This window comes from Tupaia chinensis, unplaced genomic scaffold (assembly GCF_000334495.1).
Source record: "Tupaia chinensis unplaced genomic scaffold, TupChi_1.0 Scaffold143986_1, whole genome shotgun sequence".
NCBI lineage: Eukaryota > Metazoa > Chordata > Mammalia > Scandentia > Tupaiidae > Tupaia > Tupaia belangeri.
The window spans coordinates 31,048-103,136 of NW_006203837.1; the positions used below are offsets into that span (position 1 = coordinate 31,048).

The 72,089-nt window shown below is 35.5% G+C and overlaps 6 protein-coding genes across 6 annotated transcripts; 1 reads left to right on the forward strand and 5 right to left on the reverse strand.

Annotated features, from left to right (window-relative positions):
• The first annotated feature begins 10,761 nt into the window (after positions 1–10,761).
• On the forward strand, positions 10,762–11,700 carry LOC102482081 (olfactory receptor 4F6). Its single transcript, XM_006165670.1, has one exon. The coding sequence runs from the start codon at positions 10,762–10,764 to the stop codon at positions 11,698–11,700; it is 939 nt and encodes a 312-aa protein (XP_006165732.1).
• A 5,472-nt stretch (positions 11,701–17,172) lies between these two features.
• LOC102482494 (olfactory receptor 4K14) lies at positions 17,173–18,108 on the reverse strand. Its single transcript, XM_006165671.1, has one exon. The coding sequence runs from the start codon at positions 18,106–18,108 to the stop codon at positions 17,173–17,175; it is 936 nt and encodes a 311-aa protein (XP_006165733.1).
• Positions 18,109–18,283: 175 nt separating this feature from the next.
• LOC102482934 (olfactory receptor 4K14) lies at positions 18,284–33,193 on the reverse strand. Its single transcript, XM_006165672.1, has 2 exons — positions 32,267–33,193; positions 18,284–18,355 (listed from the first exon to the last, which is right to left on the reverse strand). Exons 1-2 carry the CDS (start codon positions 33,191–33,193, stop codon positions 18,284–18,286), a joined length of 999 nt encoding a protein of 332 aa, XP_006165734.1.
• A 3,738-nt stretch (positions 33,194–36,931) lies between these two features.
• LOC102483350 (olfactory receptor 4K14) lies at positions 36,932–37,870 on the reverse strand. The gene has a single exon (XM_006165673.1). The coding sequence runs from the start codon at positions 37,868–37,870 to the stop codon at positions 36,932–36,934; it is 939 nt and encodes a 312-aa protein (XP_006165735.1).
• A 6,902-nt stretch (positions 37,871–44,772) lies between these two features.
• On the reverse strand, positions 44,773–49,788 carry LOC102483763 (olfactory receptor 4K3-like). The gene is given in 3 exon segments (XM_014583019.1): positions 44,773–44,886; positions 48,863–49,575; positions 49,578–49,788. Coding segments are annotated over 3 exon segments (1,038 nt in total).
• Positions 49,789–57,371: 7,583 nt separating this feature from the next.
• LOC102484162 (olfactory receptor 4F17) lies at positions 57,372–58,310 on the reverse strand. The gene has a single exon (XM_027767179.1). The coding sequence runs from the start codon at positions 58,308–58,310 to the stop codon at positions 57,372–57,374; it is 939 nt and encodes a 312-aa protein (XP_027622980.1).
• Positions 58,311–72,089: the final 13,779 nt, after the last annotated feature.

Genomic DNA, 72,089 nt, shown 5'->3' on the forward strand with positions numbered 1-72,089 from the left:
TACCAGTTGTATTCTTCACAGATTATAAAAACAATACTGAAATTCATATGGAATCACAAAATATCCTGAATTGGTAAAGCAATATCGAACAAAACAAAGCTGGAAGTATCATACTACCAGTCTTCAAAATATACTACAAATCTGTAGATAGCAATAAAAACTGCATGTCATTGGCATAAAACTTTACATGCAGACCAATAAAACAGAATAGTGAGGCCAGAAGTATATCTGCACAGTGATAGCCAGCTTATTTTTGATAAAGATGGCAAAAATCCACTGAGTAAAAAGGACAATAAATGGTGCTAGGGAAATTGGATATATACATGCAGATAAAAGAAATTACACTCTTCTCTAAACCTATACAACTTGAATTAAACACTTAAATGTTAAGACTCAAAACTATGAAGCTACGAGGAGAAAATATAAATGGATACTTGAAATTTGGGAAGAGAATGGGCTACACGGATGGAGTTACTTGGCTTGATCATAACCGTGTGACTAATGATGAGTCCTCTGGTTAACTGAGATGAGAAAAAGTCAGGTCCTGAGTTTTAACACATAACCTGAAAATATTTCTACATAAAAATACAGTTGTTTATATTTAAGGAATGGAAACCAAAGATAAAAAGAAGTAAATAAATTATCTAAGATATTGTGGAAAATACAAACATATTTAGATATAGAAACAACACTAAAATAACTTTAAATATTGTGGGAGCAGAGTCAGATAGCTTCTTCTCATTCCTACATTAATTCCTCCTAGAAGACTGGATGTGAATGTGCTATATTTGCAGAATGGCTTTCAGTTGTTCATTTCTTTCTCTTGTAATTGGTAGAGAACTATTGTTTGGTTAAAGCTAAAATGGTGAGATGTCTTAGAGACCCTCACCTAGGAAAATGAACATCCATGTAGCAAAGGCCACTGGATGTTTAGTCCACTTGATGTGGGCCCAAGCATGTATTTAAAGTGATTTCAGAAGTCTGGGCAATGTGGAAATATATTAGAGGATTAAGTAATACCTCTTATGTGATATTGATAAACTCACTTAACAGGAAGTTTAATCCCTCAACTACCACCAGAAGTTTCCTCAGAAAACTCACTTCTACTGTAACTGAAAGATCATCCTGCTCACCTTGGACATGAGTATGCTTCTCCTGGGAAGGTAATGTAATTATACATCATCATCCCAAGACACTTGTCATCATCTACAGATGGCTAGGGAGGTTACTGGAATACTTCCTGGCCAGTGGATCAGCTACATTGTGTGAAGGTGATGATGAAGACTTAAATAACTGCTTGATAGGGACAAACAAAGTGACCATGGCAACATAAACTGAGGCATGAGAGTTAAATCACATGTATACACTCCACTAATCTTGAGACTTTAAAAATTTATCTTAGAATTTGTATTATTCATTAGATCATTAGAGCAGAAAAATGAGATGAATTATAAATAATCATGTATGCAAATGAATTGTTGCCAACTTAAAAAGCTGGCAACAATTAGAAAGGTTGATGTTCTTATTGGATTGTTAGGCCTGTTCTAAGAAATTGACTCAGTGTGGAGAACAATATGGAGGTTCCTTGAAAATCTACAAATAGAACTGCCACATGATCCAGCAATTCTACTCCTGGGTACTACCCAAAGGATAGGAGAATGCTCAGTCAGAAAGTACTTGCTTTGTTTACAGTAGTATTATTCACAATTGCAAGATATGGAACCAACCCGAATGTCCATGAACAGAATAATGAATTGAAAAAGTGTGACACATATGCTCCATGGAATATTATTCAGCCATAAAAAACAACATGACTCTGGCATTTGATAGAAAGTGGATGAATATGGAAGATTTACTGCCGAGTGAAGCAAACCAGGCTATGAAAGAGAGATATTGCATGTCTCCACTTACTATATACCAACTGTCCATGCTCTATGGCAGAAAACTGAAAGATTAGAGGATATAGAAGCATAGAAAACAGTTACAAATACTGGAGACAGTGTGGGAAGAGTGTGGGAAAGGGAGACAGTGAGTAGAAAGGAATCAAGGAGAAAATAGAGAGGCAAGACATTTATGAGACACAGAAATTGATGATTATCTGTTGATAACACGTATGATATCTTCAACTGCTCTGGTGTGAAGTGTATTCATGTTGGGTAAATTCTCTTTAAAGGCTGTAGTTATGTATAGTAATTGAACGTATAAAGTAAAATAAAATTAAGAAGAAAAAAAGAAATTGATTCAGACTAAATTAGAATTTAGTATTAAGTAACTATTGTATACAAAGAATTTCTTTATTTGGTAACACATAGACCTCTTCAATGCCATTCTTAATTCTCTCCAGACTAATGTAAATGGCAATTAAAACAAATTCCCAGTGGGGCAGTTTGTAGTATACTGAACTACAGCTCTGGAAGCCACATATCCAATCATAGGTTTGGACTTCTAATTAACCTGAAAGATTCTTGGCAAGCATGCCCAAGCTGACTAGCTGGAGGGTTAGAAGAATGTAGTAGCATAACAAGTCCCTTTCAAGGGTTACTCTCTCTCTCTTTTTTCTCTTTCTCTCCCATAAGTAAAATAAAATAAATGATCTTAAGAAAGACAATTAAATGCAAATAAGCTAGTAGCAATGATCTTCCCCACAGGACAGATTGTTCATGATTATCACCTTTGATTTACTACCTGAAGTAAATGAATATTCATAAAGTAATAGAGAGGCAATTAAAAAAGTGTTTAGGAGCCAGCAGGTGGTATGGTTGTTAAGGTGCTAGATTCCCACATGACCAAGAGTGGCTCAAAAATAGACCCAGTACCTTGAACATCACACAGTGTATGTGTGTGTGTGTGCATGCTCAAAATCCTGAGAGGAGAATGAAGAAGGAATTGCACCATGGCTATCCTCTGGGGGGAGAGGGGGAGGGAATTTCTTTTCCTCTTTCTCTCTGTCTCTCTCCAGCGAGCATATATGCCCAAACCAAAAAAAAAAAAAAAAGTTTCTTTCCAAGATATTGTTTGTTTGAATAAAACTAAAAATTATAAAGCCAACTTAAAATAAGTCTACTCTTTTTCCCCCCACCAGTATCTGAAACTATACCATATATTTTATTGTTTTGGTTTGGTTTTCGGTCTTGACTACTTCACATGGCCAATTATAGTTTAAATATCTCAATGGCTTCAAAATTGCACTTACTACATCCTCCAACTTCTAGGCAATGACGTTCCTACACAATTAAAATAAGAATGAACTAGAAATCCCCAGGATAAGTAAGATAATTCTAAATAAGGTCAAGACATTTGTGAGCTATATTTATGCAATGGTAATGAGGTTGGTTTGGTTAAGTGATGGAGTATTAGACGGGCTTCCCTTCCTCCAGTTTTGGCAATATGTAAAAATTTTTCGTCTTGGACCCAGGAGATGATATTTTCTTTGTAGGTAAGAAATTTTTCTCACTTCAACTTCTTTCTCACCCATGTATGGAAAGAAACTTTTCACAGTTCAACTTCTTTCTGATCCATGTATGGAGAGACAGGATATATAAGGTTATCTTCAACTTTCTGTTTTCAGTAAGTTTTTTTTAGAGGGAAATCAGCTTCTTGGAGCACATCACCTTTCTTCTGGTTGTGTGCCCAGGGAAGAGACTGATTTGAAACTGTCAGGGGAACTGCTAAACCTAAATCAATACTAGTAAACAAAACGTCACATTGTAGAAGTTAGTACACAGTAAAGGCTATAAAATCCATAGGATTAAAGTATTGACTGAAGCAGGACTGATTGCTGAAAGTGCTATGAAGCTTATCCGATTTGATTGGTCTTTTAAGCACAGTGTCTTACCAACATGTGCTTCTGTGACTGGGACTATTATTTTGTGTAATATATTTTGTGTACATATAATATATTATTATATATTGTTTATAATTTATTTATGTATTATAATTTATATATTATAATATTGTGTATACATAGTATGTAAAATATAAATGTAATATATTTAATTCATAATAGCATGTACACACATGAGAAAGGAGGAAGAGAGAAGTACCCTTGACAGGGTTTGGTCATTTCATGATCATCCTCCAGCCCTCCAGTTTGTCAAGATCTTTGGCAGTGTGTTTCTGGTTAATTGGATAGCTAGGGACCTTATCTGGGCATTGGCCATGTGGCTGCAGTCCAGTACACTGAGCATGGTGCCTCTTAAGCTGGGCGATATTTTTTTTTTTTTTTTAGGGGTTTTTGCTTTGGGGGGTGGGCGTTCGCCCGCCGAGAGAGAGAGACAGAGAGATAGAAAGCGAGAAATCACCCCCAGGGGGGATGGCCACACCACAACCTCTTCTCCTCTTGGGATCTTGGGCATGCACGCACACGTGCCCTGCATGAGTTTAAGCCACCGGGTCCAAGACTTGAACCGCGGGCGACTATGTGGGAGTCTAGTGACATAGCCATTATGCTAACTGCTGGTCCCCAATATGTTTTTGTTTTTTTAGAGAGAGTTTTGCTATAGGGTGTGTGCATTTGCTGGAGAGACAGAGACACAGAAAGTGAGAAATCATCCTGCAGTGGGGATAGCCACAACAGAATCCCTTCTCCTTCATTCCTCTTTTGGGATTTTGGGCACACACAAACACAAACACCTGGTGTGAGTTTCAAATTGCTGAGTCTGGGACTTGAACCACGATCAGCTATGTGAGAAACCAGCTAGTGACCATTATACCATCTATTGGTCCCTGGGCAATATATTTTTAAAAGTGTTTTATTATAAACAAATTTATCTTAGAATAAAAGAAAGCAAGAAAAGAATGAAGTTGGAGAAATCACATCTCCTAATTACAACTACTGGTATAGAATTAAGGGTCAAGAAATAACCCTATATGCAATAATATACAAATAACCCTATGTACAATAATAAATTCTTGACAAAGGTGCTGAGACTGTACAATGGAGGAAAGAATGGTCTCTTCAACTAATGGAGTTGAGAAGCTGGAATCCATAGATAAATGAAATTTCATGAATATGCTTCCAGTAGAATTTTAAATGATGTTTATTTAATGTATTTGTTAAGAGGTATTAACTTTCACTAGTATTGGTCTGAAGATTTTTAGTTTATAAATACAGATTAAAATGTCAAGTTTTAATATTTCTTGTTAATATTTTGCTATTATCTTCACTAGACATAGTTTACTTTTTCCATTTACTTTTTTAAAGTTTATTTATTTACTTATTTATTTTTATGAGTGGGAGACAGAGAGTGAGACAAAGACAAGCACTCTCAACAGGGTCACATACCACAATTACTCTCTTTCCAGCTAGGTGCCTATGCTTAGAGTTCCCATGACTGGGAAACAAACCCATTAGTCTTCCATGTGGATTCAGCTTTGCTTAAACAGCAGGCTACTGCTTCCTCACTGAGTCAGCCACCATTTATTTTCTTAGCAATACTTCTAATATGTTTTTCCTTTTAAGGCCATGGGAAATCAAAGGTAGAATTCCCATGATAAATGCCCAAGGGACTCAGATTATAAATTATCAAGTGGTCACTAAAAGCTGAGGTTAGATTGTGGTTAAAACTAGAGCAGTTATGAAAAGTCCTAATGACCTCATATTAAGAGAAAAATTTCCTAAAAGATCCCGTAATAGGGAAAATGCTGCTTTCTGGCATTTTGGAGAGGCCAGGTAAGTAAGGATGGTACGATTAGTCAATTGTCAACTAAATTTACCAGTTATTTTTTTTTATATAGTTACTACATAGTACTTATGCTACACATTGAAACTCATCTCCATTTCTATTTTCAGCAATTGTCATCTAAATTTACCAGTTTTTTTTTATATAGTTACTACATAGTACTTATGCTACACGTTGAAACTCATCTCCATTTCTATTTTCAGTTCAACAACTGCTTATTGAAGATCTATTCAACCAGTTTTCCAAGGGAAGTTAAAATTTTTGTTGCTCCATCAGCCTGCATCATGTCTTGACTTACCAGGACATTTCTGGGTATAGAATATTATATTTTAGTAGAGACTGGCAAACCTCGGAATGTGGTTTTAGAGTGAATTATCTCAGATTCTCCATACATATGTGATAATCTCTGGAGTAACAATTATTTTTTTTAATAATTCTATTGGCATCAATTTTCAATAAGGGTAAGATGTAGGGGTGAATGTTCTTTACTCAGAAACCATTATCATCAATTATCTATCTATTTATATACATATTCACACCCTCATCCATCTAAACACCTGCCTTTTTCTCCAAATTACAATATTACTTTGAGTCAGGATTTATGAGTAAGATTTAGTCCCTGCTCCCAAGAAGTTCATTGATCTAGTGAAGGAGTCAGAGAGAGTAATCATTTGTGAATTATATTATGAGGAAGGCAATACAAGGTTACAAGAACGATGTGTGAGTAGAGAGGAGAAAATCTAAACCAGACTGTAGGAGGAGACAGATGGAGAGAGAGAGAGAGAGAGAGAGAGAAAGCAAGAGAGAGAGACAGAGAGATCTTTGATGAATTAAGTGGTGAGTTGAAAATTTCGGAGTGAGAAGTGATTAGCAAAGTGAAAAAGGAGGTTGGGGATACATTTAATGAAAAATAAATAAATAGCATGGGTGAACCTGAGTGGTCTTGAAAGAACCGGGAGTATTTGTGGAGTTCATCAGGTATGTGTATGTATAATTATTAAATGTTACTTATGTGACATTTACTCTTGTGCTATGCCTAGTAATAGGTTTGTAGATTTTTTGTTTTTGGAGAGGTTTTTGCTATAGGGCGCCTGCGCTTGCCAGATAGAGAGACACAAAGCAAGAAATCACCACCCAGGGGTATGGCCACACTGCCATCCCTTCTCCTCCATTCTCCTCTCGGGATCTTGGGCACACATGCACATGTGCCCGGCGTGAGTTTAAGCCACCAGGTCCAGAACTCGAACCGTAGTTGACTACATGGGAGTCCAGTGACATAGCCATTATGCCTACTGCTGGTCCCAGGTTTGTAGATTTTAAAGTCTAATAAATATGATCAACTCGTAGTTCTTTCAGGAGCATTTAAGGGTAACTTGAATTTTGAAATCTATAAAATACTAGAAGTTCTCTTTCTTTCATCTGCTTCGTATCTCTCTCAGATAAGGTTAGATTCTTTCTAATAAATAAATAAATATAAATTATTTTTCTGTTGATTGTTAAAAAAGCAGTGAAGCCCTTAATCATTTAAGAGACGGAACATCAATAGCTAGTGGCCATTTGTATATGCTATTGTTTCTGTTGTAAGTTACTTGTACACCTCCTCATAGTTTAATATATTGATCTTTTTATCAACTATAACACTTGGTCTAATGATAACGTTTTCCCCATCCTATTAGATTGCAACAAATAAATATAGTTTATAGTATAGAAGAATTTTGCCTATTTGGAGAATAATATTGAAAAAATAAAAAATAAATCACTCAATTTTCTTACTATTCAGAAAAAAAGTTTATAAATATTAGTTTTTTAAATTGACTCTTTTGGTCTTTAAAACATGTTTTCCTTCATCATTTTATTTCCACCTGGGAACATGCTGCATGTGCAGTTTCTATATTTCTGATATGTGTATTTAAAATTTCTCACATTGCATGATCAAAACCTATAGGTAGCAATTTGATTATAAGCCCTGTGAAACATCACATCTACTCTCATTCACTCCAGTAATTGTCCCTTTCTCTCTTGCTAGAATTCTGCTTTATTTTCCCCACTGCCTGTCCATCAAATTCTCCATCCAGTGCCCTTGTGGTGGGTTTCATAGCACGACTCCTACAGCATTTCCTTTTGGTTACAATACCTACTCCAGGTCTATACCCTCGAAACGGCAGTTTCCTGTCTGGTCTGCTGCCCTCAAGTCTATTCCTGACTATACCAAGTTGTTGGCATCTGCCCTGAGGCTTGGGTCTAGCTGAATCATGATCAGGGTGCTGCTGGTGAGGAAGAGAAAGAGGAAGAGAAAGAGGAAGCCCTTCATCTCCTGAGGACCGGGGAATTGGAAAGAATGAGACAGAGAGACAGAGTAACAGCGGACACAGGCGGCCTGAGCCTAGGTAGCCCAAGAAACTTGTGCCACAGCTTGAGCCACCCCAACAAACTGGGCATCTTTATTTATAGTACAAGGAGACATATGTATAGTTTATGACATTTAATAGATTCATTGCCAAGTTACAGACAATAAGAAGCAGGTAACAAATCTGAAAGAGCTTAGACATACTGGGCCAGGTATATCCCTTGGTGATAATCCCATCAAGAGAAAATCCCATTATCTTCTTTTCTAATGGAGAGAAACCCAGCTGCAGGTGTGGGGAAGTTGCATGAGGCTAGAATCTCTCCATAAGGCATGCACCACCACACCCAGGGAAGGCTAAAGAATCTTTCAGATGCAGAGCAGGGATTGGACTTTGCTAATTGAGGTCAAGATGTTTCTTGATCTCCATCAGATGTGTCTATTGGAACACCCCTAGCAATTTCCACCCTTTGCTCTGTCTGCAGTGAGGGTCAAGGAAAGGATAAGTTGCAAGGTTTTGCCAAAGCCCAAAGGGACCGGTGGTGTTTGCTCAGAGCATGTCCCCACACCTCAGGGTCTCTCTCTGAGCATGTCCCTACACCAGGTCCCAAATATTCCTACCAATTTATTATACTTTCTTGCCAAGACTATGTGGAGTTGTTCCCAAACAAGACCCTGGGCTCAATGTGGAATTTTCCAGGGAGGACATGAGAAAGAATGAATACTAGGGGAGTGGCCCTGGGGAAAGCTCTGTAGTGGCTGTAAAAGTGGAGAACTGTGACATTCAATTTGGGTGTGGAATGAATAAGCCTCAATAATTTGGTCTGATTGCTTAAAAAAGTTAACAAAGTAAGAAAAAACTAGGTTAACATATTAGAATAGATTCTGAAATTGATATTTTACCATCTTGACCTATTGAAAGAACATTATATGATTCAAACAAATAAATGTGTGTATGTGTGTGCTCGCCAGAAATACAGAGAGAGACAGAAAGTGAGAAATCACACCCCAGAGGGCATGGCCATGCCACAATCCCTTCTCCTCCATTCTCCTCTAGGGATCTTGGACATTCAGGCACACATGCCTGGTGTGTTTATGTTGCTGGGTCTGGGACTTGAACTGTGGCCGACTACGTGGGAGTCCAGTGATGTAACCATTATTCCATCTTCTGGTCCCATAGATACATAGATAATTTCTTGATATGCATGAAAGAATATCATCTTTTTATTTCTTCTTAAATGCACATTTTAAAAATGGGCTTCCTGTATATTTTACCTTGTTACTTTTTATTTTTACTCAAATATATATTATCTATATCTTTCTGTAATATTAATTTTTATTTCTATATATGTATTTGAAGTTTTGATAATTATTTTAAATGTGCCTTTTAGATAAGTTGTATCAATTTATGCTATAATTATCAATATATAAAAGCTCTAGTTCTTCACAGCATCATTCATAATAAATAAATTTCCAAAAATCTTTGACAGTTTCTACAGTACAAAATAGTATTCTAATGTGATCATGTAAATGTTTCTTTGATTGTTAGTGATAGGTTTACTTTTTATATGATTATTGACTATTGAGATTTCTTTTTTTGTCACCAATTTTTATATTTTCTTCATTTTTAAATTGGTATAATACACCTTTTTTGTTTTCATTTATTTGGAAGACTAATTTTATATTGAGAAATGTTAATAATAACCTATATATATTTAATAAGTATTTTAAGTTTGTTTTAACTTTTATCTTTATAGAGCTTATATTTCCATGTAAAAATCTCTTGCAATATATCCATATGTACTATCGTTATATCAGCATATATTGGGCTCTAAGTAAAGTCATGACATATTTTTGCATAGAAACACATAGGAAAATATGTCATGACTTTCCCAAAGAACTAATATATGTACATTTATAAAATAGCACACATTTTGATATTTTGGGTAGTAATTCAGACTTTTGTATCTGACCTTCCTGTCTCAGGCTCTTTGTATGTGGCTTTACCTGTCTGGCCTACTCTGCTTTCACTTATATAGTAATTCTGTATTTAGCAGGGTCTTTGCAGGCATCATTGTGATGTGTCAGCTAATCTCATAGTGCTCTGTTCTTTTCCTTCAAATCAATAACCAGAGTCTTATATTCATTTAATGCTGTTTAATGTCTAGGGCCACCAGTAGCCTGTGAACATTTTGAAGCTAGAATCAATGTTTAACCTCAGAACTTGATATAGTACCTGGCATATAGTAGATACTAATTATGATATTAGTTGAATGGATGAGTGAATGCATAAAATTTTCAAAACATCTTATGGCTATTAATAAAGACTTCTCTTTTAAACGACAGCTTTAGGGGACCAGGGGGTGCAATGGTTACGTCACTGGACTCCCCTGTAGTCAACTGCAGTTTGAGTCCTGGACCTGATGGCTTAACACTCACGCTGTGCATGTGTGCATGTGTGCATGCATTCCCAAAATCCTGTGACGGTAATAGAGGAGAAGGGATTGTGGCATGACCATCCCACCTGGCCGGGGGGGTGGGGGGTTCCTCACTTTCTGTCTCTCTGTCTTTCTGGTAAGTGCACATGCCCTATAGCAAAAATCTCTCTTAAAAAAATAAATAAAATAAAATACCAGCTTGAAAAAGAATTAATTTGTTTATTCCAATATTTATTTTTAATAAATTCTTTCTAATTGTTTTATTTCTGGTCTTTTAGGAAACACCAGACAAAAATCCATGTACGAAGCAAATTACTCTGTAGTGTCCGAATTTGTATTGCTGAGCTTTTCTACCTACAGACCAGTGCAGTATTTTCTCTTTGCCTTCTCCACAGTGTTTTATGTAACAATTGTTCTAGGGAACTTCTTCGTTGTGTTTCCGGTGACCTCTGATCCTCATTTGCATTCTCCCATGTACTTCCTTTTAGCCAATCTTTCATTAATTGATTTGTGCATTTCTACTTTAACAATTCCTAAGATGATTTATGGTCTGTACTCGGGGCACAATACCATATCATTCCAGGGCTGTGTCATGCAGATATTCATCCTTCATGTCCTGGGTGGATCTGAGATGCTGCTGCTCATAACCATGGCCCTGGACCGATACGTGGCCATATGCAAGCCCCTTCACTACCTGACCATCATGAGTCCACGGATGTGCATTTTGCTTTCGTCTGGTGCTTGGATTATTGGCCTCATTCACTCAGTGGCCCAGTTAGCTTTTGTAGTTCATTTGCCCTTTTGTGGTCCTAATGAGATAGATAGCTTTTACTGTGATCTTCCTTGGTTTATCAAACTAGTCTGCACAGACACCTACAGACTGGAGTTTATGGTTACTGCCAACAGTGGGTTTCTTTCCACCGGCACTTTCCTCTTATTGGTTGCCTCCTATATCTTCATCCTGGTTACTGTATGGAAGCGCTCTTCAGGTGGGCTGTCCAAGGCCCTTTCTACTCTTTCAGCTCACATCACTGTGGTGGTTTTGTTCTTTGGACCGTGCATCTTTGTTTATATGTGGCCATTTCCCACAGCATCAGCAGATAAGTTTCTTGCCATTTTGAACTTTCTTATTACACCCATCCTGAATCCTGCCATTTATACATTGAGGAATAAAGACATGAAATTGGCAGTGAAGAGACTGAGTCATCAACTCTTGAATCTGAGGAAGATCCTCTAAATAACTCAAAAGAGCACAGATGGTTACCATCTGTAAGCAATACCATATGCACTAACTGTTAAGGAGCTATGCTATCTTGGGCCAACCTCATGGCCTACTGGTTAAGGATTCAGGATCCCACATAAGGAAACATATGGTTTAAGTCTAAGACCCAGTAGTTTGAAGACACATACACAGGAGCATGTGTGTTTATACCCAGGATCCCAACAGGATGGAGAAATGTAGAAGAGATTGAGGCATGACAGTGCCCCATTGGGGGCATATTTTATTCTTCTTCCTCCCTCTCTTTTCCTGTTTGTTAAGCATATCTTCCCTCTGGCAAAATTATAAAAAAAGAATTATTGAGACAATTTATTCTAATACCTCAAAACTATGGATACTTTATTTCAAGTTAATAAAGAATTAGTTACATTTTTAATTGCTTTTGCTTCTCATGCTTTAAGGTATTATCCAACAACTTTTTCCTATATCAAAGTCCTGAAGCATTTCTCCTATGTTTTTTTCCTGATAGTTTCATAGATTTTGGTTTTACACTAAAGTCTTCAATCCATTTTAAATTGATTATTGTACATGGTAAGAGAGAAGAGACTAGATTCATTTATTCAACTTTTCTAACATTATTTATTACTGAATTTATGCTGTGTATTCTATTGCCATCTTTATCAAAACTAAGTTTATATATATATATATAAAATATATATTTATGTACATATATATCTATGTATATAAATGTGTGTGTGTGTCTGTATATATAAAATCTGGATCCAAAAATTGGATTCTCTATTCTATTCCATTGGCCTATGCTCCTGTTTTTATGCCAATAGCTTGTTGTTTTGAATACTATAGCTTTGTAGTATATTGTGAAGTCAGCTAGTGTGATATTTTCACCTTTGTTCTTTTTGTTCAGGATTGTTTTGGCTATTTAGGATATTTAGGATTTCTTTCTTTCTCTCTTCCTTCCTTCCTTTATCTCTCTCTCTCTTTCTTTTTTCTCCATCCTCCCTTCCTTCCTTCCTTTTTTTTTTTTCTTTCCTTCTCTTTTTCTTTCATTCTTCCTTCATTTATTATTTTTTGCTATAGGGTGCATTTGCTTGCCAGAGAGGGACTAGAGAGAGAAAGTGAAACTACTCCCCAGTGGAAATGGTCATGCCACAGATCCTTCTCCTGGATTCTTCTTGAATTCTGAGCATACACCCACACACACCTGACTTGACTGGCAAACCACTAAGTCTGGGACTCGAACCATGGAGCTGACATGTGAGGTCCAGTGCTTTAATCTCCATGCCACCTGCTGGTCTTATTCAGGTTCTTTTTTAGGATCTATACAAATTTTAAGATTTTCTTTTTCTAGTTCTATGAGGTATGTCATTGGTAATTTGATAGGATTGCATTGAATCTATAGATCACTTTAGGTTAGTGGATATTTTAATAATAATAGTTCTCTTGCTCCGTCAGTGTAGGATGTCATTTCTGTTTTATTTTTTTCCTTAAATTTTTTTCATCAGTTTTTATAGTAGAAATTTTTCACATCTTTGGTTAATGCATTATCAGGTAATTAATTTAATTTAATTTTTTAATTTTAATTTTTTGAGAGGTTTTTGCTATAGGGTGCATGCACTCGCCAGAGAGACAGAGAGAGATAGAAAACAATAAATCACCCCCCAGGGAGGATGGCCACACCACAATCCCTTCTCCTTCATTCACCTTTCGGGATCTTGGGCACGCATGCACATGCGTCTGGCATGAGTTTAAGCCACCGGGTCCGGGACTTGAACTGCGGTCAACCACATGGGAGTGCAAGGACATAGCCATTATGCTAACTGCTGGTCTCAATTTTATTTTATTTTTGTACATATTGTAAATTGGATTGCTTTCTTGAATTCAGCTCATACTTGTATTCTGAACTTCCAGGGTCACATCTCTTATTTGTATAGTTAATAGACTTGAAATGCTAAAAATAGTTTATATTTATATATATACTTATACAAATGTGCTTATGTATGAATAAATAATACATATGTATATAGATACACATATATATGTATATAATGTTTAACATACAATTAATATGTGGCCAGATTGTGGTGCAGCGGTGAACCTGTGAGCCTGAACCATGTAGAAAAGTTCCAGGTTTGTGTCTAGAGACATCCTTGAATATGCCAGGCATATGCATACCCATGGTCTGAGGCCAGATGAAGCACAATTGGAGGATTATACTAAAAAAATTTAAGATATTACATATAACATAATGATATACATTTGATGGTCAAGAATGATAACTGCTGTTTTCTTTTTTTTAACTTGCCAGAAGTCACATGCATTCACTGGAGAGAGAGACAGAGACAAAGAAAGTGAGAGAGAGAAAGCAAGAAGCATTATATCTTCTCTACCCCCTTGAAGCATAGTCATGTGACAATCCCTTCTCCTTCAGTTCTCTCGCTTTTTTGGAGATTTTGGGCATGCAGGCACATGCTTCCAACATGTTTATCAAGCTGCCAAGTCCAGAACTGTAACCATGTGGTTGGCCATGTCAGATCCAGTTGCCTTAGCAACTTGCCTTAATCACCAGGCTGACTTATATTGTTAATTCTTACCACTGAATTTCAATCCACTTAAGTCACAATTCTGGAGGAAAGAAAATAAATATTATTTGTGATTTGAAGCTTTTTTCTTTTTGAGAGATTTTCGCTATATGTAGTATGCGTTTGCCAGAAAGACACAGAGAGACAGAGAGACAGAAAGTGAGAAATGACTCCCCTGGGGGGATGGTTATGCTACAGTCCCTTCTCCTCTATTCTCCTCTTGAGATCTTGGGGACGCACGCACATGTATCCGGCGTGAGTTTAAGCCACCGTGGTTGAATACATGGGAGTCCAGAGACATAGCCATTACACTAACTGCTGGTCCTGTGATTTCAAGCTTTTAGAATAATTTTTTAGATGCTACAAGACTTTACTTGTATATTTGACAAATTTCATGAACATTTTGATGAAAAATATTTGCTCCTGTTGATTTAATAAAATATTTTGGTGAGTGAATTAGTCATTAACTGCTGTATTATATACTATAGTTTCAAGAAATAACCAAGTAGAGCATGGTCCTGGCCTCAAAGAGATTATATTTTGACTTTTTAGAAAAACAGTTAATAATTTAAAGTATGAATAATCCTTGTGTCTGTATTTAATTTTCCTGGTATAGCACTCCCTTGAGAACTTCTTGGAGATCTGGTCTGGTGTTGGTAAATTCTTTCAGATTTTGTTTATCTGTGAATGTTCTTGTCTTTTCTTCCCATATGAAAGTTGAGTTAACTAAGGGAAGTATCTTTTGGATTTTTTTGAATGAATAGAAACCAAACAAGAAGTAACTTCCACTGTTATACCCATTATGCTAACTGCTGGTCTCAATTTTATTTTATTTTTGTACATATTGTAAATTGGATTGCTTTCTTGAATTCAGCTCATACTTGTATTCTGAACTTCCAGGGTCACATCTCTTATTTGTATAGTTAATAGACTTGAAATGCTAAAAATAGTTTATATTTATATATATACTTATACAAATGTGCTTATGTATGAATAAATAATACATATGTATATAGATACACATATATATGTATATAATGTTTAACATACAATTAATATGTGGCCAGATTGTGGTGCAGCGGTGAACCTGTGAGCCTGAACCATGTAGAAAAGTTCCAGGTTTGTGTCTAGAGACATCCTTGAATATGCCAGGCATATGCATACCCATAGTCTGAGGCCAGATGAAGCACAATTGGAGGATTATACTAAAAAAATTTAAGATATTACATATAACATAATGATATACATTTGATGGTCAAGAATGATAACTGCTGTTTTCTTTTTTTTAACTTGCCAGAAGTCACATGCATTCACTGGAGAGAGAGACAGAGACAAAGAAAGTGAGAGAGAGAAAGCAAGAAGCATTATATCTTCTCTACCCCCTTGAAGCATAGTCATGTGACAATCCCTTCTCCTTCAGTTCTCTCGCTTTTTTGGAGATTTTGGGCATGCAGGCACATGCTTCCAACATGTTTATCAAGCTGCCAAGTCCAGAACTGTAACCATGTGGTTGGCCATGTCAGATCCAGTTGCCTTAGCAACTTGCCTTAATCACCAGGCTGACTTATATTGTTAATTCTTACCACTGAATTTCAATCCACTTAAGTCACAATTCTGGAGGAAAGAAAATAAATATTATTTGTGATTTGAAGCTTTTTTCTTTTTGAGAGATTTTCGCTATATGTAGTATGCGTTTGCCAGAAAGACACAGAGAGACAGAGAGACAGAAAGTGAGAAATGACTCCCCTGGGGGGATGGTTATGCTACAGTCCCTTCTCCTCTATTCTCCTCTTGAGATCTTGGGGACGCACGCACATGTATCCGGCGTGAGTTTAAGCCACCGTGGTTGAATACATGGGAGTCCAGAGACATAGCCATTACACTAACTGCTGGTCCTGTGATTTCAAGCTTTTAGAATAATTTTTTAGATGCTACAAGACTTTACTTGTATATTTGACAAATTTCATGAACATTTTGATGAAAAATATTTGCTCCTGTTGATTTAATAAAATATTTTGGTGAGTGAATTAGTCATTAACTGCTGTATTATATACTATAGTTTCAAGAAATAACCAAGTAGAGCATGGTCCTGGCCTCAAAGAGATTATATTTTGACTTTTTAGAAAAACAGTTAATAATTTAAAGTATGAATAATCCTTGTGTCTGTATTTAATTTTCCTGGTATAGCACTCCCTTGAGAACTTCTTGGAGATCTGGTCTGGTGTTGGTAAATTCTTTCAGATTTTGTTTATCTGTGAATGTTCTTGTCTTTTCTTCCCATATGAAAGTTGAGTTAACTAAGGGAAGTATCTTTTGGATTTTTTTGAATGAATAGAAACCAAACAAGAAGTAACTTCCACTGTTATACCTTACAAAGTTTTCCACTATTATTTCCTCTTTATTTTATCCCACTAGAATTAAGATATGCATCTAGGCTAATTAAAAAGTAGTAATTCAGTTATGTTTTAATGTAAGGTGAATAAAGGTTAAAGGGAAGATGTCAATATTATAGAAACACTTTTCCCCACAATGGGGCTGAGCATTGAACATTCAAGAGAAGTTCATTAAGATGCTACCCATTAGAATGGTTGTATATCCTGGTTGTATGAGTAATAGAATTTTGCTTAATGTAGTTAAATGCATAAGAAGATTTATTGGATAGTTCCACCAAAGAAAAGAGTTATTAAATTATTGGATTTTAGGGAAATATTTCATGGTGTTCTGTTGGTTTATTGAAATATGTTAAAAATCTTTGAATGATATTAATCTTACTTCTATATTTGGAGCCAACAATGACATATAGAAATAAACTAAATGACCTGAATTCTCAACCTATTTTGCAAAGACAATATATTCTCAATTTGAAGTACTATGTTGAGGCTTCTTGACATTAAATACTAACCTCAGAAGCCATGCAACAGTTTCTGAATCTCTTCATTGCATTTTTCATCTCTTTATTTCTCAGGCTATAGATGGCGGGATTCAGGAAAGGTGTAATAACAGAGTAGAACACAGCAAGAAACTTGTCCACCCAAGGAATGCTCAGTGGCCACACGTAGATGAAGATGCAGGGCCCAAAGAAGAGCACCACTACAGTGATGTGGGCAGTGCAGGTGGAGAGAGCCTTAGACACAGCAGTTTTAGAGCGTTGACGAACAGTGAGAAGAATGTACGTGTAGGATATCAGTAACACAACAAAGGTCAAACCTAGAACTCCACTGGCACCATTCAAGAATATTCCCAAGGTAGAAGTATCCATGCAGGCAAGCTCTACAACCAGAGGTATATCACAGAAGAAGCTGTCTATTTCTCTGGGACCACAGAATGGCAGCTGTATAATCACAACCCTTTGACTGAAAGCATGCACAAAGCCAGTGATCCAGTAACTCACCACCAACCCAATGCACCTTTGTAGGCTCATAATGGTAGAGTAGTGGAGTGGTTTGCAGATGGCCACGTATCTGTCATAGGCCATTACCAGAAGTAGCACTATTTCACCACCTCCAAAAAAATGCACAAAAAAGACTTGGCACATGCAGTCTCCAAAGGAAATAGTCTTGTTCTCTCTGAGAAAGTCTGTGATCATCTTAGGAGTCGTAACTGAGGAAATCCACAGGTCCACAAAGGACAGGTTGGCCAAGAAGAAGTACATGGGGGAATGGAGATGGTGGTCAATGATGATTAAGGTCACAATGAGAGCATTTCCAAATACAATAATCAGGTAAAGTATAGAAAATATGAGGAAGAGTAAGAACTGTATATTCCAAGAGTGGCAGAGACCCAGAAGCACAAATTCTTTGACTACAGACTGATTTCCTGCATCCATTTTACCTCGGGTGTCTGCTAAAATAACCTAGAGAGAAGTATAGATTTTCAGATCGTAGACTGAGACAGGATAATTAACGTTTAGAATTTGGTGTTCATCTTGACATCTAGCATATACATTTGAGTTGCAAAATTGGCCAAACACACATGGTGCAATGCCTCAAAGAGTTCAATGTTTAAGATTGGCTGTTCAAAAAGCAGAGCCTGAGACGAGGGTCGCTACGCAAACGATTTGTTGAGCAGGTACCCTACAAAAACAAAAAAGCAGAACTGTAAGGGGAACGGTTAAAAACTGATTATATTGCCATTTGGAAACTAGCTTTGGTCTACTAGTCCAGTGAAGAGGATCTGAGTGGGATACCACAACTTACACTAAATAGCTAAAATCTAGCTCATATACTTAGGAAGATAATTGTGAAGTGATAGTGATGTACAGTACCAAAATTACAGCGTCTCTATATCTCTTCTACAGAAGATCATAAACCTTTTTTTTTTTTTTTTTTTTTTTTTTTAGTTTAGTCCTCTATCTGTTAGGAAATGCTTTTAGAGAGATATTTGATAGAAGTTTATCTAAGAAATGGGAGTACATGGGAGTCCACTGATTATGCTATCTGCTGGCCCCTCCCTTCTCCCTTTATTAATTATTTTTCTAAGCAAATTAAAATAAAGGTTCACTTTAATCTTTTGTCTCCTTTTTTTCCTTTAAAATCCCCAGGGAGTACCAGGACACCAAGTGAACACTGAAAACAACGACTACCTCTTGAGCCCTAGTCGCTCCTGCCTTTATTGTGAAAACTCAGAGCATGGATTACTAATGAAAAGAAATTTTCCTAGAGAAATTAGATAAAGTACATGTTTCTTGTGGAAAAGGAGACATGATAATTTCTCAAATTACCAATAACCATTTTCCATAATAAATTTAACTAATGTCTAAAGATAATATCCTGATATATTTGTCCCCTAAGAAACGATCTGGCATGCATTTGAAAGTTAATTTTTTATCCTGAGAAAACTTTCTAGGAGAAGTTTTCAATAACTGGTTTTGGTGCTTGTTGGCATAAGTTACAGAGGAGAAAAGTAATAGAAACAGTAGAAGCTCAACTCCATGTGAGAGGGAACATTGTTAAAGATGAACATGGATTTGCCCGAGGAACAATTTACCAATAAAAATGTATATTGCTTTATAAATTACTTTAAAATTATTAATACTTCATAATTTATGTGAAGTAATTATGTTACTTTATGAACATTAGAGCCATAATTAGGAGAATGAATATAGACTTTTTTCAATTTGCCAGAGGGCACATACACTCACCAGAGAGAGATACAGAGACAAAGCACCCAATGATGTGTGATCACACCACAATTCCCTCTCCTCCATGTATCCATCTTGTCAGGATTCTATGCATGCACACGTGTGTGAACACATATACACAAACACACAACATGTTTTTCAAGACACCAGACTGAGATTCAAATTACACCATTGCTGGACTCTAGCTCCTTCAACTTGTAGGCCATAGGAATTTATAATTACTCAGACCTGATCTTAAATCTCACTGTTTTACTTTAAGATCTTGTGACCATGAACTGTTTATATCTTCTCATAAGTATATAAAAAAGGACACAATCTAATATAGGTGTTGTTGTGAAGATGAATCAGAAAATAGATGGAAAGTTCTCAAACTAAAAAATGTTACCTATTTCACCACACTAATCTTTGTGATTAGTGTTAGTGGAGTACACTTTCCAAAGCTGATTGCAAAAAGATTGTAAAAATTTTAATGTACATCTCAGAATTTTCTGTAAAAAAATATGTATAGTCATCTTTCTTTAAAATACCTACTACTTATTTTTTTTATATTACCAACGCTCAGTAATCCTATAGGGTGTACAAATCGATAGGCCTTGTGGTTTCCAGGAATGGAGCAACTTTACATCCTTCTCTTTTGCACATGCACAGGAAGGATTATGTATGTTTCAGAGGACCTCCAAGAGCAGTAGAAGCCAGGCACAGAAATTTGATAGTGCACAATCTCACTCCTAGGTGGAATCGGAAGTGGTGAACTCACAGAGGCGGGAAGTAGAATAGAACTTAGCAGAAACTAGAGTGAGGGTGGGAGATGGGAAAATGGTTAAAGGATACAAAGTTTTATTTACATGGGGAAAATTACTTGATTTCTTGTACAACATGAGATTATTTTAATATAAACATTATATTGTAAAATCAGAGTATAAATTTCAAAAGTGTAGCCAGAAATATTAAGTAAATGAATTGAACATATTAATTGGCTTGATTGAATTATTTCACATATTTGTACTCTGTAAATAAATATTATTGTCAATTAAAAATAAACTATAGCAACATATTTTCTCACTTTTAATTTCTTCCATAGACTCTTTTCTATAATAATAACCTTAAGACTTCGTGAGTTTCTTGATATTCACATTTTTTAAAGGGAGAATCCTATTCTTAGAGAGTAGAATGGATTGTCCGAGGCTTAGTCTGGCTGAGGTACACAGTGAGAACTCCAAGTTTTTCTGAGTAGCTCATTCTGCCTTTCTTTTTCCCTGAGCTTCTGAGTTGTAGTCCTATTTCTGTAGTAACTTCACTTCTCACAGGGTATGTACTCCTTTTTGTTTCTCTTTGCTAAAAGTTATATGAGTATATGATACTTTCTCTGGTATAAAAAAAAGGCAATTTTATTGTCTAGATCGGATCATTGGAGAAGGATAGCTGGAGGCTGCTTATTTCTACTAAACATCAACGAACTGTGATCTCTGATCTGAGAGCAACGCTGAGGTGATACATTAGGGTGGTATGTGCACTATTGTTACAGAAACCATAGCAATTCCAGTAGGCACGGAGAGAAGACTGTTTTCTCTCTTATAAAAATGTTAGAAACTGAACAAGCCTTTCTCAGCTCCAAGCATAGTTAGCATACATGAAACAAACCCAGAGAAATATTTTAAGAAATATCTTGAAAAGGAGAGTCAGAGATAAGGGATGACTTACTAAACACAAATTTTCTAAAGGATCAGACTCTCTTTTAGTCTTCTCTTCTGATGTGTGCTTGAAATGACACTTACCGTTTGGTGGAGACTGTGGCATGGAAAGCGCTTTCCCTTCATTTGACATATATTGACTATCTGAAATAGTCCCTTGGGTAAAATTCCCCTACTGTATGTTCTGGGCAGAATAAGGATTATGTTCATTATTTATTTTTTACCGTGGACACCTACTAGAGACTTTTATGCTATGGGTGATGTCAACTTTTGCATATAATGGAAAACAGAACAGAGAAAGAAATTTTCTACAAGTAAGAGAAGCATTAAAAATTAGTGAATTAAAACTATTTCTATTCTGCAGGTTTGATTTGTAATTTGATTTATCATAATTAGACTCAAAGTTTTAATTTCAGTTTCAAGAGAAATCATGTACTGAACAGTGACCTACATGACTGCCAACCCAAAATCCTTGTATGTATGGAGTGCCCTATACTTGTCAAGGTTGTTGAAACAGGTGAGTAACTTCAGTGAATTGACTGATCTGTTTTCATATGATCTGTGATTAACTGAGGTTCTGACAGGTATGTACTAGCTATCCGATTATTATTTTTTTAGTTTTTGGAGAGGTTTTTTGCTATAGGGCGTGTGTGCTCGCCAGAAACAGAGAGACAGAAAGTGAGAAATCACCCCCCAGGGGGGATGGTCACGCCGCAATCTCTACTCCTCCATTCTCCTCTCGGGATCTTGGGCACGCACGCACACACGCCCAGCGTGAGTTTAAGCCACTGAGTCCGGGACTTGAACTGCGGTTGTCTACATGGGAGTTCAGCGACATAGCCATTACGCTAACTGCTGGTCCCGGTATCCAATTACCAAGATATTTTCAGATTAAAAAAAAAAGACATTGATGTTAGTTTACCACACATTCATTTTGACCTCTGAAATTTTACAATTTTATTGTGGTAGGATACATATATAATAAACTGCCCATATTTAAAGTATACTATTTGATCAGGGTGGACACATGTATATGATCATGAAATGTCATCACGATCAAGAAGTGAACATATGCCCCGAAAGTTCCCTTATCCCTTAATAATCACTGTATTCAGTCCCTCCGCAGACAACCACTAATTTATGTACCATTAAAATTTAATAGTTTACTTTTCTAGGATTCTCTATAAATGGAATCATGGGTTAGGTACTTTCGGGGGTGGGGAAGAGAAGGCTGGTTTCTTTGACTCATTATACTTATTTTGATATTTATTATATTGATTTGTGTAGCAGTAGAACATTGTTCTATTGCTAAGTATTGTTCTATTATAAGTACATCTCAGAATTTGGTTATTGATTCATCAGCTGAGAGTTGTGTTGTTTCCAGCTTTTGTATGACAAATAAAGCTGCTATGCACATTTGTGCACAAATTTCCATGTGACTTGAGTACATAAATAATTAATTGAAACTTGTTTTATGGCTGCAAATATGGCTGAACTTAAATGCTCTGTGCACTTCATAATGAAGGGGAATTCTGATATTTTTGGTCAAAGTGTTCTGAAAATAATGATTTCGGTCTACTATACTCTGAAGAATGTTTGTCTACTATCAATTATTGATGAGGGATAATAAAGCCTTTCATTACAATTTTTGTGTGTGTTGAATTCTCATTGTTCTATCAGTTTTTATTTTGTTTCACACAACAGAACAGAGAAAGAAATTTTCTACAAGTAAGAGAAGCATTAAAAATTAGTGAATTAAAACTATTTCTATTCTGCAGGTTTGATTTGTAATTTGATTTATTATAATTAGACTCAAAGTTTTAATTTCAGTTTCAAGAGAAATCATATACTGAACAGTGACATACATGACTGCCAACCCAAAATCCTTTTATGTATGGAGTGCCCTATACTTGTCAAGGTTGTTGAAACAGGTGAGTAACTTCAGTGAATTGACTGATCTGTTTTCATATGATCTGTGATTAACTGAGGTTCTGACAGGTATGTACTAGCTATCCGATTATTATTTTTTTAGTTTTTGGAGAGTTTTTTTTGCTATAGGGCGCGTGTGCTCTCCAGAAAGACAGAGAGACAGAAAGTGAGAAATCACCCCCCCAGGGGGGATGGTCACGCCGCAATCTCTACTCCTCCATTCTCCTCTCGGGATCTTGGGCACGCACGCACACACGCCCAGCGTGAGTTTAAGCCACTGAGTCCAGGACTTGAACTGCGGTTGGCTACATGGGAGTTCAGCGACATAGCCATTATGCTAACTGCTGGTCCCGGTATCCAATTACCAAGATATTTTCAGATTAAAAAAAAAGACATTGATGTTAGTTTACCACACATTCATTTTGACCTCTGAAATTTTACAATTTTATTGTGGTAGGATACATATATAATAAACTGCCCATATTTAAAGTATACTATTTGATCAGGGTGGACACATGTATATGATCATGAAATGTCATCACGATCAAGAAGTGAACATATGCCCCGAAAGTTCCCTTATCCCTTAATAATCACTGTATTCAGTCCCTCCGCAGACAACCACTAATTTATGTACCATTAAAATTTAATAGTTTACTTTTCTAGGATTCTCTATAAATGGAATCATGGGTTAGGTACTTTCGGGGGTGGGGAAGAGAAGGCTGGTTTCTTTGACTCATTATACTTATTTTGATATTTATTATATTGATTTGTGTAGCAGTAGAACATTGTTCTATTGCTAAGTATTGTTCTATTATAAGTACATCTCAGAATTTGGTTATTGATTCATCAGCTGAGAGTTGTGTTGTTTCCAGCTTTTGTATGACAAATAAAGCTGCTATGCACATTTGTGCACAAATTTCCATGTGACTTGAGTACATAAATAATTAATTGAAACTTGTTTTATGGCTGCAAATATGGCTGAACTTAAATGCTCTGTGCACTTCATAATGAAGGGGAATTCTGATATTTTTGGTCAAAGTGTTCTGAAAATAATGATTTCGGTCTACTATACTCTGAAGAATGTTTGTCTACTATCAATTATTGATGAGGGATAATAAAGCCTTTCATTACAATTTTTGTGTGTGTTGAATTCTCATTGTTCTATCAGTTTTTATTTTGTTTCACACATTTTAAAGTTCTATTGGGTTGTTGGGAATGTCATGATATATCTTGTATAGGAAAACAGAAGCACATGTTATGGCTTTCTGGACAGCCTAATACTTCAGGTACACACATAATTAAAATAGTTATATTATTCTAAATAATTGACCTTCCTTTACATAATATATATTTTCTATCTCTGATAATAATAGTCTGTGCTCTTAAATATACTTCATAGGTTATTAAAATAGTCACTGAGGTTTTCTTTTGACATATATACATTTATATACACACACACCCATACATACGTATATGTAAATATATATATATACACACATATATATTTCTCTCTCTCACATGCACACACATTTACATCCTTTTTGTTTGTTTTTATTAGAGGGATCACCATTATCCCATTGTGTGCCTTTGACACTTCTGCTAAAAATAAATTTACCACAAGTGCATGGAAATATTTCTTGGCTACATGTTCTGTTCCATTGGTTTATGTGCTTGTTCCTATACTAGCGCCACGCTGCTTTGATTACTATTGCTTCATAGTAGATTTTGAGGTCAGGTAGTGTGGTACCTTCAATTTTGTTCTATTTGTTCAAAATTACTTTGGCTTTTCAGCATCTTCTGTGGTTTCATATGAGTTTTAAGATTTTAAATAATTCTTGAGAAAAATGTCATTGGAATTGTGATCAAGATTGCATTGACTCTGGGAAGCAGCAGTTAGCGTAATGGCTATGTCGCTGGACTCCCACGTAGTCGACCGTGTTTCATGTCCCGGACCTGGTGGCTTAAAACTCACGCTGGGCGCGTGTGCATGCGTGCCCAAGATCCCGAGAGGAGAAAGGAGAAGGGATTGCGGCGTGACCATCTCCCTTGGGGGGTGATTTCTTGCTTTCTGTCTCTCTGTCTCTGTCTGTCTGGCGAGCGCACGCGCCGTATAGCGAAAACCTCTCCAAAAAAAAAAAAGATTGCATTGACTCTGTTGATATCTTTGGGTAATAGAGATACATTAGAGATTTTTCTTTCAAGGTTTTTGCCATAGGGCATGTACATGTGCCAGAAAAACAGAGAGACAGTGAAAGGAAAAGTGAGAAATCATCTCCCCTGGAGAGATGGCCATAACACAACCCCTTCTCTTCATTCTTCTCTAGGGATTTTGAGCATGCCTCCCATAGGCATAGTGTGAGTTTCAAGCTGCTGGATTTGGAACTTGAACATGACTGACCATATGACAGTCGCTGACTTAACCACTATGCCACTCAGTGGCCCCTTTAGTAATATCCTTACAGTTCATGAACATAAGATATATTTTCATTTATTTGTGTCTTGCTTAACTTTTGTAGTTTTCATCGTAAAGATCTTTCACCTCATTTTTTACACTTATTTATAAATATTTTATTACTATATTTATAAAATATCACATTATTAATTATATAATTAATATTAAAGTTTATTTATTTTCCAGATAGGGATTACCCTCCACAGTGTTAACACTGTGATCTTCCCTGCATGACATTAACCAGTCAGGAACACAGCCATATGCGTGAGCACACCTGGCACATTCAGATTGACCCAGGATGTAAACCTAGAGTTTTCCATATGGCTCCTACTGGCTGGGTTTGCCACCATGGTTTGCCAGCATTTTATTTTTTGTAGATATAATAATATTTTCAAAAGTTTTTTTTTGTTTTGATTACTATTAAAGTATAGATGTGCTATTGATTTTATATCTTACAACTTTACTCAATTTGTTTTTTTTTTTTTTGAGAGTATTTTTTGCTATAGGGCATGTGTGCTTGCCAGAAAGACAGAGAGAGACAGAAAGACAGAATGTGAGAAATCGACCCCCCACAGAGGGGATGGCCAACGCTGCAATCCCTTCTCCTCCATTCTCCTCTGTAGATCTTGGGAACACGTGCACACGTGCCCGGCATGAGTTTAAGACACAGGGTCTGGGACTCAATCGCTGTCAACTACATGGGAGTCGAACGATGTAGCCATTTCGCCATCTGCTGGTTCCCTATTCAATTTGTTCATTAGTGCTACCAATTTTCTGATGGAGTCTTAAGGGTTTTTTTATATACCTAAGATCATGTCTTCTGCAAATAGAAACAAGTCGACTTCTTTCTTTCCATTACGGGGACCTTTTATTCCTTTTTCCTCTCTCACTAACTATCTAGAAATTCCAGTCCTGTGTTGAATAGATGTGACTAGACTGGGCATCCTAGTTTTAGTCTCAATCTGAGAGGAAAAGCTTTCAAATTATCACCATTGACTGCATTGTTAGTTGTGGGCTTGTCACATACAATACGTGACCTTATTTTATTGGGCTACTTTCTCTCTTCCACTAATTTGTGAGATTTTGAATGTGTTTTTCTGCATCTATTGAGATGATTATATGATCTTTGTACTTTATTCTGTTGATGTGATGTTTTCCATTAATAGATTTGGATATGTTGAACCATCCTTGCATGCCTGAAATACTGTTTGATCATGTGAATTTTCTATTTTTGTGTGTGTGTGGGGAGAAGTTTTTGCTATAGGGTGTGTGTGCTTGCCAGCCAGACAGAGAGAAACAGAGAGACAGAAAGCGAGAAATCACCCCCCCCTCCCCAGGGGGGAATGACCATGCCACAATCCCTTCTCCTCCCTTCTTCTCTCGGGACCTTGGGCACACATGCACATGCACCTGGTGTGTTTTAAACCGCCGGGTCTGGGACTCGAACCATGGTTGACTACTTGGGAGTCCAATGACATAGCCATTACACTAACTGCTGGTCCTGGTGAATAATTATCTTAATGTGTTTGTTATTAAATTAGGACTTTTTCTCTAGTGGTACACTTAAATTCCTTTTCATCTTTTGTATATGTATAAGGGGACTTCAAGAGTTTTTCAAAAATGGCATTAGCATATGAGTTAATTTTGGTGCAAAATTTTGAAATCTATGGATAAATTTTTCAAAACATGTATTTTTCCACCAACTTTTTGAAGACCCCTTGTACTATAGATTTTTTTCTTTGTAGTTATTATGACACTTACCTAGTACATCTTATAAAAGAAAATAACCAATATCCTCAATATGATTACCCACATACTGCATGCATGCTGTGAATATCAAATTGTACAAAGATGTATAGCAACTAAATGTAAATGAGAAATTATAAAAAATAAAAAAACAAAATAAAAACAAAAATATGACAAAAATGAACATTTTAGCAAATAAATATTTAAAGTTTATGCATTAAAGAAAAAAATTACATTTCTTCTCTATATTTTATATTTTTGATGGCATAATTTACATCTTTTTATGTCATTTCTCTCCTAAGACATTCCTGGGTCATTTTTGTGATTTCAACTTCTATGTTAAATTTTTCATTTTGTTTGTTCATTGTTTCCCTGATTTCGTTGTGCTGTTTCTCTATATGTTCTTGGAGTTTGCTGAGCTTACTTAAAACAATTATTGTAAATTCTTTGGCTGAGAGTTGTAGATCTCCACTTCTTTGGGTCAGCTACTTGGAAATTAGGCTCTCTCAGAGGTAATATATCTCTCTGTTTTTCATATTTCTTATCTCATGTAGATATTTCACATTTGTTGAAGCAGTCACTTCTTCCAGAATTTATAGGCTAATTTCCATCAGCAAAAACCTCCCCTCATATGGGGGTGTGAAGATGCTGTCTGGTTATGCAGCTGTTCTGACTCTCTTGAAGGTATGGCAATGCAATCTCTGAAACTCTTTTAGTTGAGATTTACATTGATTGCAGGGGCCCTCAGAGGCCACTAGTGTGGATTTCTGCAGTGATTACTAGGGTTGTTGGAATATTTGGTCGTGATAGCTGCTAAACTCCTCTAATAACATTTTTTCCACCTCAGATATAGAAGTTGAGGGGATCCCTCTTGGCACTAGGTCTGGCTTGATGGACTGCTAATGCTAATGATGGTCTGAGTGTCTGATGAGTCGAGTTGTGTTCTTGGGGAAACCATGGAGTGATTCGGGCATGTTTGGAAATCCTAGAGATATGTGGTCTAGGGTAGTAATAGCAATGGTGACCAAAGCACAGACACTCTTTTTTCTTTTTTGGAGAGTTTTTTCTCTATAGGGCACATGCACTTGCCAGAAAGACAGAGAGACAGAAAGTGAGAAATCACCCCAAAGTGGTGATGGCCACGCTGCAATCCCTTCTCCTCCTTTCTCCTCTTGGGATCTTGGGCACACACGCACATGCACCTGGCGTGAGTTTAAGCCACCGGGTCCAGGACTCGAACAGTGGACGACTACATGGGAGTCCAGTGACATAGCCATTACACTAACTGCTGGTCCCAGCACAGACACTCTTGAAGTCCAATTGGTAATGGCATGCAAAGTACAGATGCTTTAGAACTAGCCAGGTTATCAGAGACAGGAAAATGAGTATGTGAGAGCCACAGTAGTTCTGAAATAGAGGCAGAGCCTAGCTCTCTATGTTGTCCGAGTTAATACCCAGTCTTCGTGCACACTGAGAACGATCTTGACTCCAAGATCCAGAGTTTGTCTCTAATTTGTTTCAAGTTGATTTTTGTACATGGTGAGAGATAAGGGGCTAATTTTATTTATTCAATTTTACCAGCACCCTTATTATAGAGACTGAATTTACTCTGTTTATGCTATTGATATCTTTGTCAAAAATCAGCTGGAGATACATATTTATTTATAATTTCTGGATCCTCTCTCCCATTGCATCGCACTATGGACCTGTTTGTATGCCAGTATGGTGCTGTTTGGGGTACTATAGCTTTGTAGCATAGTGTGAAGTCAGCTAGTGTGATGCTTGCACCTTTGTTCCTTTATTTCGTGATTGGTTTGGCTACTCAGAATCTTTTCTTTCTTCCTTTTTTCCTTCCTTTCTTTCTCTCTCTTCCTTTCTTTTTTTCTTTCTTCCTTTATTCCTTCCTTTCTCTCTCTCTTTCTTTCTTTTTTTCTTCCTTTCTCCTTCCTTCCTTCCTTTCTTCCTTCCTTCCTTCTTTCCTCCCTTCCTCCCTTCCTTCCTTCCTTCTTTCTTTCCTTCCTTCGTTCCTTTCTCTTTCTTTCTTTCTTTCTTTCTTTCTTTCTTTCTTTCTTTCTTTCTTTCTTTCTTTCTTTCTTTCTTTCTTTTTTCTTTCTTTCTTTCTTTCTTTCTTTCTTTCTTTCTTTCTTTCTTTCTTTCTTTCTTTCTCTCTTTCTTTTACTCTTTCTTTCTTTCCTTCTCTCTTTCTTTTCTTTTTCTTTTGGTATAGGGCATGTGTGCTTGCCAGACAGAGACAGAGAAGAGAGAGAAATTAAAAAATAAACCTCCCTCCCAAGGGGATGATCATGCCATGGTCCTTTCTCCTCCACTCTTCACTTGGGATTTTGGGCATATACACATACATGCGCTTGACATGATTTTCAAGCTGCCAGATGAGGGACTAGAGTTCTGAAGTGGAAATGTGAGATCCAGTGCTCTATGCCATCTGCTGGCCCTATTCAAAGTCATCTGAGGTTCTATATACATTTTAAGATTTTTTTCTAGTTTTGTGAAATATATCATTGGTTATCTAATAAGATTGCATTCAGTCTATAGATCACTTTAGATAAGTGTGGATATTTTAATAATATTAGTTCTTTTGATCCATCAGTATAGGATGTCTTTTTTGGTTTGCCTTGTAAATTCCTCTCATTAGTACTTAATTCTTGTAGTAGGAATTTTTAACATCTTTGGTTAAATGTATTTTCAGGTAATTTATTTCATTTTATTTTTGTAACTATTGTAAATTGGACTGCTTTCTTAATTTCTTCTTCAGCTTATACTTATATTCTGAACTTGAAGGAACATTCCTTATTTGTAAAATTAGCAGACTTAAATACTAAAAAGTAGTTTGTATTAATATATGTGAATACAAATGTTCATAGTATGTTTATGCATAAATAAATTGTATATGTGTAATTATGCACACATATACATGTGTATAATGTTTCTTAAAATACAATTTACATGCAGTCAGATTGTGGTGTAGTGGTGAAATACGATGCTCTGAGAGCCTTCCTATGTAGAAAGATTTCAGGTTTGTGTCTAGGGACATCTCTGAGTATTTCTGGCATGTGTATGCCAATATCCAAGGCCAGATGACGCACAATTTGGGGACTATTATAAAAGAATTTAAGATAATACTCATAACAAAATAGCATATTTTAGATGGTCAAGAATAATAACTACATTTTTATTTCTTTAACTAGCCAGAAGGCATGTGCACTCATTAGAGAGAGACAGAGACATAGAAAGAGAGAGTGAGAGAAAAGCAAGAAAGGGGTATACCCTCCTTACTTCCTTCTCCTTACTCTCTCTCTCTTTTTGGGATTTTGGAAATGCACACATGTACATCCAGCATGTTTATCAAGGTGCCAAGTCTAGAACTGCAACAATGCACTTGGTCATGTGGGATCCAACTGCTTTAGCTACCTGCCTTAACCACGAGACTGGCTGAGTTTTTATAACTGGTCATTTATTGTATGTGTTCTCATATTAAAAGAAATAAAACTATGTGCCATGTTTTGTTTTAAGATTTTTATTGTTGATCCTTACAACACAATTTCAGTCCACTTAATTCACAATTCTGGAAGAAAGAAAGAAACAATTACTTGTGATTTGAAGCTTTTAGGACAATTTTTTAGGTGCTAAAATAATTTACTTATTTTTGGGACCACCCAGGTGATTAAGGCACTGGACTCCAACATGACCAACTGTCGTTCAAGTTCTGGACCTGGTGGCTTGCTTTCTCACTTTCCTTCTCTCTCTCTGTCTTTCTAGTGAACACATATGCCCTATAGTAAAACTTAATAAATCCAAAAAAACAGAAAAACCCCAAACACCTAATAATAAATAAAATTAAATAATTAAAAAAAGAATTTACTTAAATATACTATGACAAATAACTGTTATAGGCATTTTGATTAGAAATTTTGCTTTCTTTAATGTTTTTTCTTTTCTTTTCTTTTTTTTTTCAGTGAGGTTTTTGCTGTAGGGAGCGTGTTCTTGCTAGAGAGACACAGAGAGAGAAACAGAGAGACATAAAGCAAGAAATCACCCCCCCTAGGGAAGATAGCCACACTCCAATCCTTTCTCCTTCATTCTCCTCTCAGGATTTGGGGCATGCACACACCCAGGCCCAGAATGAATTTAAAGCCATGGGGTCTGGAACTCTAACTGTGGTAGAAATGTAGGAGTCCAGTGCCTAACCACTGTGCGGCCTGCTGATCCATGTTTCTATTGACTTAAGAAGTATTTTAGTGAGTGAATTAGTCATTAACAACTGTATTATAAAATGTCGTTTCAAGAAAAACCAGATGGAGCATGTTCCCTGCCTCAAAAACATTATTTTTTTGAATTTTTTACAAAAATGGCTAATAATTAAAAGCATAAATAATACTTGAGGCTGAGGTAACTAAGCAAAGTATCATTCAGATTTCTTACGTTTTACTTTGAGAAACAAATAAAGAGTAACTTCCACTATTGTACCTTATGCAGTTTATCACTTTTACTTTTTCCACTTCATTTTTCCCTATATTTATCCCACTAGTATTAAGGTATGAGTCTAGGTAAATTAAAAATAGTAATTCCGTTGCCTTTTGATGTAAGGTAAGTGAAGGTCAGAGGGTACTTGAACATATTAAAGAAACATTTCTTTTTCCCAATGGGGTTGAGCATTGAACATTCCAAAGAAGTTCATTAATATGCACCCATCAGAATGATGTACGCCATTCTTGAATGGGTAACATAATATTTTAATGTAATTAAATACATAAGAAGATTTATTGGATAATTCCTTTACAGAGAAGAACTATTAATTTTTTGATTATTGGGAAACATTTCTGAATTGTCTGCTGGTTTATTAAGCTATGTTAAAACTCTTGAGTGATATAAATCCTATTTCTATATCTAGAGTCAGGAATAACATGTAGACATAAACTTTATGACCTGAATTCTCAAACTATTTTGTAAGGACAATAGATTCGCAATCTGAAACACATATTGAAGTTTCCTGCTGTTAAAATCTAACCTTGGGATCCACGTAGTAGTTTCTAAATCTCTTCAATGAATTTTTCATCTCTTTATTTCTTAGGCTATAGATGGCTGGATTCAGGAGAGGTGTAATAACAGAGTAGAATACAGCAAGAAACTTGTCCACCCAAGTAATGCTCAGTGGCCACACGTAGATGAAGATGCAGGGCCCAAAGAAGAGCACCACTACAGTGATGTGGGCAGTGCAGGTGGAGAGAGCCTTAGACGCAGCAGTGTTAGAGTGTTGGCAGACAGTGAGAAGAATGTATGTGTAGGATATCAACAACAGAATGAAGCAAGTCATGGCTAGAACCCCACTGTCACCATTCATTAATATTCCCAAGGTAGAGGAATCCATGCATGCAAGTTGTATTACCAGAGGTATATCACAGAAGAAGCTATCTATTTCCCTGGGACCACAGAAAGGCAGCTGTATAATCACAACCATTTGACTCAAGGCATGCACAAAACCAATGATCCAATAAGTCACCACCAGTGCAATGCACCTTTTCAGGCTCATAATGGTAGAGTAGTGAAGTGGTTTGCAAATGGCCACATACCGGTCATAGGCCATTACCACAAGTAGAACCATCTCACCACCTCCAACAAAATGCACAAACAGGATTTGGCACATGCAGCCTCCAAAGGAAATTGTCTTGTTCTCCCTGAGAAAGTCTGTGATCATCTTAGGAGTGGTGACTGAGGAAAGCCACAGGTCCACAAAGGACAGGTTGGCTAAGAGGAAGTACATGGGGGAATGGAGATGGTGGTCAATGATGATTAAGGTCACAATGAGAGCATTTCCAAATACAATGATCAGGTAAAGCAGTATGAATACCAGGAAGAGAAAGTGCTGCATATTCCAAGAGTGGCAAAGTCCCAGAAGCACAAATTCTTTCACTACAGACTGATTTCCTTTATCCATTTTATCTCATATGTCCGCTAAAATAACCTAGCAAGAAGTGTAGATTTTCAGTTAGTGGAATGAGAAGGGGCACTTAATGTTTAGAATTTGTGTTCACCTTAACATCTAGCATCTACATTTGATACTGAGTAATATAATTGTAATAGAAATCTTGGCCAAAAATATATCATGTTATGCTCCAAAGAGAAGTTAAATGCCTATGACTGGCAGCCTGAGATGGGGATCATTATTCAAATGATTATTGAGAGAGTACCCTCCCAAAATGAGGAATCCGGAACTGTTACATGAAGGTTACAAAATGACTGTTGTCCATTTGCCTTCCTTTCATCTTCTTATCTGCACTAATTGCTATGAACTTCCCTCTTATGGCTGCTTTTGTAGTGTCTCAAAGATTATGGAAATTCATGTCCTCATTGCCAGTGGCTTTCATGAATCTTCTCTCTTTCTTTCTCTCTTTCTTTTACTCTTTCTTTCTTTCCTTCTCTCTTTCTTTTCTTTTTCTTTTGGTATAGGGCATGTGTGCTTGCCAGACAGAGACAGAGAAGAGAGAGAAATTAAAAAATAAACCTCCCTCCCAAGGGGATGATCATGCCATGGTCCTTTCTCCTCCACTCTTCACTTGGGATTTTGGGCATATACACATACATGCGCTTGACATGATTTTCAAGCTGCCAGATGAGGGACTAGAGTTCTGAAGTGGAAATGTGAGATCCAGTGCTCTATGCCATCTGCTGGCCCTATTCAAAGTCATCTGAGGTTCTATATACATTTTAAGATTTTTTTCTAGTTTTGTGAAATATATCATTGGTTATCTAATAAGATTGCATTCAGTCTATAGATCACTTTAGATAAGTGTGGATATTTTAATAATATTAGTTCTTTTGATCCATCAGTATAGGATGTCTTTTTTGGTTTGCCTTGTAAATTCCTCTCATTAGTACTTAATTCTTGTAGTAGGAATTTTTAACATCTTTGGTTAAATGTATTTTCAGGTAATTTATTTCATTTTATTTTTGTAACTATTGTAAATTGGACTGCTTTCTTAATTTCTTCTTCAGCTTATACTTATATTCTGAACTTGAAGGAACATTCCTTATTTGTAAAATTAGCAGACTTAAATACTAAAAAGTAGTTTGTATTAATATATGTGAATACAAATGTTCATAGTATGTTTATGCATAAATAAATTGTATATGTGTAATTATGCACACATATACATGTGTATAATGTTTCTTAAAATACAATTTACATGCAGTCAGATTGTGGTGTAGTGGTGAAATACGATGCTCTGAGAGCCTTCCTATGTAGAAAGATTTCAGGTTTGTGTCTAGGGACATCTCTGAGTATTTCTGGCATGTGTATGCCAATATCCAAGGCCAGATGACGCACAATTTGGGGACTATTATAAAAGAATTTAAGATAATACTCATAACAAAATAGCATATTTTAGATGGTCAAGAATAATAACTACATTTTTATTTCTTTAACTAGCCAGAAGGCATGTGCACTCATTAGAGAGAGACAGAGACATAGAAAGAGAGAGTGAGAGAAAAGCAAGAAAGGGGTATACCCTCCTTACTTCCTTCTCCTTACTCTCTCTCTCTTTTTGGGATTTTGGAAATGCACACATGTACATCCAGCATGTTTATCAAGGTGCCAAGTCTAGAACTGCAACAATGCACTTGGTCATGTGGGATCCAACTGCTTTAGCTACCTGCCTTAACCACGAGACTGGCTGAGTTTTTATAACTGGTCATTTATTGTATGTGTTCTCATATTAAAAGAAATAAAACTATGTGCCATGTTTTGTTTTAAGATTTTTATTGTTGATCCTTACAACACAATTTCAGTCCACTTAATTCACAATTCTGGAAGAAAGAAAGAAACAATTACTTGTGATTTGAAGCTTTTAGGACAATTTTTTAGGTGCTAAAATAATTTACTTATTTTTGGGACCACCCAGGTGATTAAGGCACTGGACTCCAACATGACCAACTGTCGTTCAAGTTCTGGACCTGGTGGCTTGCTTTCTCACTTTCCTTCTCTCTCTCTGTCTTTCTAGTGAACACATATGCCCTATAGTAAAACTTAATAAATCCAAAAAACAGAAAAACCCCAAACACCTAATAATAAATAAAATTAAATAATTAAAAAAAGAATTTACTTAAATATACTATGACAAATAACTGTTATAGGCATTTTGATTAGAAATTTTGCTTTCTTTAATGTTTTTTCTTTTCTTTTCTTTTTTTTTTCAGTGAGGTTTTTGCTGTAGGGAGCGTGTTCTTGCTAGAGAGACACAGAGAGAGAAACAGAGAGACATAAAGCAAGAAATCACCCCCCCTAGGGAAGATAGCCACACTCCAATCCTTTCTCCTTCATTCTCCTCTCAGGATTTGGGGCATGCACACACCCAGGCCCAGAATGAATTTCAAGCCATGGGGTCTGGAACTCTAACTGTGGTAGAAATGTAGGAGTCCAGTGCCTAACCACTGTGCGGCCTGCTGATCCATGTTTCTATTGACTTAAGAAGTATTTTAGTGAGTGAATTAGTCATTAACAACTGTATTATAAAATGTCGTTTCAAGAAAAACCAGATGGAGCATGTTCCCTGCCTCAAAAACATTATTTTTTGAATTTTTTACAAAAATGGCTAATAATTAAAAGCATAAATAATACTTGAGGCTGAGGTAACTAAGCAAAGTATCATTCAGATTTCTTACGTTTTACTTTGAGAAACAAATAAAGAGTAACTTCCACTATTGTACCTTATGCAGTTTATCACTTTTACTTTTTCCACTTCATTTTTCCCTATATTTATCCCACTAGTATTAAGGTATGAGTCTAGGTAAATTAAAAATAGTAATTCCGTTGCCTTTTGATGTAAGGTAAGTGAAGGTCAGAGGGTACTTGAACATATTAAAGAAACATTTCTTTTTCCCAATGGGGTTGAGCATTGAACATTCCAAAGAAGTTCATTAATATGCACCCATCAGAATGATGTACGCCATTCTTGAATGGGTAACATAATATTTTAATGTAATTTGTTCCCTGCCTCAAAAACATTATTTTTTTGAATTTTTTACAAAAATGGCTAATAATTAAAAGCATAAATAATACTTGAGGCTGAGGTAACTAAGCAAAGTATCATTCAGATTTCTTACGTTTTACTTTGAGAAACAAATAAAGAGTAACTTCCACTATTGTACCTTATGCAGTTTATCACTTTTACTTTTTCCACTTCATTTTTCCCTATATTTATCCCACTAGTATTAAGGTATGAGTCTAGGTAAATTAAAAATAGTAATTCCGTTGCCTTTTGATGTAAGGTAAGTGAAGGTCAGAGGGTACTTGAACATATTAAAGAAACATTTCTTTTTCTCAATGGGGTTGAGCATTGAACATTCCAAAGAAGTTCATTAATATGCACCCATCAGAATGATGTACGCCATTCTTGAATGGGTAACATAATATTTTAATGTAATTAAATACATAAGAAGATTTATTGGATAATTCCTTTACAGAGAAGAACTATTAATTTTTTGATTATTGGGAAACATTTCTGAATTGTCTGCTGGTTTATTAAGCTATGTTAAAACTCTTGAGTGATATAAATCCTATTTCTATATCTAGAGTCAGGAATAACATGTAGACATAAACTTTATGACCTGAATTCTCAAACTATTTTGTAAGGACAATAGATTCGCAATCTGAAACACATATTGAAGTTTCCTGCTGTTAAAATCTAACCTTGGGATCCACGTAGTAGTTTCTAAATCTCTTCAATGAATTTTTCATCTCTTTATTTCTTAGGCTATAGATGGCTGGATTCAGGAGAGGTGTAATAACAGAGTAGAATACAGCAAGAAACTTGTCCACCCAAGGAATGCTCAGTGGCCACACGTAGATGAAGATGCAGGGCCCAAAAAAGAGCACCACTACAGTGATGTGGGCAGTGCAGGTGGAGAGAGCCTTAGACGCAGCAGTGTTAGAGTGTTGGCAGACAGTGAGAAGAATGTATGTGTAGGATATCAACAACAGAATGAAGCAAGTCATGGCTAGAACCCCACTGTCACCATTCATTAATATTCCCAAGGTAGAGGAATCCATGCATGCAAGTTGTATTACCAGAGGTATATCACAGAAGAAGCTATCTATTTCCCTGGGACCACAGAAAGGCAGCTGTATAATCACAACCATTTGACTCAAGGCATGCACAAAACCAATGATCCAATAAGTCACCACCAGTGCAATGCACCTTTTCAGGCTCATAATGGTAGAGTAGTGAAGTGGTTTGCAAATGGCCACATACCGGTCATAGGCCATTACCACAAGTAGAACCATCTCACCACCTCCAACAAAATGCACAAACAGGATTTGGCACATGCAGCCTCCAAAGGAAATTGTCTTGTTCTCCCTGAGAAAGTCTGTGATCATCTTAGGAGTGGTGACTGAGGAAAGCCACAGGTCCACAAAGGACAGGTTGGCTAAGAGGAAGTACATGGGGGAATGGAGATGGTGGTCAATGATGATTAAGGTCACAATGAGAGCATTTCCAAATACAATGATCAGGTAAAGCAGTATGAATACCAGGAAGAGAAAGTGCTGCATATTCCAAGAGTGGCAAAGTCCCAGAAGCACAAATTCTTTCACTACAGACTGATTTCCTTTATCCATTTTATCTCATATGTCCGCTAAAATAACCTAGCAAGAAGTGTAGATTTTCAGTTAGTGGAATGAGAAGGGGCACTTAATGTTTAGAATTTGTGTTCACCTTAACATCTAGCATCTACATTTGATACTGAGTAATATAATTGTAATAGAAATCTTGGCCAAAAATATATCATGTTATGCTCCAAAGAGAAGTTAAATGCCTATGACTGGCAGCCTGAGATGGGGATCATTATTCAAATGATTATTGAGAGAGTACCCTCCCAAAATGAGGAATCCGGAACTGTTACATGAAGGTTACAAAATGACTGTTGTCCATTTGCCTTCCTTTCATCTTCTTATCTGCACTAATTGCTATGAACTTCCCTCTTATGGCTGCTTTTGTAGTGTCTCAAAGATTATGGAAATTCATGTCCTCATTGCCAGTGGCTTTCATGAATCTTTTGATTATAGTCTTAATTTTTTTAGTAGCTGTGAAGTCATTCAGAAGTAGGTAGTTTAGTTTCCATCTATTTGTGTACTTTTGAGGATTTTTCCTGAAATTCATATCGAGTTTAATTCCTTCATGGTTGGAGACGATGCTGGATATAGTTTCTCTGTTCCAAATCATGGAGTTTCGTAACTATGATTGTTCTGAATTCTTTCTCTGACATTTTGGTAATGTCTTCTGTTTTTTCAAGAGATGAAGGAGATTTCTTGTGTTCTTTTGATGGAGACATATTTCCTAGAAGCCTCCATTATCCTTGTCCTTAAAACAGAAAAGGACATAACAAGGAAGGAATACAATAGACCAATATCTATGCTGAATATAGATGTAAAAATTGTCAACAAGATACTCCAAATTGTATCCAACAACATATGAAGAAAGATTATACATCATGACCAGGTAGACTTTATTCCAGGGATGCAAAGCTGGTTCAACATATGCAAAACCATAAATGTAATACACCATATTAATAGAAAGAAAGATATAATCAATTAATTTGCTGCAGAAAAAAGCATTTGATAAGATACAACATTCCTTCATGATCAAGAATCTCAGAAAAATTGGCATAGAAAGATCATTCCTCAACACAATAGAAACTATCTATGAAAACCCCATAGCTAATATCATCCTGAATGTAGAAAAATGCTAAATACTGGTACAAGACAAGGATGCCCTCTTTCTCCACTTCTTTCAATATAGTACTAGAAGTCTTTGCCAATGCAATCACAAAAGAGACTAAAATAAAAGACATTCAAATAGAAAAAGAAGAGGTGAAATTATCTGTATTTGCAGATGAGATGATTGTATATATAGAAGACCCAATGATATCCATGAAAAAATCCTGGAAGTAATAAATGAATACAGTAAAGTTTCAGGGCACAGAATAAACATACAGAAATCTATAGCAATTCTACATATGAATAGCAGAAAACCTGAGATAGTACTGAAGAAAGTAATTCCATTTACCATAGCCACAAAAAGTATAAGATTCATAGGAATAAATCTAACTAAAGAAGTTAAAGACCTCCACAAGAAAACTACAAGAAGCTAAAGAAAGAAATTAAAAAATGACACAAAGAAGAGGAAGGATGCCTCATGTTCCTGGATTGGAAGAATTGATATAATTAAAATGATAATTTTACCCAAATTAATCTACAATACCAGAGACATTCTTCACATATCTAGAAAAGACAATCATAGAATTTGTCTGGAATCATAAAAGACCTTGTATTGCCATAGAAATCCTGTTCAAAACAAGTGGAGTGGGCAGTATCTTACTCCCTGATCTGAAAATATAATATAAAGCTGTGATAATCAAAACATCATGGTATTGGCAAAAAAAATAGACATGTGAACCAATGGAGACCCCAGAAATAAATGTACAAACATACAACCAACTGATTTTTGACAAAGACTATCAGTCAATTCAGTGGGAAAAAGAAAATCTCTTTAGCAAATGGTCCTGGAAAAACTGGATATCCACCTGCAGAAATGTGAATCTAAACCCCTACCTCTCACCACTAACAAAAATAAACTCAATCACATTATTTGGCTTACGAAATAATGTGATTGAATGTATAAAAGAAAGTGAAATAAAAAAAGAAAAAAGAATAAGCTAAAGGTTAACATTTAATGGTATCGATTTTTTACTAAATAAACATTGTACAGAGTTGAAGTCATCAAATTAGGAAAAAAAAACCCATCAACTCAAAGTGGATCAAAAATCTAAACCTAAGACCTCACACTATAAAAGTACTGCTGAAAAACACTGGGAAAACTCTGGGAGAAATTGGGGTAGGCAAAAACTCCTTAAATAAGACCCCCAAAGCACAGATAATAATCTCCAAAACAGACAAGTGGGATTACATTAGATTAAGAAGTTTCTGCATGCAAAAGAAACAGTAATTAGTGTGAATCGACATCCCTTGGAATAGGAAAATATTTTTGTGAACTATGCTTCAGATAAGGGACATTAGAACCAGAATGCACAGGGAACTCAAGTGGTTTACCCCCCAAAAAGATGTTCAACCCAACTGAAAGATGGGAGAAGGAGGTGAAAAAACAACTCGCTAAGGAAAACATATGAATAGCCAAAAGGCATATGAAAAAATGCTCAACATCCTTCATCATAAGGGAGATGTGGATCAAAACCACAACGATATACCACTTAACCTCAGTCAGAATGACTAAGATTAAAAATACAAAAAATTGTAAGTGCTGGCAAGGATGTGGTGAATGGGGAACTCTCCTAAACTGCTGGTGGGAGCGGAAATTGGTCCATCTACTTCAGAGCACAACACAGAGATTCCTCAAAGATCTAGAAATAGAACTACCATATGATTCATCAATCCCATTCTTTGGTATCTACCCAAAGGACAGAAGAATGCTTAGTAGAAAAAGTGCTTGCACATTGGTGTTTATTGAAGCATTATTTACACTTGCTAAGACATAGAACCAACCCAAATGTCTATGAATGGAATGAATACATTGAAGAAAAGTGGGACGTATACTCTATGGAGGGACCAGCAGTTGTCATAATGAAATACTACTCAGCCATAAAAATCAAGACCCTGGCTTTTGACAGAAAGAGGATAAATGTGAAATATTTACTGCTGAGTGAAGCAAGACAGGCTATGAAGGGTAGACATTGTATGTCTCCACTTAATATATACTGTCTACTCTTTATGGCTAAAACTGAATGACTGGAACATATAGGAACATAGAAAATGGTTGTAGATACCAGATATAGTGTGGGAAGATAGTAGGTGAAGGAGGAGAGTCTGAGGAAAGACATTAAGAAGAAAAATAAATAGACAAGACTTTTATGGAACAAAGAAATGGGTTATTATTTGTTAATTAAGTATATTGTATCATGAGAAATGTATTCATGTTGGAGCACTTTACAAACCAGGTGACATGTGTGATTAAATGTATAAAAGAAATTAAAATAAAAAAAAATCAGACTTTTATTTTAAAAAATGATTGTTCTGTTACCAAGTAATTAGCTTTGGCTACTTGTGCAGTAAAAAAGATCTGGATTAGTGGACCACTGGAACTGTTACACTAAATAATTAACATTTAGTTCATATACTTATGAAGATGATTGGGAAAATGATGTTGAAATCTAATGCAAATGACAAAATATAAAATTGCAGCATCTCTGTACTTTTCTTCAGAATCTCATAATCTTAATGTTTTAAGTTTAGTATTTTAAAATATGTTGGGAAAAATCATATAGAGAGAAACTACATAGAAGTATATAAAGCATGATGATTTAGATTTAAAGCCAAGAACATAACTTATCAATTAAAATCTGCAATTCAATAGACTTTATTCAGTAAACTAAATGAATTAGACAAAAAAATCTGCACAACTGTGGCTCATATATTACATGCGCTCTATAGCAAAAGCCTCTCCAGCGTAATTAGTGTGAATCAACAACCTTTGGAATGGGAGAGAATTTTTGTTAACTGTGCCTCAGAAAAGGGACTGATAAACAGAATACACAGCTTACCCAGAAGACAATGATTAACCCAATTAAAAGATGAGAAAATGAGCTGAATAAGCAACTCTCTAAGGAAGACATATGAACAGCAAAAAAGGAATATAAAAAATGCTCAACATTCCTCATTGTAAGGGAGATGGAGATCAAAATCACAATAAATTGGAAAAATGAAAAAAAATACCTAAAAATATACATAAAACAAAATGTGCCAAAAGCTCTCAAACTTAAAAAAGAATATTACTAATTTTACTACCTTATTCTATGAGTTCACTGTATGTAGAGTACAAATTTCAAGGCTGATTGTAAAAATTTTAATGTACATCTAAGTATTACTTGTAAGAAAAATATATATGGTCACCTTTCTTTAAAATACTCACTACTTAAATTTCCTTTAAATTAACATATGATATTCAGAAATCCTATAGGTTGTATGATACAAAGGTCATATAAGACAGATCTCTTGCTTTACAGCACTGGAAGAAAAACTTTTTCATCCTTCTCTTTCACACTCACACAGAAAGGATTATTAATATTTTTAGAGGAGCTATTAGAGGCAATATTTCATCCTTAAAAAAGCACCTTTGGAATTCTTACTTTTAACTCAGAATTCTCACAATGTTCAGTAATAATTCTGGGATGGAGAAATGAAAAACTTAGGTAATGTAGAAAAACTGAATTGCTCTTCTAGGAGGCATAAAGTACAGCAGCATAATGCGATTCAGGTTTATAAGCCAGGCACAGAAATTGGATAGTGCACCATCTCACTCCCAGGTGAAATTCAAAGTGGTGAACTCAAGAAGTGAAAAGTAGAATGGAACTTAGAAGGAACTAGAGTGAGGATGGGGGATGGGGAAATGGTTAAAAGTTACAAAGCTTTATTTAGATGGGGAGCAATTATTTGATTTCCCAAACAGCATGGCACTATGCTAAAAAAAGCATTATATATTTTAAAATCCGAGTGTAATTTTGAAAGTGTCACCAGACATTCCAGTTAAAGCCCTGGAAATAGCCAGTATTTCAAATTTCTGCTGCAAGGCAACAGATATCATTGAACTTATACAAATAACGATTGTGCCACAAAATAAGAAAACCCACAAATATTTGCCAATTCCAAAGGAGTAAGGAGGGATATGACCAGAAAGCTACAGTAGATCTCAAGAAATCCAACAGAAGCTCTTGGAAAGATTGTCTGGTATGATAAACAGTTCTGCATGGCAGATGAGTAAAAAAAGTCACTTCCTAACAGGCCCCCCAAATTTTCAAATATTGGTACTTAAAGGAATAGTTGGATGGTGAGTCCCAGACTTGACTCAGTAGTGTTGAGGGCTTTTTAGAAGTTTCTTATAAAAGGTTCGAGCAAAGTCAACTAAATCGTTTAGTATTCTTAAGGGGCTTTGTACAAATAATAGACCAAATTGAGTCTAAATTTGTTATGATTTTTGTAAATAAATTAGTTTATACCTCTTTGGTAAAAGGGAAATGGACAGAGAATAAAATGTTTCAAAGAAAATTACAGTGCACTTATTACTAGATTTTACCTTTCTCCATATCTGTGTTTTCAGGTTTTAGAATCAATTATTGTTTGAAAGGGTCCAGCAAAGCCAACTAAATCAATTAGCATTCTTAAGGGGCTTTGTACAAATAATAGACCAAATTGAGTCTAAATTTATTATGATTTTTGCAAATAAATTAGTTTATACCTCTTTGGTAAAAGGGAAATGAACAGAGAAAAAAAGTTTCAGAAGAAAATTACAGTGCACTTATTACAAGATTTTACCTTTCTCTGTATCTTTGTTTTGAGTTTTTAGTATCAACCTATTGCTTGAACAGAATCCTAACCTTTTTCGTGACTTTAAGTCTTAAGCAAATTTACCTGAAAATTGCTAGATTTTGACTTATGAAAGCTAAAACTGTCGTTCTTGAAATAAAAGAAAAAAACATAAAAAAACACATATATAATGAACACAGTAAGTTATATGACCTCAGCCAGGTGCTAGTTTATAGTATGGTCCTCCTACTCACTGAGTTTTATGCTTAAAGACAGAAGTGTTCATAAATATGTTTATATCCACTGTACTTGCTATTGAAAGTATTTAGATTACTTAAGATCTTTTGTGAATCAATAAAATGTAGAAAAAAATCAAGCTATAAATCGCTATTAGTCAAGGATATTATTGATAGTTGACTAATATTAATGAATATTGACCAATATTGACTTGTTAATATTGTTGATCAGTACTATGGTATATTTATACAATCAAATTAATGTAGTCATTAAAATAAATGTATGATCTCTATGTATAAAAATGATGACGATAATAAAAATACCTATAACTGGAAAAAACTAAAAGCTAAAAAGGAAACCAAAAAAACTATTAAAAATATAAATAAAAGTGTCACCAAAAATAATAAGTAAATGAAGCAAACATGTTAATTGGCTTGATTTAATTATTTCCTGTTATTTACAAATATCAAAAAGCTCCATAAATAAATATAATATATACTTCATAAATAAATTATACTCCATACATAAATATTATTATTGTAAATTAAAAATAAAGTATAGCAACACATTTTCCACTTCTAATCATTCCATAAAAGTTGTTTTCTGTAATAACCTTAAAACTCCATTTTTCAATATTAACATTTTTAGTATGAAAATTCTATTCTTAGAAAATTGAATGGATTGCTTGAGGCTTAGCCTGGCTGAGGTACCCAACAAGAACTCCAACTTTTTGTGAGTAGCTCATACTGTCTTCCATTTTCCCTGAGCTTCTGAGTTGTAGTCCTATTTCTGTAGTAATCTCATTACTCACAGGGTATGCAGCCCTTTTTGCTTCTCCTTGCTAAAAGTTATCTTAGCATACAATATTTCTCTGATATAAAAAAAGATATTATTTTATTGTATGTACTGGATCATTGGACGAGGATAGCTGAACGCTGCTCATCTCGACTAAACGTCACAGAACTGTGATCTCCCAAGCAGATCTGAGATCCACCATAAGGCAGTGGGTTAGGGTGGTACGTGCACTGTTAGAGAGACCATAGAAATTGTGGTAGGAATAAGACAGCAGGAACAACCAGTTTTCTCTCCTATGAAAATGTTACTAAAACTCTTCTCAACTCCAAACATTGTAAGCATACCTAAAATAAATGCATACAAATATTTTAAAAATTATTTTAAAAAGGAGAGTAAAAGAGATGGAAAGACTTACTGAACACAAATTACTTAAAAGATCAGACTCTCCTTTAGTCTTCTGATGTGTGCTTGAGATGACCCTACTATTTGGTGGCGACCGTATCTTAGAGAGTGCTTTTCCTGGGTCTGACATATATTCACCATCTGGAGGAGTCCCTTGGGTGAAATTTGCCTATTGTATGTTCTCGATAGAATAAAAATTATATTTATTTCTTTATTTTTTTACCTTGGACATCTATTAGAGAATTTTATATTATGAGTGATGTCACCTTTTGTATACAATGGAAAGCGGCACAGGGAAATCAAAGAAATTCCTATTAGTAAGCTAAGTGTTAAAAATTAGTGCATTTAAACGAGATTATTACTTTTCTGTAAGCTTGATCTATAACATGATGTATTGTAATTAGGCTCAATGATAGTATTAATTACATTTGTAAATCATATACTGAACAGTGGGATATATGACTGACAACCAAAAATTCATGTGTGTATGGAGTAGCCTAAACATGCAAGGTTGTTCAAACAGGTAAATAATCTCAGTGAGTTTTTCTGATCTGTTTTCATAGAATCTGTGATTCACCAAGCTCCTAACAGTTATGTACTGGGTATGGAAGTATTAGGATATTTTCTGATTAAAATACAAAAGACATCGATATTAGTTTATCACACATTTATTTAGAACATTAAGATTATACAACTTTATTGTGGTAGGATGAATATATAATAAGCTGCCCATATTTTAAGTGTACAATTTGATAAGTTTTGACTTATGTATCCAATCATGAAAGATCATAACAATCAGAATAGTCAACATATACCTCATAACAACTAGAATAGTCAACATATGCCTCAGATCTTAAAGTTCCTTTGTCCCTTGATAATCACTCTATTCAGTCCCTCCACAGACACCACTAATTTGTGTTCTACTACTCTGTAATAGTTTGTTTTTCTAACATTATCTATAAATGAAATCAAGGAGTTGGTATTTTGGAGGGGATGAGATTCTTTTTTTTTTTCTCCTCACATTTATTGTGATGTTTACTATATTGACTTGTGCAGCGGTGGAGCATTTTTTGTTGCTGAGTATTGTTCCACAATAAGTATATCAATGAATTCGGTTACTGATTCAGCAACTGAGATGTTTGTGTTCTTTCCAGCTTTTGTATGACAGTTAAGGTGCTATGAACATCTGTACACAAATTTTCACGTGACTTGAGTACTTATACAATTAATGGAGACTTGTTTTGTGGCTCAGATTATGGCCAAACTTACATGCTTTCTCCATTTCTCTCTCTGTTTGGGACTTGGGAATACACTGACATGCACCTAGCATGTTTATGAAGATGCCAAGTCCAGAACTGCAGCTGTGCAACTAGCTATGTGGTATCCATTGTTTTAGCCACCTGCTTTAGCCTTGAGTCTGACTTATAACTAACTTTTTATATCTGGTCATTTATTGTGTTTGTTCCCATATTAAAAGAAATAAAATTGTATATGTTCCATTATTTTAAGACTTTTATTGTTGACCCTTAGAGTAAAATTTTAACCCACTAATTCACAATTCTGATAGACAGAAAAGAACTATAATTTGTGAATTGCAACTTTTAGGAAAATTTTTTAGATGCTAAAAGAATTTACTAGTATATACCTTGACAAATAAATGTTAAAGCTACTTTGGTGGGACAAATTAACTTTGCTGATTTAATAGAATATTTTATTGAGCAAATTAGTCATTTATTTTTTGAGGTTTTTGCTGCAGTGTATGTGTGCTTGCCAGAAAGACAGAGAGACAGAATGTGAGAAATCACCCCCCAGGGGAGATGACCATGCTGCAATCCCTTCTCCTCCATTCTCCTTTTGGGATCTTGGGCATGCATGCACATGCACCCTGCCTGAGTTTAACCACTGGGTCCAGGACTTGAAGAATGGTCGACTACATGGGAGTCCAGTGACATAGCCATTATGTTAACTGCTAGTCCCACAAATTAGTCATTAATCAGTGTATTATATACTGTAGTTTCAAAAAAAAATTCAGTAGCACAGGGTTCCTACCTTAAAGAGCTTATGTTTGACTTTTTACAAAAATGGTAAATAATTTAAATCCAAAACAATTTTGAGGTTTAGCTAACTAAGGGAAGTATCTTTGGAATTTTTATTTTCTTCTTTAATTGAGTTAGTGAAAAACAAACAAAAAGTTACCTCCACTATTATATCTTATGCAGTTTATCACTTTTATTTCTTCCTCTTCACTTTTCTCTCTTTTTTTTTTTCCAAAGGCATTTAGATATGAGTCTAGGTTATTTAAAAATAGTAACTCAGTTGCTTTTTAATGTAAGGTAAGTGACAGTGAGAAGGAACTTGTAAAAATTGCAGAAACATTTCTTTTCCCATTGGGTTGAATGAGAAGTTAAAAGAAGTTCGTTAAGATACTACTCATCAGAATGAATGTACACCATTGTTGAATGAATAACAGAATTTTTTCTTTTATCTGATTTTTTTGAGTTAAAAAATTGTTTAATACATTTAATCGCCGCGGCTTGTAAAGTGAATTTTTCTAGCATGAATACACTGCACACATTATCATATATGTTATCAACAGATAATCCTCTATTGGTCAGTCGCTTCAATTTCTTGCCTCTCTACTTTTCTCCTTGACTCTCTTCCTGTCACATTCCCACACCTCCCACCCTCCTTCTACACTGTTTCCATCATCCACAACCATTCTCCATGCTTCTGTTTCCTCCAACGCTTCATTTTTTGCAGTAGAGTGCAGAAATTTGGCATATATTAAGTGGGGAAATACATTGTCTCTCTTTTATGGTCTGGCTTGCTTCACTCAGTGATCAATCTTCCATATTCCTCCACTTTGGATCAAATGCCATGGTCTCATTGTTTTTTATTTTTTTCTGAGTAGTATTCCATAATGTTTGCGTACCACATTTTTTATTTTATTTATTTTAGAGAGATTTTTGGTATAAAGTGTGTGCACTTTCCAGAGAGACAGAAAGACAGAAAGTGAGAAAATGCCCCATGGAGGGATGGCCACACTGTGAACTCTTTCCTCCATCCTCCACTTGGGATCTTGGGCTAGCACGCACATATGCTTGTCATGAGTTTTAAGCCCCTGGGGGTCTGGGACACAAACTGCAGTTGACTATATGGGAGTCCAGTGACATAGCCATTAAACCATCTGCTAGTCTTATGAGCCAGGTGGGTCTTTTTAAATACCTTCATCTGTTCTTGGACATTTAGGTTAGTCAGAATATCTTTTCTTTTTTTTTTTTTCCGAGATGTTTTTTGCTAAGGGGGTGTGCACTACTCAGAAAGACAAAGAGACAGAGAGACAGAAAAGAAGAAATCACCCCCAGGAGTGATGGCAATGCTGCAATCCCTTCTCCATTCTCCTCTCTAGATCTTGAGCACGCACACACATGTGCTCGGCGTGAGTTGAACTGTACTGGATTGGGGACTTGAACAGTAATCGACTACATGGGAGTGACGTAGACATTACACCATCTGCTGGTCCTCGGGAATCATTTTTAATGTAAACACACAGGAAGATTTATTAAATAATTTATTCCCAGAGAAGAGTTACTTGCTTTGGAGTTAACAAAAATATTTCATGGTGATCTGTTGATTAAAAGATGCTGAAACTTTTGAATGATGTTAATCTTACTTCTATAACTAGCACAAGCAATAACATACAGACATAAATTAAATTACTTGAATTCTCAACCTATTTTAGAAGATGAATATATTGTCATTTTAAAGTACTCATGTTGAGGCTTTTTGGTTTTCAAAACTAACCTTAGATTTTATGTAATAGTTTCTGAATCTCTTCATTGCATTTTTCATCTCTTTATTTCTCAGGCTATAGATGGCTGGATTCAGGAGAGGTGTAAAAACAGAGTAGAACACAGCAAGAAACTTGTCCACCCAAGTAATGCTCAGTGGCCACACGTAGATGAAGATGCAGGGCCCAAAGAAGAGCACCACCACAGTGATGTGGGCAGTGCAGGTGGAGAGAGCCTTAGACGCAGCAGTTTTAGAGCGTTGGCGGACAGTGAAAAGAATGTATGTGTAGGATATCAGTAACAGTACAAAGGTGATCATGCTTAGAACCCCACTGCCAGCATTCAAGAATATTCCCAAAGCAGAGGAATTTATGCAGGCAAGCTCTATGACCAGAGGAATATCACAGAAGAAGCTGTCTATTTCTCTTGGACCACAGAACGGCAGCTGCATAATTAAAACCATTTGACTCAAAGCATGCAGAAAGCCAGTGATCCAGAAACTCACCACCAGCCCAATGCACCTTCGTAGGCTCATAATGGTAGAGTAGTGGAGTGGTTTGCAGATGGCCATGTACCGGTCATAGCCCATTACCAGAAGCAGCACCATCTCACCACCTCCAAAAAAATGCACAAAGAAGACTTGGCACATGCAGCCTCCAAAGGAAATAGTCTTGTTCTCCCTGAGAAAGTCTGTGATCATCTTAGGAGTGGTGACTGAGGAAATCACAGGTCTAGAAAGGACAGGTTGGCTAAGAAGAAGTACATGGGGGAATGGAGATGGTGGTCAGTGATGATTAAAGTCACAATGAGAGTATTTCCAAATACAATGATCAGGTAAAGTATATTAAACACCAGGAAGAGTAAGAGCTGTATATTCCAAGAGTGGCAAAGTCCCAGAAGCACAAATTCTGACACTACAGACTGATTTCCTTCATCCATATTATCTCGCAGGTCCACTAAAATCACCTAGAGAGAAGGATAGATTTTCAGTTAGTGGAATAAGGCAGGGTGTTTAATGTTCAGTTTTGGGTGTTCACGTTGTCATTTAACATATACATTTGACATGGCAATATGTAACTGTAATGAACAATCTGGTCAGACACTTATGGTTTATGCCTGGATGAGAAACCGAATGACTAAAATTGGCTGTTTAAAAAAAAGCCTGTTGGGGATCGTTACTCAAATGTTTATTGAGTGGGTAGAATAAGGAAAGCAGAACTGAAAGAGGAAAGATTAAAGAATTTTTGTCTTGTCACCTGCAAACTAGATTTGGTCTGCTAATTAAGTAAAAAGGATCTGAGTGGGGCCCCACAACTCTTACACCAGATAACTAAAATGTAGCTCATACACTTAGGAAGATTATTGAGGATGTGGTCTTGAAATCCAGTAGAAATGCTATGATACTCAATACAATGTCTCTTTATCTCTTCTACAGAATGTCACAAACCTAATGTGTTTAGTTTAGAAATCTAAAATATATGTTGGGAATCTCTTTCAGAGAGAAACTACATAGAAACTCATGCAAATATTGTCTGCTGTGATGATTTGGGTAAGAACCAAGAATATAATTTATCATTAATTAAAATGTGCAATAACATGTTATTAATTCAGTAAACTAAATGAATTAGAAAACAGTCTCTGAAGAGTCACATTAACTCAAAATCAATGAAAGTGAACCACCATTCAGACTTAAATTCTCACTTCATGAACTCTAAATGGAGCCAAGGTTATCAACAGGCAATAATTACCTTAAACTATAGGAATGCATGATTAGAAATCTCTTGACTTTAAAAAATTATAATCTGACCATCGAAGATACATTATTTATCTTTTTAAAGATAGGAAAAAGTTACAGACCTGTGTAGGAAAGTGCAATTTTGACTGTAGGTGCTGAATTTACATGGGGTTAAAATGTCAGTGATCATAGTTCCTTACCTCTGCATATAATAAAGATATCGCTTGCATTGATCCCTAACTGGAATTTTTTCTGAAGCATGATATTGCAAAGATAATTGTCCATTTCTCTTCCCCCATTATTAAAGCTTTCTTGAATATAATAATGATATCGCTTGAGTTTATCCCTAAGTAAATTGGAGAATTTTCTGAAGCATGATATTGCAAAGATAATTGTCTATTTCCGTTCCCCCTTTACTAAATTTTTCTTGACACTGTTTCACTTCAATTTCGCCTCTCCTTCTATGCTTTGAAATCTCCAGGGTGGTACTAGGATATTGTGTGAACACAGCAAGCTATTACCACATCTCGAGTCTGAGTTGCTCTGGTCCTTATTGTGAGAACTCAGAGCATGGGTTCAGATTGAAAAGAAATTTTCCTAAAGAAATTAGATGAAGCACATATTTATTGTGGAAAAGGAGACATGATGATAATCTCAAATTACAAATAAACATATCCTCCAAAAAGATATTTAACTAATGTCTAAAGAAAATATCTTGATTGTACACCTGACATATTTATGCCTCATAAGAAACAAGTAATCTGACATTATTTTGAAACTTAATTTTTTTTTAAACCAAACCTTTTCATGAGAAAATTTCAATATTTGATTTCGTGGTCATTGGCATAAGTTATGGAGAAGATAAAAGCAATAGGTGGTTTTCAAGCACATTTAAGAAAGATTTTTTTTTTTTTTTGAGAGGTTTTCACTATAGGGCACATGCGCTCACCAGACAGAGAGAGACAGAGAGATAGAAAGCGAGAAATCACCCCCCAGGGGGGATGGCCACACCATAATCCCTTCTCCTCCATTCTCCTCTCGGGATCTTGGGCACGCACGCACATGCGCCCGGTGTGAGTTTAAGCCACCAGGTCCGGGACTCGAACCACGGTCGACTACATGGGAGTCCAGCAACATAACCATTACGCTAACTGCTGGTCCCAAGAGAGAATTTTTAAAAAAGATGAACATGTATTGCTCCTGAGAAGCAATTTACCAATACAACTTAATATTGCTTTTTAAGTTATTTTTAAAAATTGTAAATATTTTATAATATTTGTGTATTAATTATATTGCTTTATTAATTTTAGTCTCATAACTAGGATAATAGCAGTAGACTTTTTATTACCAGGGAGCATATGCACTCACTGGAGAGACAGAGACAGAGAGAGAGGAGAGGGAGAAAGGATCTTCCGATAGTGTATGATCACACCACAACCTCCTCTCTTCCATGTATCCATCTAGTCGGGATTCTACGTATAAACACACACACACACACACACACACACGCACCATACACACACGCACCATAAACACAGGATGTTCGCACAGTCTAATGGCGAGTCCAAGACTTGACTCAGTAGCATTGGGAGCTTTTTAAAGTCTAATCTGAAGTTCCTTATAAAAGGGTCCAGCAAAGCCAACTAAATCAATCAACATTCTTAAGGGGCTTTGTGCAAATAATAGACCAAATTGAGTCTAAATTTATTATGATTTTTGCAAATAAATTAGTTTATACCTCTTTGGTAAAAGGGAAATAGACAGAGAAAAAAATGTTTCAGAAGAAAATTACAGTGCACTTATTACTAGATTTTACCTTTCTCTGTATATTTGTTCTGAGTTTTTAGTATCAACCTACTGCTTGAACAGAATCCTATCCTTTTTCTTGACTTTAAGTCTTAAGCAAATTTGTCTGAAAATTGTTGGATTTTGACTTATGAAAGCTAAAACTGTCGTTCTTGAAATAAAAAACAAAAGCATATGTATATAATGAACTCAGTAAGCTATATAATCTCAGCCAGGTGCTACTTTATAGTATGATACTCCTACTCACTGAGTTTTATGCATAAAGACAGAAGTGTTCATAAATATGTTTATATCCACTGTACTTGTTATTGAAAGTATTTAGATTAGTTAAGATCTTTTGTGAATCAATAAAATACAGAAAAAATCAAGCTATAAATCGCTATTAGTCAAGGATATTATTGATAGTTGACTAAAATTAATGAATATTGACCAATATTGACTTGTTAATATTGTTGATCAGTACTATGGTATATTTATACAATCAAATTAATGTAGTCATTAAAATAAATGTATGATCTCTATGTATAAAAATGGTGATGATAATAAAAATATTTGTAACTGGAAAAAACTAAAAGCTAAAAAGGAAACCAAAAAAATCTATTAAAAATAAAAATAAAAGTGTCACCAAAAATAATAAGTAAATGAAACAAACATGTTTATTGGCTTGATTTAATCATTTCCTGTTATTTACAAATATCAAAATACTCCATAAAAATATAATATATACTTCATAAATAAATTATACTCCATACATAAATATTATTATTGTAAATTAAAAATAAAGTATAGCAACACATTTTCCACTTCTAATCATTCCATAAAAGTTGTTTTCTGTAATAACCTTAAAACTCCATTTTTCAATATTAACATTTTTAGTATGAAAATTCTATTCTTAGAAAATTGAATGGATTGCTTGAGGCTTAGCCCGGCTGAGGTACCCAGCAAGAACTCCAACTTTTTGTGAGTAGCTCATTCTATCTTCCATTTTCCCTGAGCTTCTGAGTTGTAGTCCTATTTCTGTAGTAATCTCATTACTCACAGGGTATGCAGCCCTTTTCACTTCTCCTTGCTAAAAGTGATCTTAGCATACAATATTTCTCTGATATAAAAAAAGATATTATTTTATTGTATGTACTGGATCATTGGACGAGGATAGCTGAACGCTGCTCATCTCGACTAAACGTCACAGAACTGTCATCTCCCAAGCAGATCTGAGATCCACCATAAGGCAGTGGGTTAGGGTGGTACGTGCACTGTTAGAGAGACCATAGAAATTGTGGTAGGAATAAGACAGCAGGAACAACCAGTTTTCTCTCCTATGAAAATGTTACTAAAACTCTTCTCAACTCCAAACATTGTAAGCATACCTAAAATAAATGCATGAATGCATACAAATATTTAAAAAATTATAAAGGAGAGTAAGAGAGATGGAATGACTTACTGAACACAAATTACTTAAAAGATCAGACTCTCCTTTAGTCTTCTGATGTGTGCTTGAGATGACCCTACTATTTGGTGGCGACCGTATCTTAGAGAGTGCTTTTCCTGGGTCTGACATATATTCACCATCTGGAGGAGTCCCTTGGGTGAAATTTGCCTATTGTATGTTCTCGATAGAATAAAAATTATATTTATTTCTTTATTTTTTTACCTTGGACATCTATTAGAGAATTTTATATTATGAGTGATGTCACCTTTTGTATACAATGGAAAGCGGCACAGGGAAATCAAAGAAATTCCTATTAGTAAGCTAAGTGTTAAAAATTAGTGCATTTAAACGAGATTATTACTTTTCTGTAAGCTTGATCTATAACATGATGTATTGTAATTAGGCTCAATGATAGTATTAATTACATTTGTAAATCATATACTGAACAGTGGGATATATGACTGACAACCAAAAATTCATGTGTGTATGGAGTAGCCTAAACATGCAAGGTTGTTCAAACAGGTAAATAATCTCAGTGAGTTTTTCTGATCTGTTTTCATAGAATCTGTGATTCACCAAGCTCCTAACAGTTATGTACTGGGTATGGAAGTATTAGGATATTTTCTGATTAAAATACAAAAGACATCGATATTAGTTTATCACACATTTATTTAGAATATTAAGATTATACAACTTTATTATGGTAGGATGAATATATAATAAGCTGCCCATATTTTAAGTGTACAATTTGATAAGTTTTGACTTATGTATCCAATCATGAAAGATCATAACAATCAGAATAGTCAACATATACCTCATAACAACTAGAATAGTCAACATATGCCTCAGATCTTAAAGTTCCTTTGTCCCTTGATAATCACTCTATTCAGTCCCTCCACAGACACCACTAATTTGTGTTCTACTACTCTGTAATAGTTTGTTTTTCTAACATTATCTATAAATGAAATCAAGGAGTTGGTATTTTTTGGGGGGAGGAGAGGCTGTTTTTTTTTTTTTTTTTCTCCTCACATTTATTGTGATGTTTACTATATTGACTTGTGCAGCGGTGGAGCATTTTTTGTTGCTGAGTATTGTTCCACAATAAGTATATCAATGAATTCGGTTACTGATTCAGCAACTGAGATGTTTGTGTTCTTTCCAGCTTTTGTATGACAGTTAAGGTGCTATGAACATCTGTACACAAATTTTCACGTGACTTGAGTACTTATACAATTAATGGAGACTTGTTTTGTGGCTCAGATTATGGCCAAACTTACATGCTTTCTCCATTTCTCTCTCTGTTTGGGACTTGGGAATACACTGACATGCAGCTAGCATGTTTATGAAGATGCCAAGTCCAGAACTGCAGCTGTGCAACTAGCTATGTGGAATCCATTGTTTTAGCCACCTGCTTTAACCTTGAGTCTAGCTTATAACTAACTTTTTATATGTGGTCATTTATTGTATATGTTCTCATATTAAAATAAATAAAACTGTGTATGTGCCATTATTTTGTTTTAAGACTTTTATTGTTGACCCTTAGAGCCATATTTTAACCCACTAATTTCTGGCAGAAAGAAAAGAACCATTATTTGTGAATTGAAGCTTGAAATATTTAGTAATATATACCTTGAGAGAGAACTGTTATAAGCACTTTGGTGGAAAAAAGTTAGCTTCTACTGATTTAATAGAATATTTTGGTGAGCAAATTAATCAATAAACAATGTAATATAGTTTCAAGAAATACCTGGGTAGCACAAGGTCCTTGTCCGAAAGAGGTTATATGTGACTTTTTACAAAAATGATGTATAATTTAAATCCTAAACAATTTTGAGGTTTAGCTAACTAAGGAAAGTATCTTTGGACTTTTTATTTTCTTCTTTAATTGAGTTAATTAAAAACAAACAAAAAGTTACCTCCAGTATTATACCTTATTCAGTTTATCACTTTTATTTCTTCCTCTTCATTTTTCTCCTCTATTTTTTCCAAAAGGCATTAAGGTATGAGTCTAGGTTATTTAAAAATAGTAAATCAGTTGCTTTTTGATGTACAGTAAGTGAGAGTTAGATGGAACTTGTCAATATTGCAGAAATGCTTTTTTTCCCCCATTGGGTTGGGTGAAAAATGAAAATAAGTTCATTGAGATACTACTCATCAGAATGGATGTACATCCTTGTGGAGTGAAAGACAGAATTTTTTTCTTTCATCTGATTTTCTTGAATTAAAAAAATGTTTTATACATTTAATCACTTTACATCACCATAGCTTGTAAAATAAATTTTTCCAGCATGAATACACTGCACACCAGTATAGTTAAAGATATCATGTATGTTATGAATAGATAATCCTCCATTGGTCAGTCCCTTACATGTCTTGCCTCTCTATTTTTCTCCTTGACTCTCTATCACACTCCCACACTTCCCACCTTCCTCCCACACTGTTTCCAGTATCTACAACCATTCTTCAAGCTTCTGTTTCCTCCAAAGCTTCAGTTTTTGAGGTAGAGTGCAGAAATTTGGCACATGATAAGTGGGGAAATACAATATCTCTCTTTTATAGTCTGGCTTGATTCAATCAGTGATCAATCTTCCATATTCCTCCACTTTGGATCAAATGCCATGGTCTCATTTTTTGTTTTTTTTTTTTGACTGAGTAGTATTCCATAGCGTTTATGTGCCACATTTTTTTTCTTTTATTTATTTTAGAGGGATTTTTGGTATAGAGTGCGTGCACTTTCCAGAGAGACAGAAAGACAGAAAGTGAGAAAATGCCCCATGGGGGGATGGCCACACTGTGAACTCTTTCCTCCATTCTCCTCTTGGGATCTTGGGCTCACATGCACACATGCCTGTCATGAGTTTCAAGCCCCTGGGTTCTCAAACATGAACAGCTGTTGACTATATGGGAGTCCAGTGACAAAACTATTATACCATCTGCTGGTCTGATGAGTCAAATGGATCTTTTTTAATACCTTCATCTGTTCTTGGATATTTGGGTTGATCAGAATATCTTTTTTTTTTTTTTTTTTGAGAGGTTCTTTGCTATATGGCATGTGCACTCGCCAGAATGACAGAGAGAGACAGAGAGACAGAAAGCAAGAGATCACCACTCCCGGGGGGGGGACTTCCCTGCCACAATCCCTTCTCCTCCATTCTCCTCTCGAGATCTTGGACACGCAAAGACAGCACCTGGTGTGAGTTTAAGCCAGTGGGTTCAGGACTTGAACTGCAGTCAATACATGGGTGTCCAGCGATGTAGACATTATGCCATCTGCTGGTCCCCAGTATCTTTTCTATGTAGTTAAACACATAAGATTTATTAAATAATTTATTCCCAGAAAAGAGTTACTTGCATTGGAGTTTACAAAAATATTTCATGGTGTTCTGCTGACTGATTAGGAAATGCTGAAACTATTGAGTGGTATTAATCTTACTTCTATAACTGGTGCAAGCAATAGCATGTAGACATAATCTAAATTACATGAATTCTCAACCTATTTTAGAAGATTAATATATTCTCATTTTAAAGTATTCATGTTGAGGCTTCTTGGTTCTAAATATTAACCTCAGATTTTATGTAATAGTTTCTGAGTCTCTTCATTGCATTTTTCATCTCTTCATTTCTCAGGCTATAGATGGCTGGATTCAGGAGAGGTGTAAAAACAGAGTAGAACACAGCAAGAAACTTGTCCACCCAAGTAATGCTCAGTGGCCACACATAGATGAAGATGCAAGGCCCAAAGAAGAGCACCACTACAGTGATGTGGGCAGTGCAGGTGGAGAGAGCCTTAGACGCAGCAGTTTTAGAGCGTTGGCGGACAGTGAAAAGAATGTATGTGTAGGATATCAGTAACAGTACAAAGGTGATCATGCTTAGAACCCCACTGCCAGCATTCAAGAATATCCCCAAGGCAGAGGAATTTATGCAGGCAAGCTCTATGACCAGAGGAATATCACAGAAGAAGCTGTCTATTTCTCTTGGACCACAGAACGGCAGCTGCATAATTAAAACCATTTGACTCAAAGCATGCAGAAAGCCAGTGATCCAGAAACTCACCACCAGCCCAATGCACCTTCGTAGGCTCATAATGGTAGAGTAGTGGAGTGGTTTGCAGATGGCCATGTACCGGTCATAGCCCATTACCAGAAGCAGCACCATCTCACCACCTCCAAAAAAATGCACAAAGAAGACTTGGCACATGCAGCCTCCAAAGGAAATAGTCTTGTTCTCCCTGAGAAAGTCTGTGATCATCTTAGGAGTGGTGACTGAGGAAATCCACAGGTCCACAAAGGACAGGTTGGCCAAGAAGAAATACATGGGGGAATGGAGATGGTGGTCAGTGATGATTAAAGTCACAATGATAGTATTTCCAAATACGATGAATAGGTAAAGTATAAAAAACACCAGGAAGAGTAAGAGCTGTATATTCCAAGAGTGGCAAAGTCCCAGAAGCACAAATTCTGACACTACAGACTGATTTCCTTCATCCATATTATCTCGCAGGTCCACTAAAATCACCTAGAGAGAAGGATAGATTTTCAGTTAGTGGAATAAGGCAGGGTACTTAATGTTCAGTTTTGGGTGTTCACGTTGTCATTTAACATCTATCTACATTTGACATGGCAATATGTAACTGTAATAAAAAATCTGGTCAGACACTTATGGTTTATGCCCGGATGAGAAACCGAATGACTAAAACTGGCTTTTTAAAAAACAGCCTGATGGGGTTTGTTACTCAAATGTTCACTGAGTGGGTAGAATAAGGAAAGCAGAACTGAAAGAGGAAAGATTAAAGAATTTTTGTCTTGTCACCAGCAAACTAGATTTGGTTTTCTAATTAAGTAAAAGGGACCTGAGTGGGACCCCACAACTCTTACACCAGATTACTAGAATGTAACTCATACACTTAGGAAGATTATTGAGGATGTGGTCTTGAAATCCAGTGCAAGTGCCATGATACACAATACAAAGTCTCTTTACTTCTTCTACAGAATGTCACAAATCTAATGTTTTTAGTTTAGTAATCTAAAATATATGTTGGGAAACTCTTTCAGAGAGAAACTACATAGAAACTCATAGAAATATTGTCTGCCGTGATGATTTGGTTAAGAACCAAGAACATAACCATTTATCATTAATTAAAATGTGCAACAAAATGTTATTCATCCAGTTAAGTAAAGGTATTAGAAAACAGCCTCTGAAAAGCCACATTAAGTCAAAATCAAAGTGTACCACCACTCAGACTTAAATTCTGACTTTATCAACTCTAAATGGAGCCATTATTATCAACAGAAAATATTTACTTTCAGCTATAGGAATGTATGATTACAAATCTCTAGACTTTAAAAAATAACCATCTTCTGACCATTGAAGATACATTAGTTATCTTTTTAAAGATAGGAATAAGTTATAGACCTGTGTAGGAAAGTGCAATTTTGACTGTAGGTGCTGAATTTACATGGGGTTAAAATGTCAGTGATCATAGTTCCTTACCTCTGCATATAATAAAGATATCGCTTGCATTGATCCCTAACTGGAATTTTTTCTGAAGCATGATATTGCAAAGATAATTGTCCATTTCTCTTCCCCCATTATTAAAGCTTTCTTGACACTGTTTTACTTCAATTTCTCGTCTCCTTCTATGCTTTGAAATCTCCAGGGTGGAACTAGGATATTGTGTGAACACAGCAAGCTATTACCACATCTTGAGTCTGAGTTGCTCTGATCCTTAATGTGAGAACTCAGAACATGGGTTCAGATTGAAAAGAAAATTTCCTGAAGAAATTAGATGAAGCACATGTTTATTATGGAAAAGGAGACATGATAATTATCTCAAATTACAAATAAACGTATCCTCCATAAAAGAGATTTAACTAATATCTAGAGAAAATATTCTGATAGTACACCTGATATATTTATGCCCCATAAAAAATCATTTTGAAACTTATTTTTTTATTGACAAACCTTCCCATGTGAAAATTTCAATAACTAGTTTCGTGGTCACTATAACTTATTGAGCATAAGTTACAGAGAAGATAAAAGCAACAGCTGGTTTTCAACCACATTTGAGAGAGAATTTTGTTAAAGGATGAACATGTATTGCTCCTGAGGAGCAATTTTACAATACAACTTAAGATTGCTTTTTAAGTTACTTTTAAAAATTGTTAATATTTTATAATTTTTGTGGAGGAATTATATTGCTTTTTAAAATATTAATCACATAATTTGGAGGATAGCTGTAGACTTCTTTTTTATTACCAGGGAGCAGATACACTCACTGGAGAGAGACATAGAGACTGAGATAGAGGAGAGGGAGAAATGATCCTCTAAACATGTAATCACACCACAATCTCCTCTCCTCCATCTAGTTATCTTATTAGGATTCTGTGTATAAACACTTATACACACACACAAACGCATGGCATGTTGACATGTTTTCAAGTCAACAGGCTGGGATTAAAATCACACCATCTTGAGACCAGCAGTTGGCGTAATGTCGCTGGACTCCCATGTAGTCAACTGCAGTTTGAATCCCGGACCTGGTGGTTTAAACTCATGCCTGGCGCATGTGCGTGTGTGTCCAAGATCCCTAGAAGAGAATGGAGGAGAAGGGATTGCTGCTTGGCCATCTCCACTGAGGGCTGAGTTCTCACTTTCTGTCTCTCTCTGTCTTTCAGGCGAGCACATGTGCCCTATGAAAAATAAAAACTAGGAAACCAGCAGTTAGCGTAATGGCTATGTTGCTGGACTCCCACGTAGTCGACCGCGGTTCGCGTCCTGGACCGGTGGCTTAAAACTCATGCCGGGCACGTGTGCGTGCGTGCCCAAGATCCTGAGAGGAGAATGGAGGAGAAGGGATTGTTGCGTGACCATCCCCCTTGGGGGGTGATTTCTCGCTTTCTGTCTCTATGTCTCTCTCTCTGTCTTTCTGGCGAGCACACGCACCCTATAGTGAAAACCTCTCCCCCCCCAAATAAATAAATAAATAAATAAAAAAAACCTAATCACACCATTCTTGGAATCTAATACTTAATTGCAACACTAGGCCATGGTGATGACCTGGCTCAGATTTTAATTAGACCTCTTCTGAAACCTCAATGTTTTACCTTTTGATCTAGTGTCTTTGGTCTGTTTCCATCTCTTCAGATGTTAAACAAAAAAAGGAGACAATTTAATACATGTGTTCTTGTGAAGATGAATCATAAAGTACATGGAAAACTCAAATTAAAAAAAGTTACTTATTTCATCACTATATTTTTAGAAATTAGTGTAAATAGAGTATGATTTCAAAAGCTGACTGCAAAAATGTTAATGTACATCTAAGTATTTTCTTTAAGAATCATATATACAGTAACCTTAAAAAATACTAACTGACTTATATTTTCTCCAAATTAGCATACAACACTCAGCAACCCTCTAGGAAGTACAGATGCAAAAGATATACCAACCAGACATTTTTCTTCCCTAGGAATGGAACAACTTTTTCTTCCTTCACTTTGGCACTTGCACAGAAAGGATTATTAATATTTTGATAGGACCTGCAAGAGCTATAGTACATCCTCTCTATGCATCTGTGGAATTCTTACGTGTAACTCAGAGAGAAGTCTCACTAGCTGTGGTACTGGTAATTCTGGGATTAGAGAAATTAAAAAGTTAGGAAAAGCAGAAAAACTAAATTGCTCTTTTAGGAAGTATAACATACAGCAGTACAGTGTCTTCCAGGCTCATAAGCCAGGCACAGAAATCCAGGTACAGAAATACAAATAGTGTATGATCTCACTTCTAAGTGGAATGTAAAGTGGCAAACTCACAGACGTAGAGAGCAGAATGGCGTTTCTCAGGAACTAGAGTGGGGGTTAGAAGATGGGGAAATGGTTAAAGGGTTCAAAGATTTATTTATATGGGGTGCAATTATTTTATTTCTTACAAGCATGGGGACTATGGTAATAAAAATGAATTATATAGGAACTAGCAGATAGTGGGGGTATTAAAGGAGTTGGACTCTCACATGGCAAATTGTGGTTTAGGTTCCAGACCTGGTGGCTTACTTTCTCACTTTCCCTCCCTGTCTCTGTGTCTCACAGTTCAAATTAAATAATGATAATAAATTAAATAAATAATTCTTTTAAAAATAAAAACATCTTATATATTTTAAAATCTGAGTGTTAATTTTAAAATTCTCACTAGAGATAATGGTAAGTAAATAAGGTGAACATGCTAATTGGCATGAATTAATTATTTTGCATTCTATACATGTATTAAAATACCAGATTATACTCAATAAATATGTATTGTCGATTAATTAAATAAATAACACATAGGAACACATTTTTCCACATCTAAATGCAATCTCCTTCCATAAAGATTATTTTCTATAATAATTTTAAAACTCAGTGAGTTTAACAATATTCACATTTTAGAAGGAAAATCCTATTCTTAGAAAGTTGAATGGATTGCCTGAGGCTTAGTCTGGCTGAGGTACACAGCGAAAACTCCAGGTTTTTCTGAGTAGCTCATTCTGCCTTCTTTTTCCCTGAGCTTCTGTGTTGTAGCCCTATTTCTGTAGTAATCAAAGGATATGTACCCCTTTTTGCTTCTCTTTGCTCAAAATTATCTTATCATACAATACTTTCTCTGATTTGAAAAAAATGTTATTTTATTGTATGGACATTGGAGAAGGATAGCTGGAAGTTGCTTATCTTGACTAAACATCAAAGAACTGTGATCTCCCAAGATCTGAGAGCATCTCTGAGACAATGCTTTAGAGTGGTATGTGAATTTCTGTTTAAGAGAGATTATATGTGAAAGAGTAGAGTCTGAGGAAGGACATTTAGAAGAAAAATAGAGAGGCAAAGCATTAATGGGACAAAGAAATGTGAGATTATCTGTTGAAGATAATTTTATAGTTTTATCAACTGGACCAGAGAGAAATGTTCACATGTTGGAATATTCACTTTGTAAGCTAAATAATGTGATTGAATACATAAAAGAAAATGAATTAAAAAATTAAGAAAGAGAGAGAGATGATAGAAATTACAGTGGGCATAGGGTAAAGCAGTAACCTGTTTTTGTCTTTTATGAAAATGTTACAAACTTAGCAAGTTATAATAGTACAATAGCTCTATGAAACAGATACAAAAAATATGTTAAGAATTATCTTAGAAAAGAGAGTCAGAGAGAAGGGATGACTTACTAAACACGATTTTTTTTTTTCAAAGATCAGACTCTCTTAGTCTTCTGATATGTGCTTGAGAGGGCATCTATTGTTTGGGTGGAGACTATATCTTGGAAAATACTTTCCCTCTACCTGACATATTATAGTCACCATACAATGGAGTCCCTATGGTGAAATTCCCCTGCTGCATGCTTTGGACAGAGTAATAATTATGTCTCTTTTTTTAAACCTTGAACATCTAGTAGAGTCTTTTTTGTTATGAACACTGCCAACTTTTGTGAATAATGGTAAACAGAAGAGGGAAATAATGGAAATTTCTTATAACTAACTCATCTAAGTGTTAAAAATTAGTGATAGTGTGATAATCAAAACAGCATGGTATTGGCACAGAAACAGACAGATGGACCAATAGAACTGAATAGAGACCCCAGAAATAAACTTCCATACATATAGCCAACTGATTTTTGACAGTCAATTCTGTGGGAAAAGAAAAACCTCTTTAGCCAATGGTGCTAGACAAACTGGATATCTACCTGCAGAAAGATGATTCTGAACCTCTACCTCTCACCATTAACAAAAATCAACTCAAAGTGCAACAAAGAGCTAAACCTAAGACCCCAAACTATTAAATTACTACTGGAAAACAGTGGGAAAACTCTGAGAGACATTGGGGTAGGCAAAGACTTCTTAAATAAAACCCCCAAAGCACAGACAATAATCCCAAAAATAGGCAAGTGGAATTAAATCCGATAGAAAAGTTTCTCCACAGCCAAGGACTCAGTAATCAATGTGAATCAACTGCCCTCAGACTGGGAAAATATTTTTGTGAGTCAGACAAGAGACTCCATAACCAGAATACACAGGGAACTCAAGCGCTGTCATGAAAAAAGATGATCTACCCTAATAAAAGATGGGAAAATGAGTTGAAAAAAAAAAAAACCCAACACTTTCTAAGGAAGGCATACAAATAGCCAAAAGGTATATGAAAAAAATGCTCAATATCCCTCATTATAAGAGAGATGCAGATCAAAACCACAATGAAATAACACCTAACCCCAGTAAGAATGGCTTAGATTAAAACAAACAAACAAACAAACAAACAAACAAAACTGATAAATGCTGGTGGGCTGTGGTCAGTGGGGAACTGTTCTACACTACTGATGGGAATGTAAATTGGTCAAGTCTTGTGGAGAACAATATGGAGATTTCTTAAAGATCTACAAATAGAACTACCATATGATTCATCAATCCCACTCCTTGATATTGACCCAAAGAAAGAATCCTTAGTTGTAAAAGTGCTTGCACATCGATGTTTAGTGCAACATTATTCACAATTTAAAAACATGGAGCCAACCCAAATGCCCAAGAACAGATGAATGGATTAAAAAACTGTGGCACATATACTCTGTGATTACTACTCAGCCATAAAAAACAAGACTCTGGCTTTCAACAGAAAGTGGAAGAATAAGGAAAATTTATTACTGAGTGAAGCAAGCCAGGCTATGAAGGAGAGACATTGCATGTCTCCACTTAATATATACTGACTGTCTGTACTCTATAGCCAAAACTGAAAGACTAGAAGATATAGAAACATAGAAAATACTTATCAATACCAGGTACAGTGTGGGAAGAAGGTGGGTCAAGGAGGAAAGACTGGGGAAGGACATTAAGGAGAAAAATGTGTATAGTATTCTCAACTATACAGGTGACAACATGACAACATGTTGGAATTGTCACTTTGCAAGCTAAGTGACATATGTGATTAAATGTATAAAAGAAATTGAAATAAAAACATTAAAAAAAATTAGTGAATTTAAAAATATTCTCATTCTGGAAGTTTGACCATTAACTTGATCTATTATAATTAGATTCAAAGTTTAAAAAATATTTTTAATTTAATTTTTTATATTCAATCACCATATATCACTACAACATATCAAATTAATTTTCCCAGCATAAATACACTTTATATTATTCCAGTCAAATTATTAACATACCCATTACCTGATTTTGTATTTCAAATCATCTTGGCATCAGCTAAACTTACCAGTGAAAAACACATTAACTTTCCAACAAAATTAAGATAATTATCAACTCCCCAGTAAGTTTCTCACATAATACTATTTTCTGCTTGCTTCAGAATACTCTATCTTCCTGATATTAAGGATTTTATTCAAAAAATTAAGTTCAGTCTGTCTTTATCCACTTAAATGGAATCCTATGAAACATATAATTATTTTTACTAAATTATTTTAATTATTTATTTTTTATACATTCTGTCAATGAACATCATTATAGCTTGCAAAATTAATTTTCCCAGCATGTATATGCTGTATATTAGTCCAGTTAAAGATATGTTCATACATGTAATTATCAACAAATAATTTTCCATTTTTGTGTCCCTTATGTGTTTCGCTTCTTTCTTTTTCCCCTTTATTCCCTCTGTCTCATCCTTCCCCATTTTTATCCTCCTCTCATACTATCTCTAGTATTCCAGTTGTTCTCTATAGTTTTATATCATTTAATCTTTCAGTTTCTGCCAGAGTACAGACATTTGGTATACATTGAATGAGGACATATAGTCTTCTCTTTCATAGTCTGGCTTGCTTCCCTTAGAAGAAAATCTTTTTTTTTTTTTTTAAGAGGTTTTTGCTATAAGGCGGGGGCGCTCCCCAGACAGACAGAGAGAGACAGAGAGACAGAAAGTGAGAAATCACCCCCAGGGGGGATGGCCATGCCGCAATCCCCTCTCCTCCATTCTCCTCTTGGGATCTTGGGCACGTACGCATGTGCATCCAGTGTGAGTTTAAGCCACTGTATCCAGGACTCGAACTGCTGTCGACTACATGGGAGTCCAGCGACATAGCCAGTATGCTAACTGCTGGTCCCAGAAGAAAATCTTTAATATTGGTCCACTTTCTATCAAATACCAGGGTCTTATTGCTTTTTATGACTGTAGCATTCCACAGTGTATATGCACAACACATGTTCAAAACATTCATCTGTTCATGTACATTTGGGTTGGTTCCATGACTTAACAATTGTTTATAATGCCACAATAAATATGGGTGTACAAGTGCTTTTCAGGCTGAGTTTATTCCTATCCTTTGGGTAATAATCAGGAGTGAGATTTCTGGATCATCTGGTCATTCAATTTGTAGGTCTTTGAGGAATCTAAATATCGCTTTCCACGTTGGCTGTACTCTTATAATTCACCTTCTCAACAACAGTATAAGAGTGTTCCCCTTCACCACATCCTTGCCAGCACTTGTCATTGTTTAATTTTCCAATCTGAGCCATTGTGACTGATGTTAGGTGGTATTTCATTGTGGTTTTAATTTGTATTTCCCTTATGATATAAATGTTGATCATATTTTAATATGTATTTTGTCTGTTTGTATGTCTTCCTTAGAGAGTTGTCTATTCAGTTCATTTGCCCACCTTTTCTTTTCTTTTCTTTTTTATTTCATTTTCTTTTATACATTCAATCACATTATTTAGCTTACAAAGTAAATATTTCACTGGGTGAACATTTCTCTCTAGTCCAGTTGATAAAACTATAAAATATCTTCAACAGATAATACCACATTTCTTTGTCCCATTAATGCTTTGCCTCTCTATTTTTCTTCTAAATATCCTTCCCTACTAAGTGTCCACACTCTATGACTGAAACTGATTGACTAAAGGATATAGAAACACAGTAAATGGATGTAAATACCAGATACAGTGTGTGTGTATGAAGAGTAGGATCTGAGGAAGGACATTTGCCCATCTTTTAATTGGGTTGATTTTTATTTTTTTCAGGTTAGCTACTTGAGTTCACTGTATCTGGTTATTAGTTCCTAATATGAGGCATAGTTTGCAAATATATTCTCCAATTCCGAGGGTTGTTTATTCATTCTAATTATTGTTTCTTTTGCTGAGCAGAAGGTTTTTAAAGCTGATGTAATCCCACTTGTCTATTTTTAGGATTATTGCATGTGCTTTGGGGATCTTATTTAAGATGTTTTTGTCTACTCCAATGTCTCCAAGAATTTCCTCTATGTTTTTTGCCTGTAGTTTTATAGTTTGAGCACTTGGATTTAGATCTTTGATGTACTTTGAGGTGATTTGTATTAGTGGTGAGTGATGGGGTCCAATTCATCTTTGCAGATAGATAGTCAGTTTTCCCAGAACCATTTATTAAAGAGATTTTCTTTACTTTACTGGATTGTCTGGTGCCCTTTTTAAAAAATAAGCTCTGTATATTTTGGGATTTATTTCTAGGGTCTCTATTCTGTCCCATTTGTCCACATGCCTGCTTTTTGGGCCTGTACCTTGCTGTTTTGATAATTATAGTTCTCTAATATATTATGGAGTCAGATAGTGAGATGTATCCTACTCTCCTTTTCTTGCATAGTATTGCTTTGGCAATACTGGGTCTTTTATGATCCCAGACATATTCTATGATTGCTTTTTCTGAATCAGTGAAGAATATCTCTAGTAATTTGGTTGGATTTGTATTAAATTTATTAATTAATTTGGGCAGAATTGACATTTTTATTATGTTAATTCTTCCAATTCAGAAATGTGGGATGTCCTTACACTTTTTGTTGATCATTTTCAATTTTTTTTAAAACGTCTATCATAGTTTTCTTTGTAGAGGTCTTTAATTTCTTTAGCTAGTTTCCTATGTATCTTATTTCTACTGTGGCCATGGTAAATTGGATTGCTTTCTTCAATTCTACCTCATTTTGTTTTATGTTGGTGCATAGAAATGCCATAGATGTTTTTATGTTGATTTTGTTTTTTGTTTTCTTTAAATTTATCATTTTTTTTACATTTAATCACTGTATATCATTATCAAATACAAATGAGTTTTCCCAGAATGAATACACTGCATAATAGACCAGTCCATTTATTACCATGCACATTATTATCTGCAGATAATTTTTTATTTTTTGTGTCTCTTAAATTGGCTTGCTCTTTTTTTCCTTTTGAATTTCTCTTTTTACCTAACCCCATTTCCCACCCTCCTCCCACACTGCATCTAGTATCCACAGCTGCCTTCCATGTTTTTACACCTTTTTAAATTTATTTTAAATTTATTCATTTTATATTCTTTTTCTGTAATCATCACAGCATACAAAATGCTACTTCCTATCCAGAATACACTGTATATTGGCTTAGTCAAGGATACTACCCTACGCATTATCATCAGCAAATAATTTTCCGCTTATTGTTTCTTACACATTATTGCTTTTTTTTTCTTTTTCTTTTGATTCCCTAATTCTCACCTACTCTTTCAGTTTCTGCCATAGAGTGCAGACATTTGGAATATATTAAGTGGAAACATATATGATGCTTCTCTTGTTGATACATAGTGGGATAGATGGTTGATAGATAGATATGGAAGATGTATGTTGAATTTTTATTTTGCGACTTTATCCACTTTTCACTTCCCAGAGCGTTTTTTTTTTTTTTTTTAATTTTTTGGGGCTTTCTATGTACATAATATATCTACTGCAAGAAAAAGGTAATTCACTTCTTACTTCCCTGTCTGAATGCCTTTTATTGTATTCTCTTGTCTGATTACATTGGCTTAAACTTTCAGTACTATATTGGAAAGGGCTGATTAAAGTGGATAGACTTATCATGTTCCAGTTTTTAGTGGAAAAGCTTTCAGCTATTCCTCATTCAGTTTGAGGTTAGCTGGAGGTTTGCCATATTTCTCTTTTATTATGTTGAGAAAAGTCCCTCTATGTCAATTTTTCTGAGAGTCTCAATCATGAAGGGATGTTGTTTTATTTATTTCATTTTGTTATTATTATTATTGCATTATTATTAAATTTGACCAGAAAGAGAGAAAGGGAAACTGAGAGGTCAAGCCACCAGGTCTAGGACTCAAACCATGGTTGGCAATGTGGGAGTCTGGTACCTTAACCAGCACACCATTTGCCAGCCCCAAGGGATGCTGTTTTATTGAATGGTTTTTCTGCATTGACTGATATGCTCATATGTTTTTTTTTAATAACATCATAATCTTCTTTACATTACATTGGATTACATATAGCTTTACAGTGTATTACATTGTTTTTTCAAAAGGGAATGCCATGCATGTCAGTCAGTACAGAGACATTAATCTCCCCACTTCAACATTCAATATCTTTTCTATGTTTTCCCCAATCATTATTTTTATTATTCTAATTATTTTTTAAAACAGTCAATCGCTATTTCTCATTTTGCTTGTAAAAATACTTTGCCCATCATAAAATACTTCTCAGACCAATCCAGTTGAGAATACTATACATGTCATCATCAACAGTTAATAAGCCATATATGTTTCTCACTAATGTCCTGTCGCTCTATTGTTCACTTGCTATCTTTTTCTATCCTCTTCTCTTCATTTCCCCCATTCCACACTGTCCTATTCTCATTAACTAACTTCACTGCTTTTATGTCCTCCAATTTTTTGCTCTCTACCATAGAGTGTGGATAGTCGGTATATATTGAGTGGATACATACAATATCTTTCTTTCATAGCCTGGCTTACTTCACTCAGCAATAGATCCTCCATATCTGACCATTTTCTATCAAATTCCAGGGTCTTGTTATTTTTTATGGCTGAGTAGTATTCCATAGAGTATATATGCCACACTTTTCCAATCCATTCATCAGTTTGTGGACATTTAAGTTGGTTCCATGTCTTGGCAATTGTGAATAATGCTGCAATAAACATTGATGTGCAAGCACTTTTCTGACTGAGCGTTCTCCTGTCCTTTGGGTAAATATGGTTTTTATCTTTCTTTTTACCTTTCTTTCTGTTAATAACAACTTTTCCATCCTTCTCTTTCACATCTGCACAGAAAGGATTATTAATAATTTTAGAGGACATTTTAGTAGCAATAGTACATCCTTATAAAAGCACTTGGAATTCTTACTTTCAACTCAGAATTCTCACAATGTTCAGTGATGATAATTCTGGGATGGAGAAATTAAAAACTTAGGTAATGTAGACAAACTGAACTGCTCTTCTAGGAGGCATAAAATATAACAGTACAATGTATTTCAGGCTCATAAGCCAGGCACAGAAATTCGATAGGGCACAGTGGCAAACTTAGAGAAGTAGAAAATAGAATGGACATTTAGCAGGAACTAGAGTGAAGGTAGGAGGTGGGAAATGGTTAAAACATAAAGTTTATTTAAATGAGGAGCAATTATTTGATTTTTAAAACAGCATGGCACTATGATAATGTAAACACATTATGTATTTTAAAATCAGAATGTAATTTTAAAAGTGTCACCAGGCATGACATTCCAGTTAAAGCCCTGGAAATAGCCAGTATTTCAGATTTCTGGTGCAAGGCAACAGACTTTATAGAACTTATATAAATAATCATTCAGTCACGAAATAAGAATAGCCACAAATATTTGCCAATTCCAGAGGGGTCAGGAGGGATATGAACGGAAAGCTAACGTAGATCTCAAGAAATTTAACAGAAGCTCTTGGAAAGATTGCCTGGTACAATAAACAGTTCTGCCTGTCAGATAAGTAAAAAATATCACTTCTTGACAGGCCCAAATATCTTTCAAATACAGGTACTTAAAGGCACAGTCTAATGTTGAGTCCCAGACCTGACTAAGTAGCATTGGGGGCTTTTTAAAATCTAATCTGAAGTTTCAGCAAAGCCAACTAAATCAATTAGTATTCTTAAGGGACTTTGTGCAAATAATAGATCAAATTGAGTCTAAATGTATTATTATTATTATTTGCAAATAAATTAGTTTATACCTCTTGAAAGGTTTTTTACAGGCAACTCGCTGAACCTCCTTGTCCAGGGAGTGTTATGGCAACGTAGACCCCAATCAACCACAAAAGTCGGTTCTTGATGTAAAATACAAGAGGCTTTATTGCTAGCGCGCTAGGACTCCACTCTCAATCATACAAGACATGGCTAAGAGTGAAGTCCCGAACATAGGAGTATTCAGGTTATATGGACATGAGTCTGTGGGGTGAGGGGAGGAAGCAAGATAAGGGGTTTCAAGGGTAATCTTATGGCGACCATTTGGTCAGGCTTGCAGGAGCATTTGATCTGGGTTTCCGGGCTAGCAGAAGGGAGGAATTTTACATTACAAAGGTCCGGGCTAGCTTGCCAGACTAGCTTGCAAATGGCTCCGCAAGGTGTTAACAAATTACCCCAGGTTTCCACAACTTCAGCAGCATCTGCTTTAGTACAGAAACAAAAAAGGCAAAGGTTAGACTTTATCTTTGTAAGACAGGCTAATCTAATTTTATTCTTACACTCTGGTAAAAAGGGGAGTGGAAAGAGAAAAAAATGTTTCAGAAGAAAATTACAGTGCACTTACTACTAGATTTTACCTTTCCCCATATCTGTTTTTTGAATTTTTAGTATTAACCTAATGTTTAAACAGAATCCTAACCTTTTTCTTGACTCTAAGTTTTAAGCAAATTTATCTGAAAATTGTTGGGTTTTGACTTATGAAAGTTAAAACTGTTTTTCTTTTTTTTTTTTTTTTTGGGTTTTTTTGGGAGATTTTCACTGTAGGGCGCGTGCACTCGCCAGACAGACAGAGAGAGACATAGAGACAGAAAGCGAGAAAACACCCCCCAGGGGGGATGGTCACGCCGCAATCCCTTCTCCTCCATTCTCCTCTCGGGATCTTGGGCACACAGTCACACGCGCCCGGCGTGAGTTTTAAGCCACCGGGTCTGGGACACGAACCGCGGTCGACTACGTGGGAGTCCAGCGACATAGCCATTACGCTAACTGCTGGTTCCCAAAACTGTTTTTCTTGAAATTAAAAAAAAAAACATGAAAAATAGGTTTTTAATGATGACAGTAAGCTATATACCTTAGCCAGGTGCTACTTTATAGTATGTTCCTCCTATTCACTGAGTTTTTTCTTTTCTTTTTCTTTATTTATTATCCTCATAATCTTGTTTATATTACATTATATTACATTGAATCACATATAACTTTACAGTGTATTACATTTCTTTCTCCAGAAAGAATACCATGCACATTAGTCAATGTAGAGACATTAAAATACCCATTTCATCATCCAATAGCGTTTTTTTTTTTTTTTTTTTTTTT

Bases quoted from the DNA above. Each gene is read 5' to 3' on its own strand.
- LOC102482081 (XM_006165670.1), top strand. From the start codon at position 10,762: ATGTACGAAGCAAATTACTCTGTAGTGTCCGAATTTGTATTGCTGAGC.
- LOC102482494 (XM_006165671.1), bottom strand. From the start codon at position 18,108: ATGGATGCAGGAAATCAGTCTGTAGTCAAAGAATTTGTGCTTCTGGGT.
- LOC102482934 (XM_006165672.1), bottom strand. From the start codon at position 33,193: ATGGATAAAGGAAATCAGTCTGTAGTGAAAGAATTTGTGCTTCTGGGA. The intron at 18,356-32,266 runs GTTAGATTTTAA...TTGTTTTTGTAG, and splicing joins ACTACTACGTGGATCCCAAG to GGTACCTGCTCAACAAATCG.
- LOC102483350 (XM_006165673.1), bottom strand. From the start codon at position 37,870: ATGGATAAAGGAAATCAGTCTGTAGTGAAAGAATTTGTGCTTCTGGGA.
- LOC102484162 (XM_027767179.1), bottom strand. From the start codon at position 58,310: ATGGATGAAGGAAATCAGTCTGTAGTGTCAGAATTTGTGCTTCTGGGA.